Source organism: Humulus lupulus, chromosome 8 (assembly GCF_963169125.1).
Source record: "Humulus lupulus chromosome 8, drHumLupu1.1, whole genome shotgun sequence".
Classification (NCBI taxonomy): Eukaryota; Viridiplantae; Streptophyta; class Magnoliopsida; order Rosales; family Cannabaceae; genus Humulus; species Humulus lupulus.
In genome coordinates this window covers 74911888-74983976 of record NC_084800.1, presented here as the reverse complement: position 1 = coordinate 74983976, position 72089 = coordinate 74911888, and the positions used below count along the sequence as shown (strand labels likewise).

Below are 72089 nucleotides of genomic sequence, written 5' to 3'. Positions count from 1 at the left end.
GATTGATTTCTCCATTGTTATTCTGTCATAATTCTTGAGTTATTGCTTTGATTTCTATAGCTTTTTTATTGACGATCCTAACTTAATAATTTCTTCCAACTCAACTTAGTTGACGAGTTCTCATCGTCAACAGTTTGGCGCCGTCTGTGGGAACGTTAGTCCCAAGCTACTGTTCCACCATTGTTTCCGGCAAGAAGAAGATGCCAAGACGTTCAAAGCGACTGAGGGAACCACGAGAGGTATAGGTTCACCTGAACGGAGTCCAGCTGAAGGCCTCCATGAAGGACGCTCCTCCACCTAGAGACGTGGAGCCCCCTAAGGACCCTGAGGTCCACGGAGGTGATAGAGTGGCCTCGTCACCGGCCGCTCCACCTGGAGAAAGTCCTCCAAGAGCACCATCGGGAAATGCTGATGAGTTCCCTCCTCCAAAACCACTGCAGGCACCGAATTCCGGCCGGCAGGACCCGGGCCCTTCTGCCCGTAGGCATGATAAGCACCCCCGGGTCCACTCCGTGAGCTCGAGTTCGAAATCCCGGTTTTACGAAGAGGAAATACGTGAGCTCCACCGTAAGAACCAAAGGTTGGAAACCACCTTGGAAAACATGCAAGAGGTCCTGAATGGCCTGCTGCAGGTTAAGTCAAGCGTAACCTTGCCTAAGAGGAAGGAGAAGGGCAAGGATGGGGTGGAAACCACTGTACCGGTAGATGATGGGAGAACCCGACATTCAACCAGTAACAGCCCCCGAACGAAGCAACATGATCACCCTGAACCGCCTAAGCAGGCCCAGAAGCCAGCGCCGAGGACCAACGCTGCCCCTCACAATGAGGACGAGGTCACCCCTAAAAGAGCACCCTTAGACTTGCGGGAGGAGCTCAATAAGAAGAGGGCGGGCAAAGGGACCACGCCCCCTGTGGCGCCTCGAGAAGGCAAGGGAAAGGCGGATCTTAGCCCGTCCGCTTTGAGGGACACTCTCAGCAAGAGGAGGCAGGACCTAGACACAGAGATGAGGAGCCTGCGGAGCAAGATCATCACCGAGTCGGGCGGCCAGGCCTTTGAGGAGGAATTCGACCATGTGTCGCCCTTTGTGAGAGAAATTCAGGCAATCCGACTCCCTGCCAATTTTAAGGAGCCCAATATGACCCCCTACGAAGGGAACACGGATCCGAAATACCACCTAGATGCGTTTAATAATCTGATGAAACTAAGGGGGATCGGAAGTGGTGCCAGGTGCCATTGCTTCACTGTTACTCTGAAAGGACCCGCCTACAAATGGTTCAAACGATTAAGGCCGGGGTCCATCAGATCCTGGCAGCAGTTTTCTGACGAATTCCTCCAACAGCACCATGCCGTGCGGGACTACACGATGCCAGGTACCAGCCTGGCCAACGTGAAGCAAGGAGAAAATGAGAGCCTAAAGAGCTACATTCACCGGTTTAATATGGAGGCCATTAAAAATGGGGAGCCTAACTCGCAGAGAGTTAAAAATGGCCATTACCGCTGGAGTACTCCCAGGAAGTAAGTTGTGGGACAACATGTTGAAGAGGGAAGTCACCGACTTAGATGACTTCTATGAGAGAGCGCAGAAGTACATCCGCGTGGAGGATGGCCACGCAAACTTAAAGGCGGGGAAGGAGGAGCCCCACGCGAAGCCCCCAACTAACGACGGATTGAATGTAGCGAAGAAGAAAAGGACATACGATGGGTTAAGAGATGACCAGCAGAGGAAAACCAAACGAGGGAGTGATCATAGGCAAACATCTTATACTTACTATACGAACCTCACAGATACCAGGGAGCATATTTACATCACCAACGAAGATCGAGTTCCCTTCAAAAAGCCCCCACTAATGAGAAAGGATCGGTCCAAAAGGGACCCCAGTAGATATTTCCAGTACCACAAGGACATCGGTCACACTACGGCAGAGTGTATCCATTTGAAGGAGGAAATTGAGGAGCTCATCCGCCGGGGACACCTGGGCCGCTATGTCAGGAGAGAAAGACAAAGGCCAGAGGACGAGCCCGCGGCACCCCAGGCACAAGAGCGAGCCCCAGAAATACAGGGGGAGGTTCAAACCATTTTTGGAGGTCCATGATTTGGGGGAGACTCTCGGAAGGGGCGAGATAGATATGCGAGAGAGGCTCGGCGAAGTCCGCCCCCCTGCGTCATGAGTTTAGAACAGCGACCCCCAAAAAGTTTCAAGGGGGAAAACGACTCGATAACATTCACCGAGGAAGATGCACGGGGGGTACACTTTCCCCACAACGATCCGCTGGTGCTGACAGTTCAATTGGCAAATATGTGTGTGCATCGAGTCCTAGTGGACAACAGGAGCTCAGTAGACATCCTATATCGCCCTGCCTTGGAAAAGATGGGACTGGGCATTCGTCATCTGAAGCCCTGCCATTCGTCCCTATACGAATTCACAGGGGACTCAGTGCAACCCCTTGGAATGATCGAATTGACACTTACCATGGGGGAGCAACCCCGGAAGACTACAGTCATGTCTAACTTTGTTGTAGTAGATTGTGCATCAGCTTTCAACACGGTATTGGGGAGACCCTCCCTAAGAGAATTGAAAGCCATAACCTCAATATATCACTTGGTTGTCAATTTCCCGACTCCAGGAGGGGTCGCTAGTATGAGGGGAGAACAGAAGGAGACGAGGGAGTGCTATAACACCTCACTCCGCGCGCCTGTTAAACCGCGGGAGCCAATGGCCATGGTGATACATGAGGCGCTACGTATGCCCACGGGGGGTCCGCAAGAGCTGGACCCTCGGGTCGTGGATGAGTCGAGAGCAGAACCAGTAGAAGAAGTAGAGGAGGTTACGGTGACGGAGGAACCCCTAAGGAAATTGAAGATAGGGAGAAGCCTGCAAGGAGATGTGAAGGAGAAGTTGATGAAATTTTTGAAAGATAATCTAGACGTGTTCGCATGGAGTCATGAGGATATGGTAGGTATAGACCCCAGTGTGATGTGCCACCACCTGAATATCTCCCCAGAGGCAAGGCCCATCAGGCAGAAGAGGCGGGCGCTAGACCCGACAAGATACGCAGCATTAAAAGAGGAGGTTGACAAGTTGAAGGCCAACGGGTTCATCCGTGAGTCTTTCTACCATGTGTGGGTATCGAACCCAGTACTCGTGCCAAAGCCGAATGGGAAATGGAGAACTTGCGTCGATTTCACGAACCTGAATAAAGCTTGTCCTAAGGACAGCTTCCCACTTCCCAGGATAGATCAGCTAGTAGATGCGACGGCAGGACATGAGTTACTGAGTTTCATGGATGCCTACTCAGGATACAACCAAATCCCAATGAACCCAGCAGATGAAGAGCACACGTCATTCATTACAGACAAAGGGCTCTACTGTTACAAGGTGATGCCCTTCGGGCTCAAGAACGCGGGAGCCACCTATCAGAGGTTGGTGAATAAAATGTTCGCCAACCAGATAGGAAGGAATATGGAGGTGTATGTGGATGACATGTTAGTGAAGACCAAAGAAGCAACAGAGCTCAACAAGGACTTGGGTGAGATGTTCGACACACTCAGGAAATACCGGATGAAGTTGAATCCAGTCAAGTGCACCTTCGGGGTATCCTCAGGAAAATTCTTGGGCTTCATGGTCAATTCCAGAGGCATCGAGGCCAATCCTGACAAGATAAAGGCACTAATAGAGATGAGCCCGCCAAAGAATAAGAAGGAAGTGCAGTGCCTAACGGGAAGGGTGGCGGCCCTTAATAGGTTTATTTCAAGGTCCACCGACAAGTGCCTCCCATTCTTTGACATCCTCAAAGGGAGCAAAAAGTTCGCTTGGGATGAAAAATGTGAGGAAGCATTTGTCAAGCTGAAAGAGAACCTGGGGAAGCCACCCCTGTTGGCAAAGCCAGAGAAGGGCGAGAAGCTGTACCTGTACTTGGCGGTGTCTGAGCAGGCCATCAGCGCAGCCTTGGTTAAAGGAGAGAAGAAGCAGCAACAACCCGTATACTATATCAGCAAGCGTTTGGTGGACGCGGAGAACCGGTATCCGGAGATCAAAAAATTGGCCTATGCATTAGTAGTGGCTTCGAGGAAGTTGAGGCCTTACTTCCATGCACATACAATTGAAGTCCTGACAGATAGTCCTTTGAGGCAGGTCTTGCATAAACCTGAGACCTCAGGGAGGCTGATGAAATGGTCAATCGAGCTGAGTCAATTTGACATTGTATACACCCCAAGGGCTTCCATCAATGGACAGGTGCTGGCAGATTTTATAGTAGAGCTCACCCATCAGCCGAATGAAAGAAGGAATGAAGAAGGGGAGCAGCCTGTTATGGAGGAAGAGCTAGGAGGTTTAGAGGAGTGGAGTTTGCATGTTGATGGGGCGTCTAATTAAGGAGGATCTGGAGCGGGCATCATGATGACTGGGCCCGAGGGACACAGAATGTATTGCGCAATCCGATTTGGGTTTGAGGCCTCCAATAATGAGGCAGAATACGAGGCGCTCCTAGCTGGCCTGCGTTTAGCCCAGGAACTGAGAGTGACGCGCCTTCATATCTTCAGTGACTCTCAATTGGTAGTATGCCAAGTAAAGGGGGAGTACCAGGCAAGGGGACCCAAGATGGCAGCCTACTTGGAGAAGGTGAAGGGCTATCTAGGACGGTTGGTGGCATACGATATAGAGCAAATCCCCAGAGAAAAGAATACCCATGCCGATGCACTTGCAAAGTTGGCGTCTACCAAGGATGGTGATATCTTGGAGTCAATACTCGTGGAGTACTTACCCAAGCCCAGCATCGAAGGTGCGGACGTGCACATGATTAGTGTCCCAAGGGAGTCATGGACCGAACCAATCAAGAGGTACCTGGAAGAAGGAACCTTGCCTGCAGACAAAAAGGAGTCCCGGAGGTTGGTGTACAGGGCCGCAAGATACACCCTGGTAGATGGGGTCCTTTACAAAAGAGGATTCTCAATGCCACTCCTGCGGTGTGTGGAAGAAGAGGAGGCGTTGAAGGTGTTACATGAGATACATGAGGGGGAGTGCGGCAACCACGAGAGCGGACCCTCCACGGCTAGGAAGGCCATGAGACAAGGATACTACTGGCCCTCCATGGAGAAAGATGCGCATGACTTTGCCACGAAATGCGACAAATGCCAGAGGCACGCCAACTACCCTCGAAAACCCCCAAGTGAACTGACCAGCATGACCAGCCCCTGGCCCTTCGCTATCTGGGGGATAGACTTGATTGGCGCTCTTCCTACAGGCAGGGGTGGAGCGAAATACGCGGTGGTGGCAGTGGATTATTTCACTAAGTGGGTGGAAGCAGAACCCCTTGTGAAGATAACCGCCAGGCACATCACCTCTTTCGTCAACAAATTCATTGTTTGTAGATATGGAGTACCCTACAAAATTATGTCCGACAATGGTACCCAGTTCGAGGGAGGAGCTTTCGATGAATATTGTAGGGAAAGGGGCATAAGGAGGAGTTTCTCTGCGGTTGTACACCCCCAGGCCAATGGGCAAGTGGAGGCCATAAACAGGGTCCTTAAGAAGAACTTAAAGACAAAGCTGGAAAAGATGAAGGGAGCCTGGGTAGATGAGTTACCAAATGTGCTGTGGGCTTACAGAACCACCCCACGCACGACTACTGGGGAGTCCCCATTCTCCTTGGCCTATGGGTGCGAGGCTGTGCTCCCAGTCGAGATGCGAGTCGAGTCCCACAGGGTACAGGCATATGGAGACGAGGCCAACCGCGTAGCCCTGGCCAAAAGTTTAGACATGCTTGAAGAGAGAAAAAGCACAATGAGGGTGGCAGTATACCAACAGCGCGCCGCAAGGTACTACAATTCAAGGGTGCGAGAGAGAGCTTTCAGAGTTGGCGACTTGGTGCTAAGGAAGGTACTCCCTAACACACGAGACCCAGGCACAAGAGTGCTGGGGGCGAATTGGGAGGGGCCCTACCAGGTTGCTCAGTGCATACCCCCGAACACTTACAAGCTGGTGCGCATGGACGACACCATCATACCCCGAGCATGGAACGCAGAGCACCTGAGGAAGTACTACCAGTAAGCCGCCCACGTCCGATGGTAAAAGGACAAGTGTTGCACACTGTCTTAATGTGATAGGGAGAAATCAAAGAGGTTACTTAGATAGCCTCCTGGGTAGGTGTGAGTCTTTTCATTTCTATTTCCTATGAAAATCTCAGATGTACTGTTGCAACTATTTGTATGAGACTGTTTATTATGAATGTGATGAATGGAACTGCATGTTATGGGTGTAACTATTCGCAACCTCATGTATTATTTTCCTTCACTACGTGGGCATCAACCAAAGTGCCTGCCAAAATAAATTTCACCAGACACTTGGGGGGCAGGATAGGAGGCGACAGCAGGCGGCTAGCAAAGGGAACCTAAAAAGGGCCCTATAACGAAGGATCCTAAAAAGGGACCCCTTGCCCTCCTAAAAACGAGGCCCCTAAAAGGGACCCTCTACCAAGAGGACCCCTAGCCCTCCTAAAAAGGAGGCCCCTAAAAAAGGACCCTCTACCAAGAGGATCCTAAAAAGGGCCCTCCATTAAGAGGAAGTGACCCAAAACCAAAGGGACCCCGTATACTAGGGCCTTAAACGAAGTCCTTACAAGGCATCCCTTGGGATCGCAAGGATTAGCTACCCTTATGAACACCAAGGGAGGCCATAGGGACCTACAAAAAATGTATGGTGACGATAATAATAATAAGTCTAGAGCGGCCACCAAGCCGCCTAGCCAAAAAGGGTCCCAAAGGAGACCCTTGCAAAAATAGTACTATGAATAACGACGAGACGGACGCTTCTCGCAAAGAAATAATAAGCGCGCGCAAGAAAAACATAAAAGGATAACTAGGACCCAAGGGGTCAAAATATCCTTATAGAAGCAACCAAGAGGCACCAAAAGAGGTCCCAGTTAACCCTCTCGCATGGGCTCCAAAGGACCTCCAGCCTGGTAGATAAAAGAAGGGAACCAACCAAACCCCATCATGCAAGCTTAAAAGGGCCTCAAATGCAGTAGAACAGGAAATAAACAGCAACACATATATTTATACATTAAAAAAAAAAAAAGAGTTCTTGAGATAGTACAAGAATTACCAAAAGAAAAGTAGCAGTGATAATGGTATTACAAAGTTAAAAAAAAAAAAGGCAAGACTACTTCAAGGCCTCCTATAGTGGGCACTCCACAAGGCCGCTCGGGCAACGACCTGTTCACCAAAAGAGGAGAAGTCGAAGTTGGGGTCCTACCTCCACACATTGTAAAGAGCACGATCTATAGACCTGTGCTCGGTGATGACCCTCTCCGCCTCCAAGGAAGCCCTCGCCGCCTCCAAGGAAGCCCTCTCCGCCTCCAAGGAAGCGTTCTTCTCCTGCGCCGACTGTAGTTCAGCCCTAAGGGCCTCGGCTTCGATCTCCAATTGGGAAACCCTCTGCTGCGACGCAGCCGCAGTAGTTTTGACCCCCTGGAGCTCACGCTCCAAGCGTCTAGCCTTGCCCTTTAGCTCCTTGATCTTGGCCTTCGCTTTCTCCCTCTTTGAGAGCAAGTTGGCAGACTTAGTCCGGGCCTTTGACAACTTGACCTTGGTTTCATTAAGCTCATTTTCAAGCTCCTGGACCCGAGTTGTAAGACAGTCCCTCTCAGCAGTAGATGCGGAGAGGGTGCTGGACGTGTCGGCATACCGAAGAGACACAGTGTAGATCTGCACAAAAAAGTCAATGGCGTTAGCAATAAGTAACAAAAAGAAAAACACATGTACATCTATACATAATACTAATCGACGCAAGGTGCAAGAACTCACCCAGGCTGCGGCGCGCCTTAGGGTGTCCCCAAGGTCTGGTTGAGTCACATTCCTTAGACCCCTCCAGTCGGAGACAGGGAGGCAATATGAATGTAACGCTGCGCATAAGACGAGTCCGTCCTAGTCACCCAAGGCTCCGCCTCCGTACTGGGAGCATCTTGTTGGACAGGGACGGATGACCCGCTCGCCGAAGCAGGAGGGGGCGCAGGGAAGGAGAAAAACTGAGACCCTGGTAGATTAGAGGGGGGCTCCGCGAGGTCGACGAAATCAGCCCCCGGTAAGCCAATATCATGGGGAACCTGAGGGAAGGCGTCACAGCCATCAAGGCCAGGGGGAGCGTAACATCCCGCTGCGGCCTGCGGGTCCAGAGATTGAAAGGCCATGTCTTGGTCATAGGAGCCATAGGGGGGCATCCCCCGGGGGACAGGGGGCGCTGATGAGATCCCCCACATTCAAGGGGGGCATCCCTTGGCTCCCCCTCGGCCTCACCATCGTGTGGGAACGGCCCAGCCGGCGTAGCCGTAGTCTTCTTAGACCCAGTAACTGACCACAGGAGCTTGGGGTCAGAGACCGGGGACAGCTGGTGGCGGTTGAGGTTCGCCACAGTAAATAGGTACGCCGCCTTCTTCAAGGCGGAGTCTGCATTAATGAGGTTGTTTATAGCCACCGCCTCTGGCCCAATGACCGAAGGATCAGCAAATTGCTCTGCATGATCCACGCCAATGTCAGTACAAGCAAGAGTACGAAACAGTAAGTTCTAATAAGAAGAAAAGAAAGACCAGGGCACTTACTAGGGCAGCGCGCGAAAGTCTTCACGAACAGAGAGAGGGCCCTCTACCCAGAAAAAGTCTTGTTTCCAAGACCCTGTGTTGGACACTGAGCCCTCTATCAACGGGAGCTCGTTGTTGGCCTTCTGCAGGTAGTAGAAGCCCTTGGACTTGTGCACTGCCATGAGGTTGTACAGGGAATGCACCTCTTGCGCCGTTGGGGCGCGTTCGACCTTTTCCTTGAACCAAATGAAAAGGCAACTTAGAGTCAACCAACTGTTGGGTGACAGTTGAAGAGGGGCCAAGTCGAAGTAGTTGAGAACCGCCACGAAAAATGGGTGCAAAGGAATGGTACCACCCGCCTTCAAAATATGCTCACTCAAAGCCACATGACCCTTCCTAGGGTGGTCGGCCCGGCATGCCTCCTGAGGAGCATATAGGGCGTATTCTGGAGCAACACGGTAGTGCTTCACGATCTCCTTCAATTTGTTCGAAGACACATGTGACACTAGACTGGACGCCAGTAGAAGGGCGTCGTCCTCTTCCTGGACAGACACATGTCTGCGTGCTTTCGGCATATCTGCAAAATCAAAAGAAAGATGTGAGGAAGAGGCAGAACACTTAACCCTCCATTTTTTCTTCCTAGCAAGAGTTTTCCATCGAGGGAGCGATGGCGGAAGCACTAAGCTAGGACAAACTGAGACTAGGGGCTGAGGAGAAGCAGAAGCATCCCCCTGACAGTCATCAAGCGAGGATAGGCTGGAAGGCTCAGGCGGAAGGTGTCCCTCCATAAACTCTAACTCCCACTGCAATTCAAAAAGGGTCGTCCTAAGACGCGCTATATGGTCACTAAGGTCCAGGGGTGAAGGTCCTCCATCTCCTCTCGACACCGAGTCAATTTCGCTCTCCACCACCCAAATTTTACGCCTAAGTTCGGCCATGCAGTCAAGGTGGCAGATGCGGGCTTGCCTTAAGGAGTCATAGTCCTGGTGAGGGTTGCCCTCAGGGGACTCTGAGTCTGAGGACAGGTCAATAAACTCAGCCCTTGGGGGTATGTCGGACGGGCCGTCACTGGCCATGAAACCACGTCCCAACAGCAAAAAGGGGTTCACGTGTAAACGAGGGAAAGGCTACAAAACACAAAGGAATGGGCTTAATATCTCTAGATGCAAGCGCCCTAAATGGCCCACTACAGGATATATATAAAAAAAAAAAGGAGGAGGGGCGTGCATATGGTCAAACTCACTACAAGATCAGGCTAAGGTACCCCATCCCAAGTACTGCTAGTTTGGACCCAAAAAAATAATAATAATAAAAGGGAGAAGGAAAGAAAATATACCTCAAGCGATTAAGAGAGCGAGGTTGGGGTCCAAAGGAGGTCGGGGAGCGAAAAGCACCAAAGAGTCGAAAATGCGCGTCTGCAAGAATGGACCAGAAAGATGTGTTAGTCATAAAATAGGCACACCAAGAAATTAGCTCATACACAAAATATATATATATATATATAAAACAAATAAAAGGAACTATGGTGAAAATGAGGTTGTGAGGGATTGAACCCCTCACCCTTTGAAAAAAGAAGGGCTCTCCAAACCAATAAGCCAAAGGAGTAAGATGAAAATATTAGGCCATGCATGAGGGCCTATTTATAGGAGTCAAAGTGAATAGTCTACAAGAGCACCTAAAGGTACTCTCCTAGACTGGGGGGCAAGTGTTGATGCTCATAATCTCATCAAGAGAAAATATGAGGTCGAGGCAAGGCCCTTGGGCCACCGTCGTCTTGGGAAGCCATCGCACCATCACGACACGAGTCTGGGTTCGTTCCTCGTGGAGTCGATGCCAGGTGGCCCACATTGGCAAGGCATAGGTGCCAAGGCTTAGTAGCCTCGCGAGGCCCATCTCGCCCATGCACTTCGCCTCGGCCATACGCAAGGCCCCATACGCACCTGTACCTCGGCCATACGCGAGGCCCATCTCGCCCATGCACCTCGCCCGTGGCCCCACCTCGCCATCTAGGCCCGTGCCCCGGAGTGGCCTCGCCCATGGCCCCGCCTCGCCATCTTGGCTCAAGTGGCCTCGCTCCGGAGTGGCCTCGCCCGTGGCCCCGCCTCGCCACCTTGGCTCAAGTGGCCTCGCTTCAGAGTGGCCTCGCCCGTGGCCCCGCCTCGCCATCCTGGCTCAAGTGGCCTCGCTCCAGAGTGGCCTCGCCCGTGGCCCCGCCTCGCCACCTTGGCTCAAGTGGTGTAATGCCCTGGCTACCCCAGAACAGTTACGGTGAACGGTGAACCAGAAATTTGACACGTTACCCGAGTCCTTTGGTTAAAAACGTGATCTAAGTGTTACTACCAGGTTAAGGTGAAAACCAGAAAAAGGAAAGGGTACATTTTATTAAGTAAATAAACTGCTCATGAGCCTTTTAAAAATGTTTACAAGTAGTTCAAGTTACAAAAGAGTTGCTACAGTTCCAAATATACAAACTCCGCCGGCCTAAGCGGCAAAAATGGAATAAACCCCTAGTCCCTCTGAGAACTCCATGACCGTGGCGGTCAAGCGGCCCTGTATGTACATTACATCGCCCAAGCTCTCCACTCAAGGCTGGCCAAGCTTTTCCTTTCCTTTACCTGCACCACATAGCACCCATGAGCCGAGGCCCAGCAAGAAAACACAATATAGCATGATATAATATCAACAATAATCATAGTTATTCCTTTAGGACTATCAGTCCAACAAATAGGTGACAATAGCCAAAAGTCACAATAATGAGCATCGCTCCCTCTAGCCATGTGACGATAGGGTCACTAGGGCTCAACTGATAGGTGGCTCTTTCATAAGCTTGTTCAGGACAGGTGCATGGTGATTGGTCACCAACATAACCTTCCTCACGACTCTAGAGTCGAATATGGACAACGTCCCTTAGCCTTGTGACAAACAGTCACTGGGGTCATATACCTTGGCTATAGTCATCTGGTCGTAGACCAGGCAAGCGCTTGTAAGTTCCTCGACCCTAAGGTCGGTCTGGCATTAATGCTATAGAGTCATTCAATGCATGATTCTCGACTTTAGAGTCGGTCCCTGACTAGTCAGTGTCTCAACAGGTAAACAACATTCAACAGCATTTAATATGCCATCCATGTCCACATATATCAACCAGCATGCCTCAAATATCAGACCATACATGCCATATACCTATACAGGGTGCAACTGTATTCAAACACCGTTTTCTTACCTCTGGTTCGAGTGATAATAATTATATGAACGACCCCTGAGAACGATCAACCTTTAAATTCCTCGACGGTCACCTGGTCATAACCAAAATATAGGATTCATCAATAAAAATGATAACCGGGGTTTCCCAAACCAAATCCCAGCCCCCGAGACCTCAAATACTACCCAACCGGGTACTAGGTCCAACCCCGAGGCCTATGGTTTGAATCCCTAAGCTAAAAACCACCTTTTAGCAATTTTGGCCCTATGGGCCGCGGCCCCCAAAAGCCGTGCCGCGGCACTCCCCAAACAGAAAGCCCCCCCCCCCCCCCCCCCCCTTCTGCCAGGCGCTCATGGGCCGCGGCACGCTAAAGCCGTGCCGCGGCACCCAGCCCAGGAAGCAAGAACACCCAAACTCGAACCAGTTTTCTCCCTGAGCTCCTTCCTCTCAAACCTGCCCCTCAAACCAACATAGAACCACCTTCAAACATGTAATTAAACCCCCAATAACACCCTTAGCTCACTCACATCAAACCCCAATCAAACTAACATCAAAACCCTCTTTGATTCACACTTTCCACAACCAAAACTCATGATCTAAGAACTAAAACGAAAACAGAGTATATGTAAAAACCAGTGGCTAAAAGCTTACCTTAAGCTCAGGTTATGGTGCTCTTCAACAATGAAACGCTCTCCCAAGGTACCAAGGCTTGGCTTCCAAGCTCAAATCCTCAACAAGCCCACAAAATTTCACAAGGAAGATGAAGGAAAAAAAGGTACGGGAAGGGAAAGAAATCACCTCTGTTTTATTCTATAGCCTTCAAGTCACTTAGTCATATATATCCTCCCCTAAAAAGACCAAAATACCCCTTATGTCATCTTAAGCCTCCAAAGCCTCCCTAAGGGCAAAATTGGTGCATTCCGCTAAACCCGTTAATTATAACTAACACTCCCCATTTCCCGCTAATCTCAAAATCCTCAAACGCCAATATTTCATAACCCGTTACCCTAAAATCCCCGATAACGCTATAACCTTTAAATTCACCCTGAGACTCACCCCGAGCCCCGAGCTCAAACCTGTTATGACCAAACCGATAAATCATGTTTAAAGATCGTCTCATGTCGGAATTCTCGAACCAATCCACATTATAATGTGGTCTCACAACATATCATTAACATACAACAAATATTCAATTATACCCTCAACGGGCCAAATTACCATAATACCCCTGTAGACAAATGTGGACCCACAAACATGCATTGAACATCATATGATAATATAATTCTCATAAACATGCATAAACACATTTAATGGCATAATTAAACAGTTATGGCCCTCCCGGCCTACTAATCCGGCCATTAACCATAATAGGGAATCCGGGGCATTACAAGTGGCCTCGCCCGTGGCCCCGCCTCGCCATCCTGGCTCAAGTGGCCTCGCCCGTGGCCCCGCCTCACCATCCTGGCTCAAGTGGCCTCGCCCGTGGCCCCACCTCGCCATCTTCGCCCACGCCCCGGAGTGGCCTCGCCTCGCCATCTCGGCTCAAGTGGCCTCGCCCGTGGCCCCACCTCGCCATCATGGCCTGCGCCCCGGAGTGGCCTCGCCTGTGGCCCCGCCTCGCCATCTCGCCCCTGGCCACGCGTGAGGAGGAGGGCCTCGCGAAGGAATGTGAGCCACGCCACCTGGTAACCATGTGAGCGGAGCCATCCACCAAGGGAGCCGCACCACCAAGGGGGTCGCTAGGAGGGCGTCTCGCTACGCATCCTTGGACATCCGTCAAGGCCACATGCCTATCAACCAAACTCGTGAGTGATCTCAGAAGGCTTCAGGCATCTCGTGCCAAGGATCCAAGATCTCCACCTCACACCGGGACCATAACACATACCCAGGGTCCCATTCCTTACACCTTGAGACCCCTATGCTTAGAGGCTCCAGTACGAGTCGAATGGGACGTACTTGTACGACCTAGTACTGAGTATGGATACCAGTGCCAGTGAGACTGCTGGGTTAAGAGTCATGGTCCGTACGTCTACGGCCAAAGGTCAGAACCGACACCACTACCTCCTGCGCCACTACGCCTGCCACCACTCATCAGATATGGGTACAGACAAGTAGTGGAGGCATTCTTCTGACATCTGCTCCTGTGCTAGATGTACGACCACGACCTCTGAAGCCACTCCCCTGACCTAGTACTTATGTACCCCATGGTCTCCTGGACCACTATGTATCTAAGGCCATTAGAGCCTACTATAAAATGAACTCTAAGACCACCTGAAAGGGGGTTGGAATTTTTACTGTAGCAAAGGCTTGAGAGTTAATGAAAGATTGATTGATTTCTCCATTGTTATTCTGTCATAATTCTTGAGTTATTGCTTTGATTTCTATAGCTTTTTTATTGACGATCCTAACTTAATAATTTCTTCCAACTCAACTTAGTTGACGAGTTCTCACCGTCAACACTAATCTAAGATAGAACATAAAAGAAATGACAGTAAAGTTCTCACTGCATACAATAATATTCTAAATAATTGAACCCAAATAGGAGTTGTCAATCCTTTTGTTGTTGATAGCTTCAAATATGAAAGATTTGATATGACCGGTAGATTGATTGCCAGTAAGATCAATCTATTTTTGGTTCTATGATCCATAAATAAAGATTGAATCTTTACTCACTTAGAAAATCGATTTTGGTATAAAATAAAAGGTTTATTATTTAAATAAATCACTTTTTAATTATTTTGATCGTTTTTCTATATGCTCGAGTTTATTTAGGGAAAGTTTTGATCTTAGAAATGAACTTGACATAACATTTAACATTGTTCATAAAAATTGTGGGATCAACTTTAATGTCTGTCCCAATGGCTTTTTCTAATTAAAGAAAATTGTGATTATTTCTTTAATGACTGCAGATTTTTCGGTAATCACTTTTGAACAACCATTCAGCGATATATACACACCCAAAGCTCACAAAAAATTAGCTCTTGGACCCTAATTTATATACATGTTTATGTAATTTTTGAAGAGGTATTTTTGTAAAAGATTAATCCAAGATTTGTTAATCTTTTGTTTTAGTGCTTAGTGCATATTTTTGCGTATCCATTGTTCTATTGTTAATAGGTGGTAATCTCTATACACAAACACAACAAAGAGAAAAGATCTGTCCAAGACTCATTATAGGAGAAAGAGAACAATCACTAACGAGTTCAAGAGAATTAGTACTTCATCAAAACTAGATAAATATGGACCATGTTAAAAGGAAAATGTCTAACTTGGTCCTAAATTATAATGTATATTAATCTCAATTCAGTCTTTAATCGATACTCTTGATTTTGATCACTAATCACAGTTTCATCAACCTCCAAAAATCAAAACTAAGATGAAAAATTGAAGAAAAAAACTATAATTTAGAGTAACCAGAATCTGATAATGGGTTATAAAATTTATGGACTGATTTTGAAAATTAGAGACCAAAAGAATATTTTATAGTTGTTTTTCAGAGCCCTTTCCCTTATCATATTGCACTTACAGTTTGGAAAAATTAATTCGACTTACATGATTTATACACAGTTTTGAACCATGGGAATTTTATGATAAATTGGCTATAGTGGTTTGACAGACAATCTATGTATGTACATAAAATTAACACAAGTTTTAAAACCATTTTCCCTCAGCCTGATTTTCCAAATGACCCTGAAATTTAATAGCTACATTGAATTAAATAAGTTTGTAATAAGCAAAATGTTGTAGAACAACCTCGAACAAGAACAGAACACAACACACAAAACCAGAACACTAGTGATTAGAATCTAATCAATAAGCATAAAACTTAATCTGGTTCAACCAAGGATGCAATATAATTCACAAAAACAGAAAATGAAAATAACAATAACACAATTCACATACGTGGTTCAAGATAGTGTTGGCTAGACACTACTCTACTCCACGGCCAAACCAGCCACAAGGGCTTTGAGATCTCTGTTATTGAATCTGAATTTCAAGTCTGTACAACTGAGGAGACTAGCTCCATTACAATCTCAATGATGGTACAAAGTTCACTCAAGAAGGCTCTCTCTGTTTCTCTCACTAATATTTACAGTAAGAAAAATGAATCGAATTGAATAGAATGATGAGATGAAGAATGAAGCCTTATATAGCTTGGTGTACAAAGGAGAAGGACCTACAAACAAGTCGAGTACCAACTGAAAATAACAGAAAAACGGTTATTTCTGTTATTTGTCCAAAAATAGATTAGCCACTTAAGTCTTGAGCATTTTTACCAATTTTAACAATCATCCACCTTGGTAAACATGCTTGAGATCATCACCTTGAGCTGGTTTTCATTTGGCAAATCAGCAGCTGAGTATGTTCAGCAAGCTTAGGCAGTGCCTGAACTTGTTGTAGGGAACATACTTAGTTAACATATCTGCTGCATTATCCTTTGTTCCCACCTTCTTCACCTGAACTTCATTTCTTCCAATGATATCTCTAATGAAATGAAGTTTGATGTCTATGTGTTTAGACCTTTCATAGAACATAGGATTTTTCATTAAGTGCAAAGCACTCTGATTGTCACAAAGCACAGTGATGTCCTCTGAATTGTATCCCAATTCTCCAGAGAATCCTCTTAACCATATGGCTTCTTTTATCGCTTCTGTAGTAGCCATATACTCTACCTCTGTGCTTGACAATGCCACCACCTTTTGGAGATTTGACTTCCAACTAATGCATCCACCCAATGCTGTGAATGCATAACCTGTCAAGGATCTCCTTGTGTCCAAACTCCCTGCAAAATCTGAGTCCACATACCCTTCTATCTCTGTTCTGTAACTTGTGTCTGCACTATACATTAGTCCAAGATCCAGGGTCCCCTTTACATACCTCATTATCCATTTCAGTGCTTTCCAGTGTTCAATTCCAGGGTCTGAGATGAATTTGCTTGTTACACTAAGTGCATATGCCAAATCTGGTCTTGTGCAGACCATTGAGTACATTAAACTTCCAACACATGAAGCATAGGGTATCTTGTCCATTTCTTCTCTGTCTTCCTCAGTATTAGGTGCCTGTTGTTGTGAGAGCTTGAAGTGTGGTGCTAAAGGTGTTGTAACTGGTTTCGCATCTGTCATATTGAATCTGTTCAGTACCTTTTCAAGGTAATTTTTCTGAGATAAGAACAAGTGCCTTGGTCTTGATCTTATAATTTCAATTCCCAGAATTCTCTTTGCAACACCTAAATCTTTCATCTCAAATTCTGAACTTAATTGTCCTTTGAGTTTGTCAATTTCTGATCTATCTTTGCCTATGATCAAAATGTCATCTACATATAACAGTAGGTATAGGAAACTGTTATAGTAGACACATGGATCATAATTGCTCCTTATATAGCCTATGTGAGTCATGAACTCATTGAACCTTAGGTTCCATTGTCTTGGTGCTTGCTTGAGACCATACAAAGATTTTTGCAAAAGGCACACCTGATTTGAACTCTTGCTTTTGAACCCTTCTGGTTCAGCCATGTATATTTTCTCCTCAAGCCTTCCATGCAAGAAGGCTGTCTTGACATCCATTTGATCCATCTCTAGATCATACTTGGCAACCTTGGCCATTATTACCTGAATGGATGTTTGTTTCACAACTGGTGAGAAAATATCTGTGAAATCTATACCTTCTCTCTGATTGAACCCCTTGGCAACAAGCCTTGCCTTGTACCTGATTGGTTCTCCTGGTAGTCCCTCTTTGTGCTTGAAAATCCATTTGCAGCCTATCAATTTCTGTCCTGGTGGTTTTCTCACTTTGACCCATGTTTCGTTCTTAATCAATGATGTCATTTCTTCATTGACAGCTTGATTCCAATTGTCACTATCACTGCTGTTCATAGCCTCCTGGAAGGTAGCTGGTTCAGCACCTATAATTTCTTCTGCAGTGTTCAAGGCAAACGCTGTGTAATCTGCATATCCAAATCTGTCTGGAGGTCTAATCTCTCTTCTGGCTCTGTCTCTAGCCAATTGGTAGCTGTCTAGCTCAGTCTGACCTGTGTCTTCACTAGTGACAATCTGATCTTCATCTTCATTTTCTTCTGTGTAACCTATTGTAGTGGCGTCTTCAAGCTGTACTGGTAAGCTTTCCTGTACCCTGGTGTCACTAGTCTTGTCGACACTTGTGTATTCACTGGTAGCATGGCCATCTGATCCTCTTTGAATACAACATCCCTGCTGATGATACACTTCTTGTGTCCCTCTTCTAAACACCATAATCTGTATCCCTTGACTCCATCAGGGTAACCCAAAAACATGCATTTCAGAGCACTTGGTTGGAGTTTGTCTTGCCTTATGTGAACATAGGCAAGACAACCAAATACTCTTAGATGGTCAAGCTTAGGTGCATTTCCTGTCCACAATTCTTGTGGTGTTTTCAGATTAATTGCAGTGGATGGACACCTGTTTATGAGATAACAGGCTGTCTTAACTGCTTCACCCCAGTATTTTCTCTCCAAATTTGCACCTTTTAGCAAGCACCTGACCCTTTCAATAAGTTCTGTTCATCCTCTCAGCAAGGCCATTTTGCTGAGGGGTTTTAGGGACTGTTTTGTGTCTTGCAATACCCTTCTTGTTACAGTAAGCATTGAATAAACCAGAACAAAATTCAAGACCATTATCTGTTCTTAACTTTATGACCTTCTTGCCTGTTTGAGTCTCAACAAGTTTCTTCCATTTTACAAAAGTTTCAAAAGCCTCGTCTTTTGTTTTTAATAGAAACACCCAAACTTTTCTTGAAAAGTCATCTATAATGCTTAAGAAGTAGCTAGCACCACCTAGAGATTGTAATCTTGAAGCGCCCCATAGATCTGAATGTACATAGGCCAATGGTTCCTTGGTTGTGTGCATTCCAACATAAAATTTTACTCTGCAGCTTTTCCCCATGACACATTCTTCACAAAACTTGAGTTTTCCATCCAATTTCTCTTTCAAGAGACCTTGCTTATTTAATTCAATCAGACCTCTCTCACTAACATGACCCAACCTCATGTGCCACAGCTTGGTGTTGTCAACACCAGCTCTTCCAACTACAGAATCAACACTGCCTTCTGCAGTGTTTGCAGTCTTGCTGCTATCTATCTTTCCAACCAGAACGTAAATGCAATTCTTAAGCTCACCTTTCATGACAACCATAGAACCCTTCAGAACCTTGAGTGAGCTTTCAATCTTAATAGAACAGCCTTTTGAAATTAAAACTCCAACATATAACAAATTTCTCTTGAGCGCAGGTACATATCTGACATCTGTGACTATTCTGGACACTCCATCATGCATTCTGATCACCACTGATCCGATGCCTTCAACCCTGCAAGCTTTGTTATCTCCAAGCAGTATTGAACCCCCAGTCTGAGCCTTGAATTCACAAAAGAATTCCCTGTGAGGAGTCATATGGAAAGAACACCTTGAGTCAAGGATCCATTCTTGGCCAGTTTCTTGACTTGAGACCACTAAAACATCAGCTGAATCATAACCATCTGATGCAACACCAACATCTCCTTTTTCTTTCCCTTTATCTCTTTTCAGTTTTGCCTGCAATGCCCTGCATTCATCCCTGAAGTGACCTTCTTTCTTGCAATAGTAACACTGTTTTCCTGCCTTGGATTTTGGTTTGGACTTTTGTCCATGATGACTGTTCTTGCTGTTGTTATTCCCTTTGTAGTTTCCACTGTTGCTCTTGTTCCCACCAGACCTTGAGTCTCTGTTCTCTGATCTGCCTCGAGCGAACAAACCTTCACCACTACCCTCATTCTTATCCTCTGATCTTTTCTGAATTTCTTTAGAATTCAAAGCAGCTTTTACCTCTGACAATGTTAATGTATCTTTTCCATACAATATAGTATCTACAAAATGTTCATAAGCTTTTGGTAAAGAACTGAGTAAGAGAATACCTTGATCCTCATCTTCAATCTTGACCCCAATGTTGTTGAGATCCAAGATGATCTTGTTGAATTCGTCTAGATGCTTTATGAGTTCCTTGCTTTCATCCATCTTGAGGGTGTAGAGTTTCTTCTTGAGATATAGTTTATTGGCAAGCGATTTCTTCATATAAATTTCTGCCAATTTCTCCCAAAGTCCAACAGCAGTTTCTTCACTCGATACTTCTCTCAAGACTTCATCTCCAAGACTGAGAAGTATGGCACTGTGTGCCTTTGATTCTGTTTCCTTCATCTTCTTCTTGTCATCCCCGAGACCCTTCAGCTCTTCTCTGTCAATTGCTTCAAGAAATCCCTTGATGAACAAGCAAAGCCTTCATTTTAATTCTCCATAGGCCAAAGTCATTAGCTCCTGTGAACTTGTCCACTTCAAACTTTGCGGAAGCCATTTGAGATCAAATCTTGATCTTTCTTGAATCCTTGGTGCTGTTCTTGATAGCCCTCGAAACCTGGCTCTGATGCCACTTGTTGTAGAACAACCTCGAACAAGAACAGAACACAACACACAAAACCAGAACACTAGTGATTAGAATCTAATCAATAAGCATAAAACTTAATCTGGTTCAACCAAGGATGCAATATAATTCACAAAAACAGAAAATGAAAATAACAATAACACAATTCACATACGTGGTTCAAGATAGTGTTGGCTAGACACTACTCTACTCCACGGCCAAACCAGCCACAAGGGCTTTGAGATCTCTGTTATTGAATCTGCATTTTAAGTCTGTACAACTGAGGAGACTAGCTCCATTACAATCTCAATGATGGTACAAAGTTCACTCAAGAAGGCTCTCTCTGTTTCTCTCACTAATATTTACAGTAAGAAAAATGAATCGAATTGAATAGAATGATGAGATGAAGAATGAAGCCTTATATAGCTTGGTGTACAAAGGAGAAGGACCTACAAACAAGTCGAGTACCAACTGAAAATAACAGAAAAACTGTTATTTCTATTATTTGTCCAAAAATAGATTAGCCACTTAAGTCTTGAGCATTTTTACCAATTTTAACACAAAATCAATAAGAAAGAATGGAAATAGAATCATTGATGTTCAAAAACAATAAAAATAAGAAGTCATTTGCAACTATTTTCACACTAAGAGCCGCTGGAACATAACATAATCTTCCTCGAATTTTCAGTGATTGATACACCCACCACGCCACACCACACCACGCCATGTCCGTTCGTTCATCGTCCTCATCGCCTTCGTCTGGATCTTCGAGCAGTACCATTGCATGGATCGGTTATGGCGTAGCTGCCATTACAGCTGCAGCTGTTGGAGCCCGCTTCTGTCTGGGTCGATCCACTAAATTTTAATATTTACACCAATCAATATTAAGGTGTTGTTGGATACCATGGTACCCTATAGCAATGCTCCACGTGATTTGGTCTATGAAGAGTGTTCAACATAGCATTGAATGTGTGGAAAAACTGCGAACTATCAAAAGAATACCTTTTTTTTTTTGACAAATGAAAAATATATACTTTACCATACTCCTTTATAATTTTAAAAGTTTTTTACTAAGGAACGTTACAAAACTTATAATACATTTTACATGTTAGCAAATAAGCGATATGTTTTGGCATCAAGAACTATCTGCCTAACAGAAGCTATAGAGCCAACTCCTACCAAAACTAATGAAGCCGCCACTATGACTGAGTTTATCCAAAATATGAGGCCACGCTTTGAGGGCTTGAATGTTACATTGTAGAAAATCATTGGCAGTATAAAATCCAGAGGAATGCATCCAAACGCACCAAACAGTGCCATTAGATCTCCGAAGAAAGGTAACATCGCTGCAAAAAAAGTTCCCACAATAACAGATAGTGATCGGAAAATCAGCCTTGGAATGATGTTTCGAGTGGAGAACTGCTCCATCTTTGGGTCTGCAAACTTATTCTCAAACACTTCATTTGTTGGCTGCAAGTAAACCTGTACATAAAATGACTTGCAGTTAGTTTCGTAACAAAAGAACTGGACAAATATTTGTTGATGAAAAAAAGGTTTATATCAAGGCTGAAAACTTTATTTGTATGCAAGGGGTGACAAGAAGTGCGTTATCTTACCTGTCAATGGAGTGACCATTGTGGTGAGGGGCTATATGAATTTTTTTAGTGGGACTTAGAAGCAATTTTCCTCAAATTATATCTATATACTTACCAAAGTCACAGCCAAAACTTGTGTAACAGCAAAGGCATTGGTGATGACAAGAAACCAAGCAGGAAGCAAAGGCTTATCAACCCCCATGAAGTTGGCTAAAATTGTTCCTTGAGCTTGGTTTCCAAAGGCCCAGTATCCAGATATTCCCACGCTGAAATATGTTAGTGCTATCACACTGTAACACACACATAGCCCTTTGAACATTTTCCCTTGCACTGGGGGTGCTATTGTTGCCTGCAAATTAAGTAGTCACATATCAGTATTACTTCTACTCTTAACAAAGATCACCACACTAGCAATTAAGAGTATCTTAACTAAGTACCTGAATTTCAGGTATGATTCCACTGGCATATGCGGTAGCAATTATTGAAATGGCATTGAAGGTTCCGAAAATTCGGTCCTTTTCGCTTCCTTTAACAGAGTAGTCTCTTCTAGGTGCATCCTTGGAATATCCTGTGTTCATCAAACATGACTTTATCAATTCTTATTATGATTTTCACTATTTCTGATTTGATGTTGAGAAACTTGGCCGCATGTGTGTCTTGAGTTCTTACCAATATTTACAGAACCAGCGGCGGCACAAGCGCTGTAAGCAAGGCAAAGGAGTAGAGAAATGAGGTTAATATGCCTTAAGGAGTGGAAGGATGGCATTTGAGCCAAAACCAAAACTACACTTCCAAACATGATAATAAAGTGGTAAAGCTTCATTTCCCCATTTGGATTTGCCAGCAAGTAAATGAACTGCCAAAAGAAAATCCCATCTTATTAATATAACCTACTCAGTAATACAAACTTACGACTAAGTATAGTTAGATACTTGCCTTAAGGCTCTGCCCTCCAAGAAGTGTGCAAGCAATTACAGCTCCAAAGCATATTCCTAATTGCAGTGGCCCAACAAAATATTTGCCCCATCCTGGACCTGATATGACAATGGCATACCAAAATTTTAAGAAGGAATAATCCCCATGTGACTTGGTGATGAAGATATTAGTGATCATAAATTAGAGACAGATTATGGGCTTAAGCCAATGGCTTCTTTCTGATATTGGTACCATATTAGCTAGATTATGAGCAATTCTTCCAAAAATTTAAATGGAAACTCACCTAAAATGTCCGTAGCCATGTCTCGAAACCGAAGCAGGCGGCGTCCTTGGCTTGCATGGTGCTCAAGAACCAAAGACAAGAGATTGTAGGCATAGAAAGTAACCAGGGCAGCCAAAGTCAGGCAAAGGACTCCTCCAACCCAACCCAGCAACCCCAACGCAAATGGCAGACTTAGAAGGACTGGGGCCACTATTGAAGTTGTCAAGTGATGCCCACAGTGAACCCATGACCCTGCACATTAATGAAAGTTGTCTTAACTTAATGGTCAAGTGATCATAGAGGCAAATTCAAAGACTGTTCGGTATTATGTTTGCATACACACACAACTAGTACTCACTGACCTTTTGACTTGAGGACAAACATAGCTCCAGCATCAAGCTCTTTCTGAGAATTGTCGAATCCATTTTCCTTCAGTTCTTCCATGGTGTTTGGAGTCACAGTTCCTTTGTCCTCTGTCTATACCTGTGGATAGAAAGACATGGTTGGGATGTTAGTATAAGAAAGGGAGTTCAAAACTGGTCATAAAAGCCAAGAGTTGTAAAAAATAATAAAGAAATCTAGTGAAATTTAATAAGATGGTTAATAAATATTTCTGTTTGTTTTCTGGTGAGTACGGGGGCAATCATAGAAAACTATTGTGGACCATTCAACAAGTCAACTAGACGTGGACGTATTTTCTCACAAGTTCACAACTTGGGATTATTTTGTATGTTTGAGATTGTCTTCTACTTAAATTTCTCATCCATTGGTTCTCTGACTCTCTCAAATGAGCATTTGCGTTGAAAAGGCACTTTAATTATAAATAAGGTTCCCATGAAAATGAAAGTAATAAGAAATATTTTTAACTTTTTCTAATAGATTTTTAACATTATTAGGCACTTTTTGTCTCTACTCAAGAGCTAGTAAAAAAAGTATTTATTTTCTACATTTTTTGCAAACCATCTGTTCGTCAAACTTAACAGTCAAACATCAAATTGAACACACATCATATGCATGACTTTATACTCTATACTACGTATATAATATGGATTGTTAGTATCAGCCTACAAAATTTAAGTACTAAGATATTATATGACTATGTTGTCTTATCAGTAACGTCAAAATTAGCCGTCCAAATTGAATAGGGGAGAAAATCATTATTAAATTTTGACTGAGAATTCAAAGTGCGATATTGTTCATTCTTAAACCTACCCTTACTCTTGTCACGTGACAAATTAGTCATAGTACTAAGGATAATATTCTGAATCTTGTTAAACATCTTCTAGATGATCTTTAGGGGTGTGTTTGATAAGTATTGCATTACACATCAAGTATTGACTTAAAATACTATATTAATTAAATTATAAAGTGTTTGGTGTGCAATTATATAATATTGTATTAATTATTATTTTTTATTTTAAAAAATTAAATAAAAGAAATATTTCCAAGCTAATCCTAACCCCAATCCAATTTTACACTAATTGGAGTTGTCAATCCCGAATGATATGTTTACTTTTTAGATATTGATTGCATCAAAATGAAGAAATTTTATGATATATTTACTTAGCAGTAGATTATTTTTTAGAGAATATATGGAGAGGGTAAATTTGTCAAACCTAATGGAAAAATCTCAAGAGTGAAAAAGAATACTAAGAGGATATTATTGACAGGAGTCATCGTTCTCAATAAGAGAATAAATACAGTAAGAATGCCTAATACACCAATTTATCTTATTATTTATGGATAAAACTAGTTTAGCTTGCTATTTATGAATAAAGCTAGTTTAGCTAAAGAATGAGCAATACTATTAGCTAATCTAAAATAGAACTTAAAAGAAATAATAGTAAATAATCTAAAATAGAACTTAAAAGAAATGATAGTAAAGTTCTCATTGCATACAATAATATTCGGAATAATTGAATCTAAATAGGAGTTGTCAATCTTTTGTTGTTGATAGCTTCAAATATAAAAGATTTGATATGACCGGTAGATTAATTGCTAGTAAGATTAATCAATTTTTGGTTCTATAATCCATAAATAAAGATTGAATCTTTACTTACTTAGAAAATCAATTTTGGTATAAAATAAAAGGTTTATTTTTTAAATAAATTACTTTTTAATTATTTTGATCGTTTTTCTATAAGCTCGAGTTTATTTAGGGAAAGTTTTGATCCTAGAAATGAACTTGACATAACATTTAACATTGTTCATAAAAATTGTGGGATCAACTTTAATGTCTGTCCCAATGGCTTTTTCTAATTAAAGAAAATTGTGATTATTTCTTTAATGACTGCAGATTTTTCGGTAATCACTTTTGAACAACCATTCAGCGATATATACACACCCAAAGCTCGCAAAAAATTAGCTCTTGGACCCTAATTTATATACATGTTTATGTAATTTTTGAAGAGATATTTTTGTAAAAGATTAATCCAAGATTTGTTAATCTTTTGTTTTAGTGCTTAGTGCATATTTTTGCGTATCCATTGTTCTATTGTTAATAGGTGGTAATCTCTATACACAAACACAACAAAGAGAAATGACTCATTGTAGGAGAAAGAGAATAATCACTAACCTTTGAAGAAGGGAGTTCAAGAGAATTTTTTTTTTTAACAATAATAAAAAGTTATTTCATTGATATGAATGTGTGAACAATAGTGTTTAACATGGATGGTTGCATACACAAGTAAAGTCATTGGCAGTGCGACTTGGTATGCAAGAGAATTAGTACTTCATCAAAACTAGATAAATGTGGACCATGTTAAAAGGAAAATGCCTTACTTGGTCCTAAATTATAATGTATATTAATCTCAATTCAGTCTTTAATAGATACTCTTGATTTTGATCACTAATCACAGTTTCATCAACCTCCAAAAATCAAAACTGAGATGAAAAATTGAAGAAAACAACTATAATTTAGAGTAGCCAGAATCTGATAATGGGTTATAAAATTTATGGACTGATTTTGAAAATTAGAGACCAAAAGAATATTTTACAGTTGTTTTTCAGAGCCCTTTCCCTTACCATATTGCACTTACAGTTTGGAAAAATGAAATCAACTAACATGATTTATGCACAGTTTTGAACCATGGGAATTTTATGATAAATTGGCTATAATGGTTTGAGAGACAATCTATTTATGTACATAAAATTAACACGAGTTTTAAAACCATTTTCCCTCAGCCTGATTCTCCAAATGACCCTGAAATTAAATAGCTACATTGAATTAAAGAATGTTGTGACCAGTTACCACCACAATTGCTTCAACAATGACACTCTTTCATCAATCAAACATTTGGTGAGAATTTAATGAGTCAAAAATAAGTTTGTAATAAGTAAAATCAATAAGAAAGAATGGAAATAGAATCATTCATGTTCAAAAACAATAAAAATAAGAAGTCATTTGCAACTATTTTCACACTAAGAGCCGCTGGAACATAACATAATTTTCCTCGAATTTTCAGTGATTGATACACCCACCACGCCACACCACACCACGCCATGTCCGTTCGTTCATCGTCCTCGTCTGGATCTTCGAGCAGTACCATTGCATGGATCGGTTATGGCGTAGCTGCCATTACAGCTGCAGCAGTTGGAGCCCGCTTCTGTCTGGGTCGATCCACTAAGTTCCGAAGCCGAGTCGTTGGCATCATCCCTGCCCGTTTTGCTTCCTCCCGCTTTGAGGGCAAGCCTCTCGTTCAGATCCTCGGGAAGCCTATGATACAGGTTCATTACCTTTTTTTTTGTTATTTAATACTTGAATTTACTGATGTGTGATTTGGAAAATAGTGTTGGTCTCAAACATGAAAAGGGTTCCTTTTAGCTATTTGGAGTTTGCGGTTAAATACATTGCACTTCCAATTTGTTACCCATATCGATATCGTGAATTTAGCTATATTGAAGAAAAGATCTTGTTTTTGTTTATTAGAAACTTATAGTATCACAAATCAATTATTTGTGCTTAACAAGTTCTTGGTTTCAGTTAAACATGGATGTATGAGGTAGTTTTCTTGTTGTTATTTTTAGAATAGGATTCAAATTCATCACTTATGGAGTTCGTTTTATGCAGAGAACGTGGGAAAGGGCAAAGCTTGCGGGTTCATTGGATCATATTGGTATGTCCACCCACTTCTCTTCACACGATATGACATTGAAAAAGAGTAAAAGACTCTCTAAGAGTCTCTTAGACAATGTTTTTGTAAGAAATTTTAAAATCAAGCTCAAAGTGGTTAAGAACTATTTTGATTCAAGTTTCAGAGATGTTAGTGCATTAGCCAACTTGTGTTAGTGGCTGAGTTGGTTGCCCTTTCAAGATTTGTTTTGAATACATTACTGTAGCCAACCAAATCTCCTTACAATTTGTTCTGTTGTTCAAGATCCATTCTCTATGTGCTGGTGTTGATTTTAAACAGATAAGTTTCTTAGTTCTATTAGAAAATCCCTCATGGGAAGGACAGAAAAGTTGAGTATCAAAACGAGTTTTGTCATGTTGGGGAAAAGATTTTGGCATAACTACTAGTTACATAATCTTTATTCTACCTTTCTCTGTCTCTCAGTTGCATTTAACTGCCTGTCTCACTCATGTAGCATCATTTTCATTTGGAGATTCTTTTTTGTGTAGTTGTGGCCACGGATGATGATAAGATTGCAGAATGCTGTCGAGGATTTGGTGCCCATGTCATAATGACATCAGTGTCTTGTCGAAATGGTTGGTATCTTGCTATACTTGAATGCATTGTGAAGATTTAGATATTTTTGGTTTAGATTTTGCTGACTGTTAAACATATAACTCCCTACCATTTTAGGTACTGAGCGTTGCAATGAAGCTCTTCAGAAGCTTGATAAGAATTATGACATAGTTGTCAACATTCAGGGCGATGAGCCTCTTCTTGAACCTGAGATAATAGATGGGATTGTTAAAGCTTTGCAGGTAAACTATCCTCTTTCTTTTGCAGTCCCACTCCTATGCTTCTTAATATGGAGTGCTATTTCATTTTCATGTACAGACAATTCATGTGGTACTCAAATTGAATTTTCAAGTATAAGTCTAAATGGACAAAGGACTACATTTGAAGAACTTTGAACATAGGTGAAGCATGGCTAGTTGAATATCATTTAGTTTAAACTCATATGTAAACTAGTTATTTATTTATACAATTGCCCATCTTTGGTTAAAATCTTCGTGTTCATACTTGAACTTATTTTGTCCACCAGGAAGCACCTGATGCAGTGTTTAGCACTGCAGTTACACCTTTAAAACCAGAGGATGCCTTTGATCCAAATAGAGTGAAATGTGTGGTGGACAACCGAGGTTATGCGATCTACTTTTCAAGGGGGTTGATTCCATATAACAAGTGAGATTATGCCTTTTTGGACTTTTTTTTTTTTTTTTTTTTTTAATGAAAGCATGTATTTAAAGCAACTCATGTTTAGAAGTGCTTAGCATGTTTTGATTCTACCTTTACAACAGGTTGGGGAAGGTCAATCCACAATTTCCATATTCGCTTCATCTTGGTATCCAGGTACCAAATTGACATTTCTTGTTCCAAGATATACAATTTACATTATGTAGGTTACCTTTTTTTGTTTTCCAATGACTTTTCGTTTCGAATGTCTACCAGAGCTATGATTCCAAGTTTCTCAAGATATATTCTGAGCTTGAACCTACTCCCTTACAACTAGAAGAGGATCTGGAGCAGCTCAAAGTACTTGAAAATGGGTACAAGATGAAGGTACAACCGTACAGTTAGATTTTCACATATTTTCTTTCTTTTTTTTTTGGGTTCAATATCCTGTTTATTGATAAGTTTAAAAATCCTACAAGAGACTTGAAGGAATTGCAATTTTCTTCATTTTGTTTTCTTGCTTTTCCAGTGGAGAAGTTGTGAAGACATTTGGCAACATGATGTTAAAATCTTTGTTTACTTGAACCATATAACATTAATAGGATATTGTTATCCCCGTTTCCTGCATGGACCCGGGACATTCGTCCAGGCCCTTGGTCAAGGGTTGTTCAGCATGCGGGCCCGGCCCAAGGCCTCTTGGTACGGGAGTGTCCGAGAGGGGTACGGGCCCGAGGTGCGATTCTGGGCCCATTAGGGGGGTCCGGTATGGTCTTCCGAGTCCCGTCATCCGGGACAATCATCTAAGAGACGTGCAGACCGTTCCAACCCCCCACGACATACGCATCCTGGTCCCGGACCCTGGTACGGTCTGGGCCTGTGGTAAATGAAGAGGGACAAAGGTAAACGAACCCGGATCATATCGTCCCCGGTTGGAGGGGCCAAGTGTCCAGGACCCTGAAGCCGCCCCACTCCGCGTGGGGGTTGTCCCCACTTTTCGCCTGCGGAAAAGGCCACCTCGGGATTGCACGCCGTTGTTTCAGGTCTGCGCTGCCAAGTACTCTGACTGGTCTTGTCTCCTGAATCTGCCTCGTAACTCGAAGTGTCCAGACCAAAAGCACCGTTTTGTCGGGCGAGATATATCTCTTGAGTCAACTCATTGGGCCTCAGCTGATCTGGAATTCATGTATGCTGTATCTTTCATATTGGGCTTCCACTAGAAAGGCCAAGAATATCCGTATCTCTGATGGGCCCGGGTCATACTCGGCCCAGACCCAGTGTTCCCATAAGCCTATAAATACAGGCTATAGAACACTGGAAAAAAGGATCTCTCTTCAACTAAGATACAATTACTCAGTTAAAATACGGAGAGAAACTCCATTGTAAAATGTTTTACAAGCTCTAATACTACAGACTCGTGGACTAAGGCTCATTAACGCTCCAACCACGTAAAAACCCCGTGTTAATATTCTACTTTTATTATTATTACCCTTAAATAATATTTATTAATATAGTTACCGAAAACCTCGGTTAACAGTTTGGTGCTTTCATTGAGAGCTGAAGGAAGCTAGTGCTAACGTCAGTCCTTTACTACAATGATGAACACACGACACACAACCTTCGACCCTAGCAATCTAGAGTAGGGCAACAGAGACCCGCTGCCTTCACAACATCTCCCTCAGGATCTGCCCGAGAACGCGCCTCCTCAGACGTCTCACCATGACGAGTCACAAGACTACGAAGGTGGGACAGAGTACGAAGAGGATAACGAGGGGAATATTATGAAGAGGAAAATGAGGAGTACCACGACGAAGCTGCAGATCCTGAGACCCCCGAAGGAGAGCCCGACCAGCCAGACTTGGAGGTGACCAGACTAAGGTAGCAGGTCCTGGATCAGGAAGCCAGGATCGCTGCACAAGCGGAGGCGCATCGACGGATGCAAGAGTCTCTCCAAGCCTTGCAGGCACTCATAGCCGCGCAGGGTCCGACAGCCAATCCTGTGACTGGCCCACTTCCAGAAGCGCAGCAACCTGCTCCACAGGAGCGGGCCGAGGTCCCCGAAGGAGCCAGCCCGGCCCCTCCCTCGGAGCCTTTTCCTGAGCCAGCTCCAGGAAACCCGGACAGGGAGAGAAAGAAGGCCGGTGGAAAGACCCGAGAAAAGACCACCCCCGTCGCAAAAGCTGTGACCCGTTCCCGGCCGCTCCCTAGGAAAGAAAAGGTACGCCCCGTCCCAGGACGAGGCCACCCGATCGATCCGCAGGGGACGCAGCCGCGAAACGCACAGCCCCGACATGCCTCAAGGCGAGACGGGCGGGAAAGATCTTTGCACCCAAGTGCCTCGGTTAATAAGAACCGTCAGGAATGGCCTCGCCGCGAGGAACGCCATGCCCTCAGTTCAGGGATGACACTTCCCGGATAGACTTACGTGATGGACTGAACGCTCGGAAGGAGCGGGCCCGGAAGGAAAAGATCTTCCCCCGAGGTGGCGACCTCAGGAACAACATCAACGACAGGAGGAACGAAAGAATACCCCTAGAAGATGGCACGGCCAGGCAGCTCATGGAGCAGATGGCCACGTTGAAAAAGGTCACGGATCGCCTGGTCCGCAAGCAAGAAGGCGCAGACACCGACTTCGACGAAGAGGATAAAGAGCCCTGCGCGAGGCACATCCTAGACGCCATACTCTCCAAGGGGTTCAAGATGCCAAGCCTCACCGCCTATACTGGAAACACTGACCCCAGGGACCATCTGTCCCGATACAACCGGCTCATGACAGTGGCCCACGTCAGTGACGACGACAAGTGCCTCTGCTTCTCGATCACCTTGGGCGGTCCCGCCGAAGAATGGTGGAAGAGACTTAAGCCTGGATCCATCCAATCTTGGTCCGGGCTGCAGTCAGCATTTCGCAAGCAGTTCGTGGCCGCCATGAGGATGGATATGCAGATCAGCGCTCTCGCAAATATCAAGCAACTCCCCGCGGAGACACTGAGGGCCTACATCCAGCGCTTTACTGAAGAAGCCTCGAAGACGAAAGTGGACGACGGACAGCGCCTGGTGGCACTGCAGTCCGGGATAAGGCCCGGGTCCCCCCTTTGGGATGACATGCAGCGTAGCAAGGCCGCTACCCTGGAAGAGTTCTATTGCGAATTTTTTTAGCTATGCAAGTGCACACAGTCGCAATTTGTAATAATATGGTAAAAATCAAGTATCGTCCTCAAGGACTGATTTATCAATTACCAATCAATCAATTTTTTTAATTCTATTTGATTAAACAATTTCAGAGATTTCAAACAAAGAAGAATACTAACGAAGCACAATGAAAATTTTAACAAAATAACAGAGAGAATGAAATTAGGACAATTATGATCCTCTATTTTCCACCATTTTACTTCCTAATGCAAGAATTATATCCCCTTCTCTCTATTCAAGAACAAGTTGCAAAAACAATTCATAATTTGGTTAAGATTTACAAGTTCAATCTAAATGACAATTTCTTATATTTCTATGGCAAAGTTGAATCATGAAGAAGGCATTAAACACGCAACTCAGAAAAATAAGCAAACAACTTAGATACTTTCGTTCTAAATTGAATTTGCATCCAAACAATCAAAGCATATCAAATTTCACTTTTCAGATTTCAATTTGATTCATGAAATAACAATTAGAGGTGATCAATCAATAATTGCACAAGTAACACAGATTGTAAGGAATTGAAAGAGGTGAAGAAGAAAATAAATTCTGCATTAATCCATAAAAAGGGTTTCCAAAAGATTCACATAATAGCCCTAAAGGAGAAATTAGCCCATAATATTCATTCTAGCAATCATAGAATTCAATTACAAACATAAAAAAATTAAAGATAGATGATGAAAAACACAAGAATGGATCTTCCAATGGTGTTCTCCACTCTCAGCCGTCTTCTCCCTCCGTTCAGCCTCCCCAAAGTCGCAACATTATGTTTCTAAAATATCCCTCCAAAGTTCCAAGTGAAAAGACCAAATTGCCATTCAAAAAGTGGTCAGAAATGTGAAAATCGCGTCTCTAGCGCTGTAGCGCTATTAACAGTGGCAAAATGCCTCAAAATCTGGTGCACTAGCGCTGTAGCGCTCTTATTATGGCGCTGTAGCGCTAAAGTCAGAATAGAACGAAACTCGTTTCGAACAGCCTGCGGCGTCAGCTCATCGTATTTTGATCATAACTCCTTTGATATAACTCCGACTTGAATGATTCAAAAAGATATGGAAAGCTAAGAGAAATATCTACAACTTCTATTTCTAGAAGTGTTTCCAGAAAGTGAATAAATCATGGTCAAAATGTGGCTTGAAGTCTCAGACTTCCATTATAGAGCATAAACGACGTGCGTTGAGCATCTTCAATGTAGTATTTTCCACACATAATGTCTTGAAACTCCACAATCAGCACGAAATCCATCTTATTTATCATATTTAACATGTTTCTTCTCATTTCACTCCATATTATGTACTTGACCATTAAAGCCTGAAACAAGAAGAAAACAAGCATAAATCTGCGCTAAACAATCCTAAATAACTAAAAACATAACATAAAACAATCTCTAAAACAAACCTAACAAATTCTCCCAAACTTAACCTTTACTCGCCCTCGAGTAAATAATCTAACTAGACTCAGACCTAACAAACCAAGTTGACATAACTAACCAATTCAAACACTCAAGAATGTTATGCATATATAATTCTCAGGAAAACCAATCATGCAATTTAAACTTTAATCTAGATTTTCAGTCTTAACCACTTCACAATTCACTGCAATTTCTCAACATCAAAGATCATTTACTCATAACTTGCAAATAAAATAATTGAACTTCTTTATGCACATCAAATTCTCACCAACTAACCACAAACTCAAGTATTCCATATGCCTGCATTACTTACTATTCTCCATTAATATAAACAAATGCACAAATAAGAATCAATAGGACTTTATAAGGGTTGAAATAGAAAGCTTAGGTATAGGTGGACAAAGAGACAGTTTTTAGGCTTAATCATACCACAAGCATTCCATTAAACAAGCTTTCCCAACAAATTCACACCACTCATCCCTTGTTACCCATTTTTCTGTGCAATGATTGAGAATGTTTATATATATATATATATATATTTTTATAAACTCCCCCAAACTATGATTTTTTATTAAATAATTGTTTGGGGGCATAATCATTTTTTTTCACTTTCTTTCCTTTTTCTTTCTTTGATTTTTTTTTTTTTCAATCAATAGTAATTTTCTGAATAACACATATTACAAACATCCCATTACACATTCACTCCCCTCATATAATAAATGCTCATGGTATGGGTCAAAAAGAGTAAATGGTATTTCATTTTACAGTTAGGCTCAAAAGAGTGTGTTAATCAAGAAAATGGTTATAAGGCTCGAAAGGGTTGACTAAGGATAAACTTTAATAGGGTTAGCTTGAAAGGCACAACCAGTCCAAAAATTGCCTATATCATTTTCCTAAATGTGCACTGTTTCAAATTTCATCTCAAATAGTAAGCAAGCAGGTTCTAGAATTTTTCAAACTTTTCAATCCACAATCCAAATTTGACATGCATAAAATAACTCAAGTATAACATTTGCAATGTATGAACAATAGATCTCTGATGTCAACAAATCACAGTGAAAAACAAAGTAATCTAACCAAGCACACAGATTAATTTAGAAGCACAACAGTTTTTCATTTGGATTATACTACAAAACAGTCAATCAGATTGAAATGACCATTATTGTCAACTTAATTTATACTCTAAAACATGACTCCAAACTCAAACAAATAAACAAACTAAAAACACAGCAAAGAAAAACAGAACCTCTCCCCCAAACTTAAAATCGAACATTGTCCCCAATGTGAAGTATGACAAGAATGGGAAAAAAGACTTACCTGACCAGCCACATTAGTATGGCGGTGGTGGTGGTTGGAACGAAGGTCCTTCAAAAGGCTGAGACTGCGGAGGTTGAGGTTCAGGAAAACCAGCAAATGACGGGGGTGGAGGCGGAGGGTAAAATGGAGAGTACGGTGGATAGGGCAGTGGTGGAGCAAAGTAAGTGCGATCCGATTCATCTAGCGACCAGCGGCTCACCAAATTGTTTAACTGAGCCATATGATTCACTTCATAATCATATCGATGGCCCAAATACTGATTCACCATATGCTGCTGTTGAACCACATATTGATTTTGTTGGATTAGATAATCCAACTTATCATTAATTTGCTGCATACTTGAATTGCTACTGCCACCCAACAATACTGGTTCAGCTTCTTCCTCCACATCAGTTTCTACACGACGCTTTCCCTTTTTCCTTGCCTGCGGCACATACAGAGCAGGCTCAGGATAATCATTCATCAAATTGATGGACAACGGTTGTTGCAGCGACTGATAAATATCAGTAACAAATTCCGGAACACCAGCCTTACAGCACAACATCGTGATGACGGATCCATGGGCCAAACCTCCAGTGGTGTGCCCCTTTTCAATAAAATTAATGTTGGCCTTGATCCAAATACCCGGATTAACACTCATGCCCATCATCAACGCGTACATCAATAAGACTCGATCTTTAGTCATATCAGACACATAACTAACCGGCATAAATCGAGCACACACAAAGAACGCCCAAAATCTCGCCTCAATGTTAAGCTGGCATGATGCTATACTCTTAGGTAGACTGCCAGATAAATTCCTGGGAGCACCTTCAAAGCACAATTTATCAGCTACAGCCGTAAGATCTATAGATCCATTCAAGAACTGAGCGTATTCCTCCTCCTCCTGTTTTATGTGCGGGGATTTGAACACCTTATTAATAGCTTCAGTAGTGAAAGGCACGCGTTTACCTCGAACAAAAACTGTATCATTGTGTTTATCTCTTAAGTTCGCATAAAACTCATATACCAATGATACATTAGCCTGGGCCAATTTAGTCACAAAATCTCCCCATTTCCTATTCATAAGATTTGCCCGAACCCGTTCAAAAATCTGATGAGCAAAAGGTTCAGACTGATATTCCACTTCACGCTCAGGAATCAAAGGCTTTCTAACAAATTTCTCATAGCGCTCCTGAGCCTTAAAATTGATAAACCTAGTCTCATCATACTCATGCTCAGAACTATCCTCCATTGGTTGAGACGCAGATGCTTGTCCCTTTCCTTTATCCTTATTTCTACCCGCTCTACTCTTGGGTGCCATTATCCACACTCTCACCAACCCACAAGACATAATTTTGACAGCACCTCCCCTACAAATGAACCCTTTTCCTCTTCACAAACACTTACAGGATGCACTCTTTCAAAAAAATAAACTAAGATCCCCAAACCAAAACCACAGATAGGATCCACCCTCAACAATCAATCAAAGCAATCAAATCTCAAATACCACAAAAATCTGAGGAGAAAAGGGAGAGGAACCACTTACCAAACCTTGCAATGGACTCCTTTATGCTTGAATTAGAACAGCCCCTTGAAAATTTCCATCTTCAGCAAGAAATTAGATCACTGAATTTCTAGGGTTTCAAAACAGATTTGGGGAAGAAAGCAAAGAAGGGAGAGAAATTGTAACGTCCCTAAGGTAGGGTACGTCTGCCACATACTCGTAATTCTAGGGTTTACGAGTATGTAAGGCACTTGACCAAAAGAATTAAATAAAATGATACGAAGAAATACAGAAAAATTTAAAACTTTTATATAAACTTATTAGAAGAAATTATTACACGTATGAATACTTTAAATTCAAGGCAGCCATATGAAAACTCTAAACCATTATTGCATTGCTACTGAGTCCGTGCTCCACAAGTTGCTCAACAGCTAAAGCCACACCTGGAAAAATGTTGGAAAATAACATAATGAGCTAACGCTCAGTAAGTAAATCTCATGCATACACATACACATGAATGTCGTGAGTTTGTAGTGCACATATACTAATATGCTGACTTATATACTTATGCATTTCATTTATTGCTCATGCACTTTCAAACTTTACTTTTATGCTATTTCTTTTAGTTTCACGTTTTTTATGGGCCCGATTTCACTTGTGCACACTATTTGATTCGGCAAATGCCTGCATGGCTTATAACATATATCATATAGAATCCCATGGGTTCTCCTCCGGCTAGCCATCATCTCAGCTAGGCTCATCATAACACTCATTTCATCGTTGCCATAGCTGCCGCACTTATTACACATGTGGAGGAGAAAGACGGGAACATGGCAAACATATCTGAATGGTCAACTCTGACCTAGCCCACACTAGTGGACGACCACTATAAGCCATAATAGACCTCCGTCTTCTTTACTGAACTTACTTGATTGCTTCATCGAAACAGTGGCACCCTTTTTAACATCTTATTATCACTTTGCTTAAGCCTTGTGTCATTAAAATGTTTAACTTTACATAAAACTTTTCAAGGCATTTCATAACTTTTCTCATATTCATATGCATGGTCTTATATCACATAATAATGTATCACATAACTATGCATGCCATGCATACATGCTGATGCTGAAATGCCAATGTTCATGTTCATGGTATTCAATCAAGGCATTGTATCACACCTCATATAACTCAAAACATCTTTAGTCATAATACATGAAGCTTTGGGTTGGTGGCGTTGTTATACCTTAACGTAGAGCTATGGCTCAGGTCTAAGGTTTCCAGCCTAAAAACTTAAACGCTTCATATATCATAACATATAACAAAACATGAACATAGAGTAATCCACATATCCATCAACATAAGAACACATACTTGCACATAATTCATATCATTCTTAACCAAGTAAGACATCTTTCACATATCACAGAATTCATCAATTACATATCACACAACACCCTCATGGTGTTCATATAACCATTCTTCACATACTTATCATATGCATCATCATCATATCATACTTAACTCATCAGATGTACACAATCAATGTAGTCATGCATCTTACACTTAAGCACAAAAGGTGAGATTTACTTACCTTAGGTCCTTAGCTTATTTTAAAACGGCTCACCAAGAGTCAATCAATTAAATCCATACAAATCCTATTCAAGACACATAATTTATTAAATTCTATCAAATCCGTAAATATACACTATTGATAGTGTATATTAACAATACCAGAAACTATATAAATGATAATAATAATTATTATCAACGTAATGCAAATCACTCTTCAGATAAAACCATGCTTTAAACCTTGCTCATAAGATAATGTACTCTTATGATAATAATAATAATAATAATAATCTCAACAATAATAATAATCTCAACAATAATAATAATTATCGTCTATAAATAAACTTATTTCAATATTCATAACAAAATACTTCAATAACAATACGTATATGAATGTATATATTCAAATAGTCATTTTATAAAAGAAACCATATTTTTAACATAAAATTGTAATAATCAGTATAATAATAATAATATAAATATAAATATTTATATTATTATTAATTAGTCATAATATCAATTCCAGTGATATAATAAATATACTTTATCCAAAATTTACTGGTCTTACAAATATCAATAACTGTAAGAAACTAATATTGATATTATTTTAATATTCAAATATTAACAAAATATTAATATATAAGAATAATTGTTAAATAACATGTTTACTATAAATCACACTTTTTATATATATAAATATATGTATGAAACTATATTCTTGATTTACTTAACAAAATAATAACAATAATAATTAAAATTACTTAATCATAATAATTTCCATATTAATATAAAATCAATTAAATATGTATTTTTATACTTTATTTAATATCTAATATTTTCTAGAAAATTGGACAGCACAACGGCTATAAAGTGGACAATTCCAAAAATCAAAACCTGTATAAAAAATATATATAATTCCAGACAGCCAGTATAATTACAGAAAAATATTCCATATATCAATAATATATATAATTATATACTATAAATACACATAATAACAATCACTCTAATCAATCACAATTAAATCACAATATATAGGTAAAAGAAATTATACCAAAGTGATCGGGTTCCACAACAAGTCAAACGATGATTTTCTGAGACTCAAAACGTACTTCAAAACCCCGAACACTAAGTTTCGACCGTCGGTCTACGGTGGATCGCGGTGGCTCGTGGTGGGCCCACCACCCAACTATGGTAGATGTAGGAACAAGTTATTGGGTTTTGAAGCCCACAACACGAGGAACACGATGGTGGTGACGGATCGGCAAACGGATGCCCGAGGTGGCCGAATCGCAACTTTGAAGTCGCGGGGTGGCCGAACTTAAATCGAGTGGTTGAGGCGTTTAATCGGCGAGTGAACTCTAGATTCCCGCGTGGGTCGATAGTTCGGAGGCCTCTGAATCCAACGGTCCGGCGCGTGGCTAAAAATGGTGGCCGGAAAGTACTCCTGCGTCGTCGGCAACAGTAATACGCAGAGGAGAGAGAGAGAGAGAGAGAGAGAGAGGTTTTCTGAGGAGAGAGAGAGAGACTCGGGTAAAAAAAGAAAGGCTGAAGCCTTTTCTTTTCTTTCTTTTTTTTTTTTTATTATTTTTAAAATTACACTTGGACCCAAAATACTAAAATTCTTTTCAAATAAGCCCTTTAGCAAAACTTTCTTAATTTTTATAAAAATCCCCAATTAAAATTATATGACATTTGGGTCCAATACTTGACTACTCAAGTTTCTCTCTCTTTAATCTCATTAAAAACATAAAATCATATTTTAAACACTATTTTTCCATTACTATTTCTTAAATTTGTAAACTTGTACATTTTATGTATTAAAACTTTGATTTATAATAAAAATGTTGAATATTACAGAAATAGAAGAAGAAATGAATGAGAAATGGAGAATGTGTGGTGAGATTTCTGGGAAAGGGGCTGCAAGGGAAGATCTATGGGGGTTGTGGGGGGATGGAGGAGAGAAGATGGAGATGTGGAAAAAAAAACTGTAGAGGAAATGAGGGGGAAAATTGCAACCCCTCTGTTTTTAAAATATTTTCTGGACAGAGCGTTGTAGCGCTATAGGTATAGCCTACAGCGCTAATACGCGTACTGGGTTTCTGGCCTTTGGAACCAGCGATGTAGCGCTGGTAACTCCCGAAATTTTTTTTCTTCTCTGAGATTAGCGCCATAGTGCTACGAATATTGCGCTGTAGCGCTATGGCACTAATCTCAGAGAAGACAAAAATTTTCGGAATGTAGTATTTTCCACCCTTATACTTGACCATTATTTCGGAATATCGCAACAAGTCGGAATGTGGAAAATACTTGACCATTATTTCGGAATTATGTTCGTTTGTTCATGTTTCAGGGTGATTAATGCTAAAGTGATACAAATAGTGAAAAGGAGTGAAAGTGGAACAAAATCGGGACAAATTTGTGGACTTTTGGGTTCTGTAAGTAGCGCTACAGCGCTACTAAGGGAGCGCCGTAGCGCTAGGAAGGATTTATGAAGAGTTGACGTTCCTGACTTTAGCGCTACAGCGCTACGGTGCTTGGACGCAGTTTTCAGGAAGTTCGGCTCTGACTTTAGCGCTACAGCGCTACGATAAGGGCGCTACAGCGCTGGTGCCCAGATTTCTTTTATTTTGTTTCTGACTTTAGCGCTACAACGCTACAATACTAGCGCTACAGCGCTGGTGACGCGATTTTCACATATCTGATCACTTTTTGATGGGCAATTGAGTCTTTTCACTCGGAACTTTGTAGGGATTTTTGAGAAACTTAGTTTGCGACTGGAAGGGGGGCTGAAGAGAGAGACGACGGCTGAGAGTGGAGAATACCATTGGAGGACTATAAGACTGTAGCACTCACTGAAGAGTGCAGTGCGATATTACAAAGGAAGTTACCCCAAAAGCTGAGAGATCCAGGGAGCTTCACCATACCTTGCACCATTGGCAAGTTTGAATGCAAACACGCTTTATGTGATCTGGGGGCAAGTATTAATCTGATGCCATTATCTGTGTTTAGAAGACTTGGCTTGGGGGAGGCAAAACCAACAACTGTCACTCTACAACTAGCAGACCGATCGGTGACACATCCACGGGGTATTATTGAAGATTTTCTTGTGAAGGTGGATAAGTTTATATTTCCAGCTGACTTTATCGTTCTGGACATGGAGGAGGATACGAATGTACCAATTATTCTCGGTAGGCCATTTCTAGCCACATGCCAAGCTCTTATTCATGTTCACAAAGGAGAGCTTAAGCTTAGAGTTCAAGGAGATAAGGTGGTCTTTAATGTCTTCAAGGCCATGAAGTATCCGGTGGCTAGTGACAGTTGCTATAGTGTGGATGTGATAGAGAAGGCAGTCTCGAAGAGAAGGATGAATAGTGATGTCTTAGAGGCAGTATTATTGGGTGATGAGGTCGATGATGATGATGCTGAGATAAGAGATTGCGTAAACTGGATCAACTCTTTCTTGCCATACTGGAAGAAGTTTCAAGAATTAGCAGATGCGCCTGATAAACCGCTAACATCCATTCAGCAGCCACCGCAGCTGGAATTGAAGGTTCTCCTAGATCATTTGCGATATGCATATTTGGGAGAGAATGAAACTTTACCTGTCATTGTGTCAGCTGACCTGTCAAAGATAGAATTGGAGAAACTGTTGAGGGTTTTAAGGGAGCATAAATTGGCCATTGGGTGGACCTTGGCGGATATTAGAGGAATAAGCCCATCGATAGTAATGCATAAAATCTTATTGGAGGAGGATAGCAAGCCATCCATAGAGGCCCAGAGAAGACTCAATCCAGCCATGAAGGAAGTCGTACTGGAGCAAATTCTTAAATGGTTGGATGTTGGGGTGATCTACCCAATTTCTGATAGCGCATGGGTGAGCCCTGTGCAAGTGGTACCTAAAAAGGGTGGTATAACTGTGGTGAAAAATGAGAACAATGAACTCATCCCAACAAGAACTGTAACGGGGTGGCGGATTTGTATAGATTACTGCAAGCTCAACAAGGCAACAAGGAAGGATCATTTTCCTTTGCCTTTCCTTGATCAGATGCTTGACAGATTGGCAGGCCATAGCTACTACTGTTTCTTGGATGGATATTCAGGGTATCATCATATCGCTATTGCACCAAAGGATCAAGGGAAAACAACTTTTACATGTCCTTATGGCACATTTGCTTTCAGGAGAATGACATTTGGATTATGTAATACCCCTGCAACATTTCAACGGTGCATGATGGCCATATTTTCAGATATGGTAGAACGGTGTATTGAGATATTCATTGATGATTTCTCTGTTTTTGGCTCATCATTTGACCTCTGTTTGGGTAACTTGGAGAACGTGTTGAATCGTTGCGAGAAGGCAAATCTGGTGTTGAATTGGGAGAAATGCCATTTTATGGTGAAAGAGGGGATTGTTCTTGGCCATAAAATTTCAAGAGAGGGAATTGAGGTGGATAAAGCAAAAATTTCTACCATTGAAAAGCTGCCTCCACCAGTTTCAGTCAACGGTGTTAGAAGTTTTCTTGTTCATGCTGGGTTCTATCGAAGATTCATAAAAGATTTCTCTAAAGTGTCCAAGCCTCTCTCAAATCTTCTTATGAATGGAGTTGTCTTTGATTTTAATGATGAATGTTTGAAGGCTTTCAATTTCTTGAAAGAAAAGCTTATTTCTGCTCCAATTGTTATAGCTCCAAATTGGGAATTGTCTTTCGAGTTGATGTGTGATGCTAGTGACTATGCAGTGGGGCCAGTTTTGGGACAGCGAATTGACAAGGTATTCAGGTCTATTTATTATGCTAGTCGGACTCTAAATGATGCTCAACTGAATTATGCTACTACAGAAAAAGAGTTGCTAGCTATTGTGTTTGCTTGTGATAAATTCATACCGTATCTAATTAGTAATAAAGTGATTGTCTACACTGATCACTCTGCCATTAAATACTTGATGTCAAAGAAAGATGCCAAGCCCCGCCTGATTAGATGGATTCTTTTACTTCAAGAATTTGACATGGAAATTCGTGACAAGAAGGGCAGCGAGAATGTGGTAGCTGATCACCTCTCTAGACTTGAGGTGGAGGAGACTGAAAATAAGAAAGCAGTGCAAATCAATGATCACTTTCCTGATGAGCAGCTGTTTGGGGTAAGTGAGAATTTAGCTGTCCCTTGGTTTACTGACATAGTGAATTTCTTGGTTGCCAAGATTGTGCCTCCTGAAATGTTGAAGCAGCAACTAAAGAAATTCTTTTATGAGGTGAAACATTACTATTGGGAGGAGCCTATTCTTTACAGGCATTGTGTGGATCAAATTATCAGAAGGTGTGTTCCTGAAGAAGAGATGCAGTCAATTCTCAACCATTGTCACACTCAACAATGTGGAGGGCACTTTGGAGCATCAAGAACGGCAGCCAAGGTATTACAAAGTGGTTTCTATTGGCCTTCATTATTCAAGGATGCTAATACTTTTGTCAAGGCATGTGATATATGTCAACGAACTGGAAATATCTCGAGGAGAAATGAAATGCCTTTACATGGAATTCTTGAAGTGGAACTGTTTGATGTATGGGGCATTGATTTCATGGGGCCTTTTCCGCCATCTTACAACAATGAATATATTCTATTGGCAGTCGATTATGTATCTAAATGGGTGGAGGCTGCAACAACTAGAGCCAATGACGGTAAAATTGTGCTTAATTTTCTGCATAAACATATTTTTACTAGATTTGGCACTCCCCGAGCTCTTATTAGTGATGAAGGGAAACACTTTGTGAATAAACAACTTGATGCATTACTGGCTCGTTATGGAGTATATCATCGAAAAGCTTTGCCTTACCATCCTCGATCAAATGGGCAAGCTGAAATTTCAAACAGAGAAATCAAAAGCATCCTTGAGAAGACCGTTGACAGTTCGAGGAAAAATTGGTCGAAGAAGTTAGATGATGCGATTTGGGCCTACAGAACTGCATTCAAAACACCAATAGGTATGTCTCCTTACAGGTTGGTGTTTGGTAAAGCGTGTCATTTACCAGTTGAGTTGGAGCACAGGGCATTCTGGGCTATGAAAAAAATTAAATTTTGATTGGAGTGCAGCCAGTGAACGAAGGTCGTTGCAACTGAATGAACTTGATGAGTTCAGAAATGAGGCTTATGAAAATGCCAAGATTTATTAGGAGAGAACAAAGGCTTGGCATGACAAGAACTTAGTCAGGAAAGAGTTCCAACCAGGGCAGAAGGTACTTCTTTTTAATTCATGATTGAGACTTTTTCCTAGCAAATTGAAGTCAAGATGGTCAGGACCATTCACTGTTGTTCAGGTCTTTCCATATGGTTCTGTAGAAGTTCGGGGCAACTCAGGTGATTCCTTTAAGGTCAATGGCCAGAGATTGAAACCTTACTTGGGTGGTCATGTTGATCAGGCAAAGTCGATCCTTCTTTTATTGCCTCTTTGAAGAGGGGTCCAACGTCCGGCTAAATGACGTTAACGACAGCGCTTTAAGGAGGCAGTTCTCAGTTTTCAATTCATTTTATTTTATTTTATTTGGTTTTGAACAATGAAGGAAATTTGTTTTTAGTTGTTATTTTTATTTTAATGTATTGGTTGAACTGTGAAAATCGTGAAAAGAAAAAAAAACAAAAAAAATAAAATAAAAATATATATATATATAAAAAAAATAAAAAATAAAGAATAAAAAAGGTGGTGATTGGAGGTGCCATAGCGCTATATTCGTAGCGCTATGGCGCTAATCTCAGAGAAGACAAAAATTTTCGGGAGTTACCACAAGCGCTACAGCGCTGGTTCCAGAGGCCAGAAACCCAGTACGCGTATTAGCGCTGTAGCGCTATACCTATAGCGCTACAGCGCTTTGTCTAGAAAATATTTTAAAAACAGAGGGGTTGCGATTTTCCCCCTCATTTCCTCTACAGTTTTTTTTTTTCCTCATCTCCATCTTCTCTCCTCCATCCCCTCCATAACCCCCATAGATCTTCCCTTGCAGCCCCTTTCCCAGAAATCTCACCACATATTCTCCCTTTCTCATTCATTTCTTCTTTTATTTCTCTCCCTTCTTTGCTTTCTTCCCCAAATCTGTTTTGAAACCCTAGAAATTCAGTGATCTAATTTCTTACTGGAGATGGAAATTTTCAAGGGGCTATTCTAATTCAAGCATAAAGGAGTCCATTGCAAGGTTTGGTAAGTGGTTCCTCTCCCTTTTCTCCTCAGATTTTTGTGGTATTTGAGATTGGATTGCTTTGATTGATTGTTGAGAGGGGATCCTATCTATGGTTTTGGTTTGGGGACCTTAGTTTATTTTTTTGAAAGAGTGCATCTTGTAAGTGTTTGTGAAGAGGAAAATGGTTCATTTGTAGGGGAGGTGTTGTCAAAATTCTGTCTTGTGGGTTGGTGAGAGTGTGGATAATGGCGCCCAAGAGTAGTGCGGGTAGAAATAAGGATAAAGAAAAGGAACAAGCATCTGCGTCTCAACCAAGGGAGGATAGTTCTGAGCATGAGTACGATGAGACTAGGTTTATCAATTTTAAGGCTCAGGAGCGCTATGAGAAATTTGTTAGAAAGCCTTTGATTCCTGAGCGTGAAGTGGAATATCAGTCTGAACCTTTTGCTCATCAGATTTTTGAACGGGTTCGGGCAAATCTTATGAATAGGAAATGGGGAGATTTTGTGACTGAATTGGCCCAAGCTAATGTATCATTGGTATATGAGTTTTATGCGAACTTAAGAGATAAACACAATGATACAGTTTTTGTTCGAGGTAAACGTGTGCCTTTCACTACTGAAGCTATTAATAAGGTGTTCAAATCCCCGCACATAAAACAGGAGGAGGAGGAATACGCTCAGTTCTTGAATGGATCTATAGATTTTACGGCTGTAGCTGATAAATTGTGCTTTGAAGGTGCTCTCTGGAATTTATCTGGCCCAGGCTAATGTATCATTGGTATATGAGTTTTATGTGAACTTAAGAGATAAACACAATGATACAGTTTTTGTTCGAGGTAAACGTGTGCCTTTCACTACTGAAGCTATTAATAAGGTGTTCAAATCCCTGCACATAAAACAGGAGGAGGAGGAATACGCTCAGTTCTTGAATGGATCTATAGATTTTACGGCTGTAGCTGATAAATTGTGCTTTGAAGGTGCTCCCTGGAATTTATCTGGCAGTCTACCTAAGAGTATATCATCGTGCCAGCTTAACATTGAGGCGAGATTTTGGGCGTTCTTTGTGTGTGCTCGATTTATGCCGGTTAGTCATGTGTCTGATATGACTAAAGATCGAGTCTTATTGATGTACGCGTTGATGATGGGCATGAGTGTCAATCCGGGTATTTGGATCAAGGCCAACATTAATTTTATTGAAAAGGGGCACACCACTGGAGGTTTGGCCCATGGATCTGTCATCACGATGTTGTGCTGTAAGGCTGGTGTTCCGGAATTTGTTACTGATATTTATCAGTAGCTGCAACAACCGTTGTCCATCAATTTGATGAATGATTATCCTGAGCCTGCTCTGTATGTGCCGCAGGCAAGGAAAAAGGGAAAGCGCCGTGTAGAAACTGATGTGGAGGAAGAAGCTGAACCAGTATTGTTGGGTGGCAGTAGCAATTCAAGTATGCAGCAAATTAATGATAAGTTGGATTATCTAATCCAACAAAATCAATATGTGGTTCAACAGCAGCATATGGTGAATCAGTATTTGGGCCATCGATATGATTATGAAGTGAATCATATGGCTCAGTTAAACAATTTGGTGAGTCGCTGGTCGCTAGATGAATCGGATCGCACTTACTTTGCTCCACCACTGCCCTATCCACCGTACTCTCCATTTTACCCTCCGCCTCCACCCCCGTCATTTGCTGGTTTTCCTGAACCTCAACCTCCGCAGTCTCAGCCTTTTGAAGGACCTTCGTTCCAACCACCACCACCGCCATACTAATGTGGCTGGTCAGGTAAGTCTTTTTTCCCATTCTTGTCATACTTCACATTGGGGACAATGTTCGATTTTAAGTTTGGGGGAGAGGTTCTGTTTTTCTTTGCTGTGTTTTTAGTTTGTTTATTTGTTTGAGTTTGGAGTCATGTTTTAGAGTATAAATTAAGTTGACAATAATGGTCATTTCAATCTGATTGACTGTTTTGTAGTATAATCCAAATGAAAAACTGTTGTGCTTCTAAATTAATCTGTGTGCTTGGTTAGATTACTTTGTTTTTCACTGTGATTTGTTGACATCAGAGATCTATTGTTCATACATTGCAAATGTTATACTTGAGTTATTTTATGCATGTCAAATTTGGATTGTGGATTGAAAAGTTTGAAAAATTCTAAAACCTGCTTGCTTACTATTTGAGATGAAATTTGAAACAGTGCACATTTAGGAAAATGATATAGGCAATTTTTGGACTGGTTGTGCCTTTCAAGCTAACCCTATTAAAGTTTATCCTTAGTCAACCCTTTCGAGCCTTATAACCATTTTCTTGATTAACACACTCTTTTGAGCCTAACTGTAAAATGAAATACCATTTACTCTTTTTGACCCATACCATGAGCATTTATTATATGAGGGGAGTGAATGTGTAATGGGATGTTTGTAATATGTGTTATTCAGAAAATTACTATTGATTGAAAAAAAAAAAAATCAAAGAAAGAAAAAGGAAAGAAAGTGAAAAAAAATGATTATGCCCCCAAACAATTATTTAATAAAAAATCATAGTTTGGGGGAGTTTATAAAAATATATATATATATATATAAACATTCTCAATCATTGCACAGAAAAAGGGGTAACAAGGGATGAGTGGTGTGAAATTGTTGGGAAAGCTTGTTTGGTGGAATGCTTGTGGTATGATTAAGCCTAAAATTGTCTCTTTATCTACCTTTACCTAAGTCTTCTATTTCAACCTTTATAAAGTCCTATTGATTCGTATTTGTGCATTTGTTCATATTAATGGAGAATAGTAAGCAATGCAGGCATATGGAATACTTGAGTTTGTGGTTAGTTGGTGAGGTTTTGATGTGCATAAAGTGGTTCAATTATCTTATTTGCAAGTTATGAGTAAATGATCTTTGATGTTGAGAAATTGCAGTGAATTGTGAAGTGGTTAAGACTGAAAATCTAGATTAAAGTTTAAATTGCATGAAATTTTTCCTGAGAATTATACATGCACATCAGTCTTGAGTGTTTGAATTGGTTAGTGTCGTCAACTTGGTTTGTTATGATTGAGTCTTGTTAGAGTATTTACTCGAGGGCGAGTAAAGATTTAGTTTGGGGGAGTTTGATAAACGAGTTTTAGGCTCGTTTATGGTCTAAGTTTTTAGGCTATTTTTCATTAGATAGGATTATTTTATTTCGGAATTATGTTCGTTTGTTCATGTTTCAGGGTGATTAATGCTAAAGTGATACAAATAGTGAAAGTGGAACAAAATCGGGACAAATTTGTGGACTTTTGGGTTCTGTAAGTAGCGCTACTAAGGGAGCGCCGTAGCGCTAGGAAGGATTTCTGAAGAGTTGATGTTCCTGACTTTAGCGCTACGGCGCTTGGACGCAGTTTTCAGGAAGTTCGGCTCTGACTTTAGCGCTACAACGCTACGATAAGGGCGCTACAGCGCTGGTGCCCAGATTTCTTTTATTTTGTTTCTGACTTTAGCGCTACAGCGCTACAATACCAGCGCTGGTGACGCGATTTTCACATATCTGATCACTTTTTGATGGGCAATTGAGTCTTTTCACTCGGAACTTTGTAGGGATTTTTGAGAAACTTAGTTTGCGACTGGAAGGGGGGCTGAAGAGAGAGACGACGACTGAGAGTGGAGAATACCATTGGAGGATCCATTCTTGTGTTTTTCATCTTCTATCTTCAATTTTTATGTTTGTAATTGAATTCTATGATTGCTAGAATGAATATTATGGGCTAATTTCTCCTTTAGGGCTATTATGTGAATCTTTTGGAAACCCTTTTTATAGATTAATGCAGAATTCATGTTCTTCTTCATCTCTTTCAATTCCTTACAATATGTGTTACTTGTGCAATTCTTGATTGATCACCTCTAATTGTTATTTCATGAATCAAATTGAAATCCGAAAAGTGAAATTTGATATGCTTTAATTGTTTGGATGCAAATTCAATTTAGAACGAAAGTATCTAAATTGTTTGCCTATTTTTCTGAGTTACGTGTTTAATGCATTCTTCATGATTCAGCTTACCATAGAAATATAGGAAGTTGTCATTTAGATTGAATTTTGTAAATCTTAACCAGATTATGAATTGTTTTTGCAACTTGTTCTTGAATAGGGAGAAGGGGATATAATTCTTGCATTAGGAAATAAAAGGGTGGAAAATAGAGGATCATAATTGTCCTAATTTCATTTTCTCTGTTATTTTGTTTAAATTTTCATTGTGCTTCGTTAGTATTCTTCTTTGTTTGAAATCTCTGAAATTGTTTAATCAAATAGAATTAAAAAGATTGATTGATTGGTAATTGATAAATCAGTCCTTGAGGACGATACTTGGTTTTTACCATTTTATTACAAATTGCGACTGTGTGCACTTGCATAGCAAAAATATCGCAACAAGTTTTTGTCTAAGGGTGGAATGTGGAAATAATGAACAAACGATCCATTATTTTCCACATCGCAACAAAAATCTGCACTAATCGCGTTCATTAGGAAGGCCCAAGGATTCATCAACTGGGAAGAAGCCCAGATTCAGGCCTTCGGGTGGCCCCCGGCTCCGCATCCCGTCCCCAGACGTTCCCGGGACATGGGGGACAATTCCCGGTGCAGTCCTACACCGCGCCCCCCATTGCCCCGGGACCGGCCGTCGCGCCCGGGGTCAACTACACCCCTACGGTGTACGACCCTGCCACTTCAGGGTACGCCCTGGCCCAATCCACCCACTTCTCCGGTTATGGCGTTGCGCCAGCAAGACACAGCATGGCCCCTGTCAGGGCCCAGCAGTCCCAGACAGGATTGACTGAGGCGAGCGTGAACCCCTCCCAGGGGAAGCGATCGGGCAAAGGCCAGAACCGGCCCGAGCCGGTCAAGAAGGGGAAGAGGGGCTACGAGCCCCAATATTCAGAATACACCAACCTGGTGGACACCAGGGAGAACATCTATCTGGCAATAGAAAGGGCGGTTCACTACCGGAAGCCTAGCCCCATGTTCAAAGGAGGAAGGAATCTGAGAGACACCAGAAAAGGTGCGCCTATCACAAGGATGTGGGCCACACCACCGATGAATGCCGGCAGCTCAAGGATGAGATTGAAAATCTCATCAAGCTGGGGCACCTCCACCAGTGGGTAAGGATGCCGTGGGAGTCCCGGGCCTGTCAGCAAGCCACGGACAACCCGCGGTCCTGGGAACACCTCGGGCATACCCCCCAGGGAGGGTACGCACAGGGACCCCCGGCGTAGGCCCCTCAGGGGCCCCCCGTCACGCAGGTTCCCGGCCCCGGAATGCCTTACCCTTCCGGGGCAGCGCCCCCTCGAGTTGACGGACATGTGGCCACCATCTCGGACAGACCTCACCTGGGAGGGCCATCCAGGAATGACCAAAAGCGCTACCTAATCGAGCTGGACCACGATCAGGAGGTGTGCGCCCTTGTCCAAGCTCCGGCTCAGCGCCCTAAGTTGATAAACCTCCCCATCACCTTCACGGAGGACGACGCCCGCAATGTCTACTTTCCCGCTGGTCATAGATGCTCAAATCGCCAACAAGTTGGTGTCCCGCGTGTTGGTGGACGACGGGAGCTCCGTCAACCTGTTGTTCAAGCCCGCTTTCACCGCCATTGGTTTGACTGAAGCGGATTTGGCATCGTGCCCGACCCAGATTTACGGCTTCAACGGAGATTCACTTCTCCCCATGGGAAAGATCCAGTTGCCGGTTACGCTGGGGAGTGAATTGCAGCACTCGTTCAAGTTCTGCACCTTTGTAGTGGTGGACTGCCCCACTGCTTACAATGTCATCTTTGGTCGCCCTGCATTGGTCGAGTTCGGAGCCATCACCTCCATCTGCCATCTTTGCATGAAGTTCCCATGCGACAGCGGAGGGGTAGGGACTGTCCGGGAAGACCAGAAGAGCGCCCGGAAGTGCTACCACGTGTCAGTCCGACCCATATACATGATCCGGGAAGAGCCCGTTGAGGACTTCGTCGAACCCATTCCCCTCCCGCCTGCTGTGATGGTGGTCCAGGAAGAAGATGACCTGGACCCGCGGATAGGGGACGACCGCGTCTTGGAACCAATGGACGAGATAGAATAGGTGTGCATCAGCGAAAACGATCCGACCCGGATCATCCAAGTTGGAAAAAGTTTGCCGGCAGACGTTCGGGCCGCCATCATCGCCCAAGTTAAGGGAAACCAGGATATCTTGGCCTGGTCTCACTCAGACATGACTGGGATCGACCGCAATATCATTTGCCACGTGTTAAGTATTGACCCAAACGTGACCCTGGTCCACCAGAAACGCAGGCCTTTGGGGACGGAGAGGGCCGAGGCCCTTAAGCTGGAGGTTGAGAAGCTGTCTTCCATCAACTTCATACGCGAGGCTGTGTACCCCGTGTGTCTGGCCAATCCCGTCTTGGTGCCAAAACCGAACGGGACGTGGAGAACATGCATCGATTTCACGGACCTCAACAAAGCCTGTCCGAAGGACTGTTCCCGCTCCCCGGATCGACCAAATGGTGGATGCTACGTCCGGGTACGAGATCTTGAGCTTCATGGACGCTTACTCCGGCTACAATCAGATCTCTATGCACATGGCAGATCAAGAGCACACCAGTTTCCAAATCGACAAGGGGATCTACTGCTACATAGTCATGTCTTTCGGACTGAAGAATGCCGGAGCAACTTACCAAAGGCTCGTCAATCGAATGTTTCGGGCCCAGTTAGGGCGAAACATGGAGGTATACATCGATGATATGCTGGTCAAGTCCAAGACGTCCCAAAACCATTCGGATGACCTGGCGGAGGCTTTCGCAGTCATCCAGAAATACGAGATGAAGTTGAATCCCAAAAAGTGCACTTTTGACGTGGCCTCCGAGAAGTTCATGGGCTTTAAAGTGAGTTTCTGGGGAATAGAAGCCTATCCAGATAAGATCAAGGCACTGATTGACATGGCCTCTCCCCGGAAGCACAAGGATGTACAGAGCCTGACGGGGCGAGTAGCCGCCTTGAGCCGCTTCGTTTCCAAAGCCACAGACAAGTTCGTCCTGTTCTTCAATGTCCTTCGGGGAAGCCAGCGTTTCGAGTGGTCACCCGAATGCGAAGAGGCCTTTCGTAAGCTGAAAGAACACTTGGCTCAAGCCCCAATCCTGGCAAAACCGGTAGAAGGGGAGCCCCTGTATCTATACCTGGCCGTGACTGAGCACGCGATCAGCGCCGCGTTAGTATGAGAGGAAGAAAGGGCGCAGCTCCCGGTATACTATGTAAGCAAGTGATGCTGGACGCTGAGTCTCGATACTCATTGATCGAAAAACTGACTTTCTGCCTGCTGATGGCATCCCGAAAGTTTCGACCTTACTTTCAGGCCCACGCCATAAAGGTCCTAACCAACCATCCCCTGCGGCAGGTGTTGCAGAAGCCCGAGTCATCGGGAAGACTCTTGAAGTGAGCCATGGAGCTGAGCCAGTTCGATATATCCTACGTCCCTAGGGTGTCCATCAAGGGATAGGCCCTGGCCGATTTCATCGTTGAATGTTCCAGGGTGCCTCCGGAAGACAATATTCTCGAAGCCCCCGCAGCGCCCGTATGGAAGGTCTTGGTGGACGGAGCCTCGAATGAGAACGGGGCCAGGGCCGGGGTCGGGATCATCTTGGTATCACCACAGGGGCACCAGTTACAAAATGCCCTCCGTTTCCAGTTTAAGGCGTCAAATAACGAAGCAGAGCATGAAGCTATCCTAGCCGGGTTGCGTTTGGCCCGGGAGGTAGGGGCAACGAACCTGGAAATCTACAGCGATTCCCAGCTAGTTGTCAGACAAATCTCGGGGGAATATCAGACTAAAGGAGAGAGAATGGCGGCCTACGTGACTCAAACGAGGGAAATGCTACAGGCATTCACAACACATTCCATCTGCCAGATCCCTCGGGAGCAAAATGTCTTCGCAGATACACTAGCGAAACTGGCCACCGAAGCCGAGGCAGAGCTGGCCGGACTGGTCCCCGTCAACCATCTCCCCGTCCCAAGCATCAGGGCCCCAGCGGTCCACACCGTCGATCACTCCTCTTCCTGGATGGGACCGCTCATCAGCTTCCTGTCTACCGGGGAAGTTCCAAACGACCGGGCCACAGCCAGGAAACTCCAGTACCAAGTCCACCGATATGTCATGATGGACGGAAAACTCTATCGCCGGGGTTTATCCATGCCTTACCTCAGGTGTGTGTCCGGGACTGAGCTGAGCGCCATCATGCATGAAGTGCACGAAGGTTTCTGCGGAGATCACACTGCCGGGCCCAGCCTATCCAAGAAGATCCTGTGCCAAGGATACTTCTGGCCAACCATGAAGAAAGACTGTATCGACTACGTCCGCAAGTGCGAACAGTGCTAGAGGTACGCGAAGGTCCCACGGGCCCCCCTGACAGAGATAACCTTGATGAACAGCCCTTGGCCCTTCGCAGTGTGGGGGATCGATCTCGTCGGGTTTCTCCTGACTGGGAAAGGAGGGGTAAAGTATGCCATCGTGGTCGTTGACTATTACACGAAGTGGGTTGAGGCGGAGCCCATGAACACAATCTTTTCCAAAAAGGCCTTAGATTTCGTCATCAATAACATAGTGTGTCGGTATGGCCTCCCCTACAAAATCGTGTCCGACAACGGGAAGCAGTTCGACAGCGCCCACTTCACTGATTTTTGCGAAAGGCACGGTATAGTGAAGAGCTTCTCAGCAGTTGCCAGGCCCCAGGCAAACGGGCAGTCCCATCCCACCGACGAGATACGTATGACCCCATCCAGAACAACGCCTTACTCCAAGAGTCACTAGATCTCATCGAAGATATCCGGGAAGAGTCGCAGGTGCAGCTGAAGATGTACCAAGGCAAGATCGCGCGGCACTTCAACTCCAAAGTCAAGAGCCGTAAGTTTGGAACCGGTGACTTAATCTTGCGAAGAGTCATCCCTGCTACTCAGGATCCGGGAGTGGGGGTTCTGGGCCCAAATTGGGAGGGCCCGTATGAGATCCAACACGAGGTGTGCCCCGGGACATACCGCTTAAAGCGGCTCGATGGCTCGGAAGTCCCGCGAGCCTGGAATGCGGAGCATCTCCATAAATACTATCAGTAGTCAGAGAGCGATTCCCAGTTTAATATTTTCGTTGTAAACAATGTACACCTCAGGGCAAACCTTTTTCAAACAATGAAAATGGCATGTGCAAAATGTCATAAAGAAATGTTGTAAAACTATGCTAATCTTTCTCAAGTGACCCCAGACCCGTCTCCGCTCACTTGCGGGGGTATTCCGGGTACAAGCAAACTCCTGGCGGGGCGCAAGCTTAGGCTAGTCCCGGCTTGGACCACTAAGGTCCGGGCGACGCAAACCCCACGGTCCCACCTAGGATGAACGATTTTCGGGGGTATAAAATGAAGAGGACCGAGTCCAAGGCCGGTCCCACCCCGGACGTAACGATGTCCGGGGGTATAAAATAAAAAGGACCGAGTCCAAGGCCGGTCCCACCCCGGACGAACGATGTCCGGGGGTATAAAATAAAAAGGACCGAGCCCAAGGCTGGTCCCACCCCGGACGAGCGATGTCCGGGGGTATAAAATGAAGAGGACCGAGCCCAAGGTCGGTCCCACCCCGGACGAACGACGTCCGGGGGTATAAAATAGAGAGGACCAAGCCCAAGGCTCGTTTATTTCGGACATTTGATGTCCGGGAGATAGAAGCATCCGGTTTGCCCCAGGGCAAAGCCATGACCTAAAGCTGATAAAAGTATAACAAAGCTCCAAGTTAAATTAAGCCCCGATGGCCCTGGACTTGGTGCCAGGATTAAAAACTCGGTGAGTTAAGTCGTTGGGTCTAGTCCAGGCCATTGGAACCGGAGCTGAACCCTCACAATCAAGTTATCGCGGCAACAAAATGAAATTTCTATTCGAAATAACGAAAGGAAGCCTACATAAAAACCAGAGAAGGTAGCAGTGTTTTAAACTTAATTACAAGCCAAAAATACTAATAAAATTACAAGGCCAGAATTCGGGCCTACAACTCATCCGCCCGGAGGTCCACGTCCTCCTTCTCCTTGGCCTCGAATTCGGCCCGCTTCGACTCCGGATCAAGGAAGACAAGGAGGTTCATACTCTTGTCCTTGCACCAGGCCATTTAAATGGCCTCATCAAAAGTGACATCCAGCAAGCCCTCGGCCTCCTCCTTTTCGCGGCGGGATATTTCATGCGCCGCCTTCTCCCCAAGGAGGGAGTCGCCCAGTTCGCAGACCCGGACCTTCAAGGCCTGGATCTCCTCCTTATCCAGGACGGACTGAGCCGCGGCCGCCTCCAAGAGTGTTGCCCGCTCATCGACCTCCCTTGATTTTCGGGACAACTCCTCTTCTAATCCGGCCTTGGCACGGTCGAGCTCCTCGCGCTCCGTCTTGGCACGGGCCGTCTCCCGGCCAAGGGCCTCCTTGGCGGCCTCCCTTTGATTCACGGCCGCCTCCAGCTCCAGCTTGGCCGTCTCCATCTTCATGGCCAGCTCGGCCACTAGATCGGCATTACGATGGGACAACAGGTCAACCTGGAGCAAAGAAAAGTTAGACAATAAAATTATCATCAACAAGTAAGGGAAGGAGTATAAGTAGACAAGTAAAAGTTACCGCGGTAGCCTGGTGGCGGAGAGCCTGGGAGATGAACAGTACGTCCGGGTTGGCTATTGTGGCGTACCTCTTGAGTTGGAGGTTGGACATGGTGTTCCCCACCTGGTCTAGCAGGTCAGCCGCCAGGGGGGCCGCGTCCTGTCCGAGTTTAGGGTGGAAGCCCGCTTCGGCGGCTGGCCGATCCACGATCGGCTGAGGAGCGCTGAACTCGGCAGGACGCTCTGCGAATTCAACCCGATGACAGATCGTCAGGGCTCTGTAAGTCTCGTCCCTCCAGCCGCGACCGCTTTCCCAGGTCCGGTTAATCAGCCGGGACTACTCATCCCGCAAGGCGGACTCCCCCTCCTCGAGAAGAGTTGGACGTATGGGGAGAACGGGCAGTGCAGGGACCTCCTTCGCGGCCAGCCGAATCTCACCATGTGACTCTTCGGCCGAGCCAGTCCGCCTCGTCCGGGGCCTCTTCCAGGTGTTGCCCTCTTCGGCGCCAGCGTCTGGGCCCCTCTTCCCAGAGCTCCTGCTGACTGCTGCGCCCGCCTCCAAGTCAATTACGGGGTGCTGGGCGGGGGCGGAGACTGCAACAGGCTCCACGCCTTGGATGGGGACCGCGGCCAAAGCTCCCCCACCGGGACGAGATTCTGCCCCGGACGGTTCCCTGTTGAGACCGTGCTCCGGGCCCGTCGCCTCCCTGTTTTTCCTGGCCGCCTTCTTGGCCGCCCTGTCCTTGATGAGCCGCCTCATTTCGCTGGCAGGGGTTGACAACCGGAATCCCCTGCAAAAATACAGAAAATGGAGTTAGGATGGTAAACCAAACAGAAACAAAAACACATGTCAAAACTAAAAATGACCCAGGACGAACCCTCATCTATGCCCCGAGCGCGACTCAATTCCTCTAAAGCAAATGAATGGACCCGATCCCCTATGTCGTCCGGGTTCAGGAAACCCCCGTACTAGAGGAACCCGGATAAGAACATGAGGACCTCGGAGCCTACGGGGACGGGAGTCGAAGGTCTCATCTCCTAGTCGACCCCAAACGCGGGGCCCGGGGGTACTAGCCTATCCCTAGCTAAGTCCCCGACTCGGGGAGCATAAGTTAAGATTAAAGGGGAGTTACCTCGCCCCGATACGCTAGCCCCGGGAGTCCCAATGTTTGGTAGGGCGTCCTCGAAGAGCTCCTCCAGCTCCTCTGAAGTGGCCGCCTCTATCGGGACCTGGTCCTTCTTGCGTCGGGCCGCGTCGGCTCGCGCCGCTCTTTCCACACTGGCAATGTGGTCCAGGGCCAACTGCTCCCGGACGTCGACGTTCTTCTCGCAAGGGATGCCCTGAAGGTTCGGGATAACAATGGTTTGGGTGGCTGCGAGCATCCCGACCAGTCGGAGATTGTCGTCCGTGACGTAGCCACCCACATCCAGATCCTTCGCACTCAACCCGGAGTAAAACCTCCTCCTTTCCATAATGAACTCGTTAAGGGGAGTTTGAGCGAAAGGCCCTGCCACCTGGAAGATATGATGAGAGACGACAATAAAGGATAAGGTATAAAAGAGAGGACCAGGAAAATACTTACCCACTCGCTGGAAGTCCAGCAGCAGTGTGGGGTTCTTGTTCACAAGGAACCCAAACGTCAGGAACCAGTAATGCCTGATGTCCGGGGGATGCCTCCAGGAGCTGGTAGGAGCGGGATAGCTACTCCGCGGCTTCAGTCTATAAAAGTCGTCTAGGGTCTTGTCCTTGACGTTGACCTGCGACTCCAGCTTGTAGAAGTACAAGATCTCCGCAGGGGTAGGCTCCGCGACCTCCTTCGCGATGCAAAACACCCGCCATCCAGCGAGTAGCCGGTACGCTTGAGGCAGAAGCTGGAACGGTGCGATTCCCACGTACGTCAAGAACCGCACGAAATAGTCGTGAAGCGGGAGCGTAGCTCCCGCACTGATGTGACCGGCGCTCCAGGCCCCAAATCCTTCCACGGACGTATGCGCCCGCTCCTCGATCCTGGCCATGCGGTTGTGAAAGAGTCTGGGAGTTGATTCAATGCCCAGACGCTGCTCCAGGAGCAGCATCATTCGGTAATTCCGGAACAGTTTGGGCGTCACGTCCATTTCCCACCTGTTGCCCTTGGGCGTCTGAGATCCAGTAACAACGACATGGGCCCTATTGACCTCTTCTTCAGAATGGAGCATAACGCCCGTTGCCATAGTTGACGATCTGGGAACAAAGAAAGAAAGCCAAGCAGTCAGTACCTAAACCCAAGAAAGTCGGTCAAGGTACGGGGGGTCTCCTAAGGACTGCTTGGAGCCCCTTCGGATCAGGTCCGGGACACCGAAGAGCCACGGGACCCTGATCGGGAAAGAAGAAAACTAAGACCCGCCCTCTGTCCGGGAAGCATCTGGATATAGAGCAACCCGAACCAGGAGGCCTTCCTAACAACTCCTAAATACAAAGCCTTAACGCACGAATTAAAAGAACATCATAAGTTCATATAGTCGTCAAGAGGGTCAAGGGGACTTACTGTGAGTTGTTGGCCGTAGAAGGTGGTGGTGGTCCGACTGTAAGGACGACAGAACTTCGTTCTTGAAATGGTGTAGTCGGTTTAGCAGTTCGTCGACAGGACAGGCCCAAGACGCATCTTCAGATAGAAGGGCAAAAGTGGGGGTTCTGGGGAACAGGCGGCGGCGCAGAGTCAGCAGAAGGTGGTGTATGCCGTCGGCGATGTTGGACATGCAAGGCTCGGGCAGAGCTTTTCGGTTCTTAAACTGGTTCGAAAGTGTAAAAATGCCAAATTGGCTTTCGTGGGGTATTTATAATGGCCCCAAATCCTGGCCTCTGATCCAACGGACAGGTGTCTCCCCACCGGACGGTCAGGAGTCGCGCAGGGATATTTATGGACCCCCTCAGACTGGATCCTCACCATCTCGGATCTAACAGCCCAGGAGGGGCGGATGCCAAAGGTCGCCCTATCCTACGGTCCACCTCATCCCAAGGATATTAATGATGGCCCCCCGTGTGGATGGGACGCTTCGTGACGTGTGCTGACACACTAGCCTAGGCCTAGCGACCCTTGGGAGGGCTAGGCGACCTTTCAAGACCCGTGCAGCAATCGCCTGGTGACACGTGTACCCCTGCCACGAAGCGGGACAAAGGTAAACGTCCCCGGATATTGGTAAGCGGTCCGGGCCAGGCATACGGCCAATACCACAGCCCGCTATCACGGACCCGCGATCCCAAGCAGGAACTGGGAAGGCAACCGCGTGAGCGTCCTGGGGACGATGTAAACCTCCTCCTGGCAGGCCTAGGCGAAGGCTTGGGGGAAAATGTTATCCCCGTTTCCTGCATGGACCCGGGACATTCGTCCGGGCCCTTGGTCACGGGTTGTTCAGCATGCGGGCCCAGCCCCTTGGTCAAGGCCTCTTGGTACGGGAGTGTCCGAGAGGGGTACGGGCCCGGGGTGCGATTCTGGGCCCATTAGGGGGGTCCGGTATGGTCTTCTGGGTCCCATCATCCGGGACAGTCATCCGGGAGACGTGCAGACCATTCGAACCCCCCATGACATACGCATCCTGGTCCCGGACCCTGGTACGGTCCGGGCCTGTGGTAAATGAAGAGGGACAAAGGTAAACGAACCCGGATCATATCGTCCCTGGTTGGAGGGGCCAAGCGTCTAGGACCCTGAAGCCGCCCCACTCCGCATGGGGGTTGTCCCCACTTTTCGCCTGCGGAAAAGGCCACCTCAAGATTGCACGCCGTTGTTTCAGGTCTGCGCTGCCAAGTACTCTGACTGGTCTTGTCTCCTGAATCTGCCTCGTAACTCGAAGTGTCCAGACCAAAAGCACCGTTTTGTCGGGCGAGATATATCTCTTGAGTCAACTCATTGGGCCTCAGCTGGTCTGGAATTCATGTATGTTGTATCTTTCATGTTGGGCTTCCACTAGAAAGGCCAAGAATATCCGTATCTCTGATGGGCCTGGGTCATACTCGGCCCAGACCCAGTGTTCCCATAAGCCTATAAATACAGGCTATAGAACACTGGAAAAAAGGATCTCTCTTCAACTAAGATACAGTTACTCTGTTAAAATACGGAGAGAAACTCCATTGTAAAAGGTTTTCCAAGTTCTAATATTACAGACTCGTGGACTAAGGCTCATTAACGCCTCAACCATGTAAAAACCCCGTGTTAATCTTCTACTTCTATTATTATTACCCTTAAATAATATTTATTAATATAGTTACCGAAAACCTCGGTTAACAGATATCAAAAGCCACTTATACTAGCTAATTATGTGTGCAGGTGATTAAGGTTGAGCATGAGGCTCACGGTGTTGACATTCCAGAAGATGTTGAGAAGATAGAATCTCTCATGCGTCAGAAGAATTTGTCTTAGTTTGTGCATAGCTAATTATATAATTATAAAAAATCACATGCTAATTGGTTCATTTAAAGTTGATTATTAGTGGCTTGATTTTTTCAAGCCAATTATAAGAGTTACTTTAATAGCCCACACCTGATTTATTTGTTCTTCCCGCTTGTATCTCATTCTTTGTAAGTCCCTTTTTTTTATTCATTGTCCTTAAAGAGTTTGTGCTCTATGTTTCCCATATTTTGTGTAGTATTTGTATCTAGTACCGGTGACAGTTTTCAAACATTATGAAATAATGTATACCAACAAAGCAAACCTAAAACTCTAACCTAATGTTTTGAGTTGGGAAAACACATACCATATACCATATAGGAGTAAACCAGATATAGGAGCAAATAGGGGTGTTCAATATTTAACCAATCCAATCTGCAAAGTGCGGATATATGTATTTATGCGAATTAGATTGAAAATTTTAAAATAAACACTTGTATGGATTGGATTAGATGCACTTTCAATATTAAAAATAACAAATATATATATAGGGAACGACTACAACACATCTTTTTTTTTTGCAACATTAGTGCATCTTTTTTCTTTTTTCGGCACCTGAATAGATATAATCCCAAAAAAAATTATATGACAGTGTACATTGTAGGTATTTAGAATATCCTGCAAATTTTCAATAAATTCTGGATAATGTACGAAGCCGATAACAGGGTTCAAATTGTTAACTTTTACATGCGTATACAAAAAAACAGGCACACGTGCAACATACAGTTTAGAACCTTTTTTGGTACCATGATTTATTTGAAATTTCTTGAAAATTTGTAGAATGTTCTAGATAGCTATAATGTATACCGTCATATAAAAAATTTTTGGGATTATATCTATCCTGGTGCCAAAAATAGAAAAAGGATGCACCAGTGTTGCAAAAAAAGGGGATGCGTTATAGTCGCTCCCTATATATGTAAAATAATAATTTTAAACTTTACTGTAACAATAGTGATAGTGATAAAGTAAAAATTATTTCAAAAAAATAAATAAAAATATCGTAAGTAATACTTAATTTATTATAAGTACCAAGTTTTAGGATCAGTTAACTAAAATTAGCCATTAAATAAATTCAGTTAAATTTTACTCATTACTATAATGACATTTCTCATAGTACTCTTTGTTGATACACATATAACTGAGGCATGACTCTGTTTGAGTTTTATGCCCTAATTAAAACTCAATGTCTTTGTAATCTCATTTTATTATCAATAAAATAATATAAATCAATTTTTGACTTGATCAATCACTTTGCTCACATGTTTTATTTTCATGATTATTTGTTTAATATAAAATTATATTAAATTCCGAGCATATAGTTAATTTATAGTGACATAATCACAGTGGAATATAAATATGATTATATGTTCAAAATAAGTTAGTCCTAAGATTAGTCAGTGCACAAGATTTACACTAACTTGCCAATCTACGATATGATTTACTTACACATCACAATGTTATATTCTTTCTAGAACATTAGCATAGTAGATAAGATCAGATGTATTTGTTACATCAGACTGGACCTATATTGGCAGTAGATAGGATAATTAAACATACCGTTATTATCTATTCTAGTCATATCATATAGTTGATCATAGGTCAATTCAATATCAATTCTGAGTTGTTAGTATTCTAACTGATTGTATTATTTGAGTTATTTGACTTGTTCGTTACCGGATTACCCTACGGACTAGCCCACACTTATATTTTGGGAACTCGGTAGTATAATTGAGTGAGAGTGTTAATCATAGATATGAACATCTATAGCTTCTGATGAAGAAGTAAAATGATGGTTTCCTTTTAGTTTGGTTCAATGTCCTAAATGATAGAAATCTAATTGCAGTAATTAATATTAGTTTACTGAAATATCATTTACAAGGAACTAAGTGTTTTGAAGATAAAATACAATGAGGGGTAAAACAGTATTTTAGTCCCATCTCATTGTAGACTGTCTATAGAGGATTGCGTGACAATTATGATTGTAACAATGGATAATTGATAACGTATCTATATTGGTTATATAGTGTTTTATGAATTCAATAGTGCAATTCTGAGTCATTAGTGAAGTTACAAGGAATTAATAAGTTAGTAAATTTATTTGTTAAATTTATGATAACTTATTGGAGTTTTATTTCAAAGGTCCATGGTCCCCACTGTACCTTGGATAAAATCATCTAGATAGTCTCAATTAATTGATTTAATTATTAATTAAAATTATCAAAGTTGATCCAGTCAATTTTGGATAATTTCACAGAGTTATACAATTTAGAGAAGAAAAAAGATTTTAGAGTATATTTATTAATTGAGACAAATTAGTGTTTAAATTAATAAATAAGTTTAAATCAATGTTCAAATTATAAATAATTATTTTGATAAATGATTTAAATAATTAAATCAATAGAAAATATTACGGGCATTGATTTTAAGTCCAACGGGCTTATAATTAAAAGGGAAATTTCACGGGCCTATGACCCATTGGAATTTCGACCTAGGGCTAATAATTGACTATTATTTTATTGATTTTTTAATTAAATAAGTAGCCTAATTGAGCCTATAAAATGGATGTTAAATGAGAGTTGAAAACATATAATAACAAGATTTAGTTTTGATGCTTTAGGGTTTTAGACTCTCTCTACACCATAAGTCATTTTATAAGCCTCAATATTCTCTTCTCTTCTTCTTATTGTATCTATCTCATGTGTTGAGAATTGCCTACTCTAGTCTAGGTGATTTAAGAATACTTTGGACAGTTCAGTTTCTTGGTAATACCCTGCGACAGAAAGGATACAAGGGTTAGAGAAACTGAAAGAATGACTCAATCATTCCGCTGCACTATAATGTAAGTGTTCTTATCATTATCTCTGTTTAAATTCAATTGTAAAAACATGTTCTAGGTTGTCTTATATTAATGTGTTTAATATACGATTTACATTAAAATAATTAAGATCTTGTAAAAGTTTTTCCAATAGACTCAATGTTATAATTGATAGATTCAAATAAATATTGGGTATAAAATTAATTTTTTTAAAAAGTGGCTAAGAATTAAATGACATCTCTAAATCTAGACACTCAGTGTAATTTGTAATTTTTAATTTGTCAACTTTATGTTTAGTTCTTGTATCAAATTAATATGTGGATGCTATATTTAATTTTATTGTTTGAGTCGTTGATATGTAAACTTTAAATTATTTGCTATATAATTTGATGTTGATTACTAATTTTGTTTTTAAAAAAAGTGAAATTATAAATATTAGTTTTAAAATATCAAAATTAGTAAATAGCTTTTAAATATTTTTTTCTCAAAAAAGTAACTGATCTAAAGTAACTAATCCAATTCGCACTTTTACATATTGACTAGGATTTGTTTTGAACCGAAGTGGATTGAATCCAAAATATGAAATATAGATGGATTGAATTTGTCATAGTATAGATTAGATTAGATGAACAAAATAGCAAACCAAAAACAAAAAAAAATATACATACAAAAATACTGAGAAAGAAGAATGGATAAAAGAGATGGAAGATTTGTCAACAAAGAAGAGAAGAATTTGGCTATTCTCTTTCAATGAGTTGCTAGATTTATTAGTGGATTGACGGAAATATTCTAAAGAAAATATGTTTGCTCTCTATGTGGAATTTATTAGAAACTATTGGGGTTTCTTCTCAATCTTTTCTACATCAAGTCATTTTTATGAACGTGAACCCAAACATCAGAAGCTCTTTTTCATAAACGGACTTAATGATGTAGGAGAAGAAATATTCTCTAGAATGGTCTAGTTAGTATAGTATTTTATTATAACGTGTCTTATTAAGGGCATCTTCAATCTAACACCATATATGGTATTACACTAATATTAAAATTAAAAACTCTTAGCATCATATTTTTTTCTATTCCAACACAATACAAAAAATTAAACAAAAAGTATATTTTTTATTATTATATTATTTTTTAATAAATAATATATATAAGATATAAATATATATAAATTTTTTAAAAGAAATATGATATATATATATTAAAATAAGAAAAGAAATTGTCTTGTAAACAATACACAACATATATGTTGTAGCACTGGTCACATATGAATTAATGATGCAATATATGAAGTTGGGTTAGAAACCTTTTTAAAGGAATATCAGAGTGTATATATATATATATATATATATATATATGCTGTTTTGGCATTGAGTTGGAGTTGGCCTAAGGCTATGTAAACCTAAGAAAGCAAATGTATTAGACATTATCATATATTGAAATAATATTTGGGAGATAGTTTCACTTTGCCATGAAATTGGCTTGAACTTTGCTCCCTCTCACTTAACTTAAGATGCATGTGGATGCAGCCAGACGTAATTGAGATTAGAGAGCATCAGATGGTTTCCTCTTGGCCTGCCTAACTTAGAAAATAATTGTTTATTTTACTCCTAAGGAAGCAGAGCCTTTGACTCTTTCTCTAAGTCTAGATTGGTTTTTTTAATATGGATTTTAATATTTCAATGATCGAAAGTGATACTGAGGTTGTTGTGAATTTTGTTTCGTTGCAATGAAGAGTTATTAATATGGTTATTAAGAACCCATTTCCTATATAACTTAGATATTAATTAAAAACCTCGATTAAATTATACTTTTTATTGGGTTCTAATCTCATATCAATGTGATAAATTAATAATTTATTAAATTTATAAGATAATAATACTTTAGAAAAATACATACGTATCATTTGATATATAAATTAATAATCTCACTATGAAAATAATTTTAGTTTCTTACAGATATTGATGAATCATTATTTCTGTTTATAATTTATACATTGCATACAATGCATATATATTCATGAATTTGATATGGTATTGCTGAGTTTAGTAATTCATTCATCAATTTTCGACATGTAGGTACATAAACTCAATATATTTTCATAATTATTTCTTTGATAAATTAAAATTTTATTAACTAATACATAAAATAATAATTTTATCAATAAAATAATATTTGGATTAAATAATAAATTTTGATAGTCCCTCCAATTTTGAGTGTGTTGCTGTGTTATATTGGGCCGAATCCGACACTAACGAAATGCAAGCCCAATTTTTACACATTAAAATGGTCAAATGACTGATAAACCCTTGTCAAATATCTTTATTTACAGCCTTGCCATTCGTTTCACACAATCCAAAGTAAAGAGCCTAAAGACTACTGAGAGTTCGTATTGTTCTGCTGAACACACCATACGGCACAAACCGCCGACCTCAGTCTCAACTTTCAAGAGCTCGTTCTCTCTCTCTCTCTCTGATTACCATGGTGAAAGGTGAAGATATAGAGAGAAGGAAGAAGAACAAAGCCAATCGAAAGAAGCTGAATCGCAAGGATTCGTCTAACTCCGTTTCTGCACGCGTCGCCGCCATCATCGCCTCCAAGAAGCGCCGCAAGTCCGGTAAACGCAGTCAATGCCAGGTACTTTTTCCAAGCTCCATGTCCTTTATTTTTTCTGCTTCTTCGTTTTATCTGATTTTATTATTTATATTATACTTATCTGTGTGGAAGTTTCTTCCTATTGTGATGAAATTGATATAATGTGGTTCTTTGCTGTTGATTTTCCTGAAAGAGCAGTATTATTATTTATTACATCTTTTTCCCTGTTGTGAATATGATTTATGTTATTCTCGGTTATTTACACATGTACATATTTACATTTCAATCGAGTGTTAGTTGCTTCTCGTTTTCTTGTCATTTTTTCACATCGGTTAGTGTGTAACAATTTTCAGTTCTTGCCAATGGATCCTTATTTAACAATCTTTAGTTAAAGAATTTAATATTGTAGGGTCCTAATTTTACTTCTATCACAATATCATTACATAATATTCTCAATGATTTTTAGGATCAACCTTTCATTTGCATAAAATTGCTCTAATAATTTATTCCATGAAATTACAGGGGATGTGTTTTAGTCCTCCTACCCTCGATGAACCTTCCCAAGACAAGCATGGTAAAAAGAATCGAGACAGAAAGGGAAGCAATAAAGATATGTCTTACAAAACCGATAACAAGGTTTCTTCAAAGGAATATAAGGATGCTTCTCGTAAACCAGCTCTTAGTAAGAAGAAGAAGGATGCGAGTGTAAATGATTTAAATGGGAAAGTTGAAGCTGCAAATTCAAAGACTCGACTTAATGGAAATGGTAGTGTTCATGATCACCAAAGAAAGGCCTCTTCCGGTTGTCCTTCTAAGTATCACATTATGTGCTTGAATGAAATAGAGAGTGCATTGCGTCAGGATGGCACCAACATCATTGACGAGGATAAACCTTTCTTTGCTAGTACTTGGGGAATTGAGTTTTGGAAATGTTATTCAGCTGGTAAAGATGTACTAGAGACAAGTGGAGCTTCTTCAACCGTAGAGAAAATTGCGTGGATTGTTAGCAGTGCTGCAGACACCATTTCTAAGAAGGACGAAGAAGGTCTATCGTATGCCAGCCCTTTTCTCTTGTTTCTTGTGCCATCCCAAGAGAAAGCCACGAAGGTTTGTGCCATATGTTGTGTCTTTCACTCAGCAGTTTGGGACACTTTTGATTTCAAAAGTATATTCTTTTTACCTTTATTTGAAGTCCATAGGGTGGTTAAACTTGCTTAATATATTCTATACTCAATGCAAACTTGTTTGTGTCTGATAGTAGGTGCTATGGTCTGTTTCTTTTTGGTGAAAAATAACCATTTGTTTATCTTAATAGTTTGTGATGTTAGTTTTTTTATTAACTATTTTCTCTTCTTTCCTGATCATCACTCATCAGGTGCGCTCAGTGTGTAAACCTTTGAAAGTTCATGGAATACATACAGTGAGTATCCATCCTGGTGCTTCCTTAGATCACCAGATCCAAGGGTAGGTACATATTGACTATAGATGTTCTGCATTCAATTATTTTAGGCGATTCCAGACGAGGTTGTCAGTTGATCAGGAAATTTTAGTGTTAATTCACATTTTGTGAATGGTGAATTTTGTTAGTGTACCTTTGCATTTATTTAGGTAAAAAATTATGATTCTTTCCTGGGACATTTTTGCATAAATTCATGTGCCTTTCTTTCTGTATGTATCTGCATGATGAATTACTAGTCGTGCTTACTCTCTAGTGTAACTCAACCATATTTTGTTTAATTTATTTCTCATTTCTCATCTACAGTTTGAAGAATTGCGAGCCTGAGTTTCTAATTTCAACCCCTGAGAGACTTTTGGAGCTTATTTCTTTGAAGGCTGTTGATATTTCTGGGGTCTCTTTACTGGTAATATTCGGTGTATTTATTCTGCAATATTGGATGAAAATATAGTCATCTACATCCTCGTACTCTTTTCTTGTTTCAACTCTAATATTACGGAAGTGCTTATAATACAAAGGTAGTGAATAAAAACATGTTAGTTTTTTCATAGTATTATCATTGCTTGAAACTTGTATATCATAGTCAATTCTTAATTATTAGAATCGCTTAATTTTGAGTTGATGATTAGACCACACGTTAGTTTCTAAACATCAATTCAGAATATATTAGGGATATAATACTTTAGATGACTCGCTGAGACACCTTTTTCATCTTTGGATTAGATTTTCTTTAAATATTTTAAGTGGTTTTATAACTCTTTTCTCTGCTCTTATTTCTGATCATTTTTCTCACCTTTATGTGAAAATAGCTTAATTACTGTACATTTAGCATTTTAAATAAACTGAAAGAACACATTAATAATCATAAAATAAAGTGGAAATGTAAAATTTCTGAGATTACACCTTTTTGTTTAAATTATAACATAATTACATTAATGGATATGTGAATTCAAATATTTTTGGAAATGAAAGTCATTATTTTCCACTAATTTATTGGTGATATTGTTCATGAAGGGTAAGTTGTGCTTCAACAGATATAAACTAGTATATTCAGATACTTATACATCCATACAGTAAAGACTTTAGACAAGTATTTGATTGGAGAAGAATTTAACGGACTTTTGTATTGCTTATAATTTTGTGATTTAAGTGCATGGACATAGTACAATTCATTTACTCTTTTCCCATCACATTGGTATTAGATTAGTTTGATAAGATATATTTTAAGCATATATCTCTGTTTGTCATTTTGTGAGTTATGAGAGTTCACTACTTGATTATATTCATTTTAAACTCCATCAGGTTGGAACATGAAAGGCCATTGTAACTAACAATTATTATTTTTATTTAAAATAGGTTATTGATGGACTGGAAGCTCATTGCAGAAACGGTTATGTTGATAGTATTGCAGCTATTACAAAATCTTTATCCGGGAACACTCGCCGCTTGGTTTTCAATGATTGTGTTAGTTCTTCACATGCCTCTATTTTGCAAAAGCTTATAACAGGACCGGTTCATAGATTATCTCTAAATGATTCTCGTACAGTGCATGCCTTATCCAGTCTGCAGAAGAAAAACAAGCTAAGGTATGAGTAACTAACTGTAATAACTGACTCTCCGTACAAGAGCATCATTGTAATTAAAATTGTTTTTTTTTTCGCAATTATAATTTTAATTGTTTTATTGCAATTAATGTGATTATTATTGTAATTTAAATTAATGGATGAAATGACTTTTTAGGGCTTTATGGTTTAGCTTCTAGGCAGTTATTTATAAGGCTATTGTGGTAATTAAACCAAAGGAAGTTACCTGATCAGATTTTGTATGATGTAGAGAGAATATTTATTTCTATTTTTTTGTTCTTTCTGATAGTTAAATAATGAGTGAGAGAGAAAAACTCACAGAGAAGAAAGTGGAGGAAAGGAAAAGGAAATCACGATTTTGGTAAGCCTTTGAATTGCTCTTGATTCTAAGTTTCTATCTACCATTGTTGTTGTATCTTCATCCTTGAATGATTAGTATTATTGTGATTTTATGAATTGGAGAAAGAAAGTTTTGAGAATTTTTGGGGTTAAATTGAGGAAGATGAATGTTGGTTTTGTTATTTTAATGGTTGTAAATTATTATTAGAAAGATTGTAATTTGAGGATATGTGGGCTTTGATGGGATAAATTACTATAAAGGATTGATGTTGTAATGAGAGTTTTCAAAAGAAATTTTTGGGTATTAACATGCTGGAGACTGGCTAGAATGGACTGTTAGCATCAACTACGATTCAATAGATGTTGAATTGTAGCCCGGAGGGTTAAGGCTGGGCTTGGTAGAACCCAACAATAATATATATATATATATATATATTAATCAAAGAGCCCAGATGATGCTCTTGGTGTCCCCCTGGCTCTTTTGACCTAACAGTAGCTAATCCATTCTAGCCATTCTTCATCATGTTAATACCCTAAAATTTCTTGTGAAAACTCCCATTACCATCAATCCTTTATACTAATTTATCCCATCAAAGCCCAAGACATATCTTCAAATTACAATCTATCTAATAATAATTTCCTACCATTAAAATAACAAAATCAAACATTCATCTTCCTCAATTTAACCACAAAATTTCTCAAAACTTTCTGTCTCCAATTCATAAAATCACAATAATACTAATCGCTCACGGATGAAGATAGAAACTTAGAATCAAAGAGCAATTCAAAGGCCTACCTAAGCTCTTGATTTTCCTTTTTCTCTATAAGTTTTTATCTTTCTGATAGTTGAATAATGAGTGACAGACTATAAAGCCCTAAAAAGTCCTTTCATCCATCAATTATAAATCTAACCCCCTAAGTGATAATAATTGGACAATCCCCTGAATTATCTAATAATTAAATCCTATGAGCACTACCAGTACACATGATAATCACATTAATTGCGATAAAACAATTAAAATTACAACAATGCCCTTGTACAGAGAGTCGGATGTTACACAAACTCTAGAATTGCATCCATCATTTCTACATTCGATTCCAGTGTTGTTGAGTGAATAACTAAGAACAGAAAACTAAATTGTTTGCTCCTTGTTGTCAATTATGAATGAATAAAATGTTGATTTTGAAATCAAAAGATTATAGCATTCACCGTTCTGAGAGCTTTTTGTTGCAGAAATCTACTGCATATTGGTGTATTTTTTTTTTTTTGAGACTGATGTTTTTTTTTTATCTTGGTCACTTGTCCAGTGTTGAAATTGATGAGATGGAATGATGCCAACGGTCACCTGAATTGCCATGGTCGAAATGCTTTCATCTGATTTAGCAGAGTGCCAATTTGTTATTATTGTACTCAATTTTGTTTTCTGGATGGACAGAGTTTTGTTCAAATGCACAAGGATGGCACGTTACACTGTGTCTATGGCAGAGTATCGCAGTGTTAAAATATGTCTTGGGGGCACCATATACGATAACCACAAGTTAAAAAAACAGCTCAAATGATGTAATCGGGCATAGTCACAATTTTGTTTTGTTTTTAAGCATATAATTATTTTTCTATTATAAAATCATCTCTTTGGTGCTATGAAGATTTTTATATTATTTAACTTTTGATTGGCTACTCAGGGTTGATAAGTGAGCAACATACCAAAAGGTAGTACGTGGTCAAATGACCTATTTTCTTGAAAATAAACCCGCATTAAGCATGCGTGGTAGAGGAACAAATGAGAGGAATGAGGGGTGAGGAGAGTTATTGGATGGATTTGAAGTTATGTAGTTGTTTGGTAATAATGATTTTAGAATTGAAGAATAATTGACAAATTTTAGTTTTAAACTAATTTGATTTACATTTATAAATTTACTTATACATTTAAAAAAATAATAATTACAAAATCATCTGAACCTAATAGTTACACAAATAAAAAATGCATACAGTTTCACACGAGTTAAGGCTTTTGATCAAGTGGGCTTTTTTTCATCTCGGGCTGGGAAGCATGATTGTTCGATGTGTTTGGGGGGGAAGAGAAATATAATGTCAAAAAACATCGAAGATGAGATTTGGACGACGTGGGTAGGGAGATGTTCGACAATGTAGGTGAAGATGAGTTGTTGGGTTTGGTGCACCATAGATGAGTTTTGGATGGTGTGGGTGAAGAAATCTTCAATAGTGTAGGCGAAGATGAGGTGGTGGGTTTAAAGTTGGATCTTGGCTTCTCCCAATGACAGATCATGGATGGCGGTGTGTCTAACAACCAGCTTTTTGGGCTGCGGTTGTCAACGATTGATAGCTCTTGTGGTGCGCCATGTGTGGTCAAGCGGCGAACTATGGGCGATCGTCTATGCCCTTTGGTGTTTACATGGCTGCATTGAGAAAAGGATAAATATCATCACCATTAATATATATTTTTAAATATTATTTTGATTTATCGTATTAGAAAATTCTATGGTACATCTCCTATTTTTGGGTGAATGTTTTTTTTTTTTTTTTTTTTATCTAGTTGATTTTCGAAGAATTTTTTTTACGAGTTATTTAGAACATTTTATACAATTTTGAGAAATTCTAAATAATTTTTAGTGTGAAAACATATGGTTCTAATTGGTTATTTTTCACACATAAAAATAAATAATCATGCATGCAACAAACTATTTAAACATTATTCTTAGTTATGTAAATTATTAAGAATTATCTAAAAATTTATAAAATACTATAAATAATTACAATATATACATAATCATATAAAAAAATATAGTGATAACCATCCTGCCAAAAATCCAAACAAACACAGTGCACCGTGCACCTCCTTTTTGGGGTGCAATATAGCACCATCCTAAAATAATTTGTTTTTTTTTTAATTTTACAATGATTTTCTTATAATAATTACACAAAAAGACAAAAATCTAGTGACAAATTCCATGTCAGATGATATAGTGGAGGGAATACCATCAAGATTGACCTTACTCTTTGTTTGGTGAGAAGAATGGATTGTAGATAAGTTGTGGAAAGAAGAAAGAAGACGATAGATTGGGTGCTAATTAAAAGTTGTTTGGTAAATTAGAATAAAGGAAACGGGTATTAGAAAAGAAAAAAATTTATAAATAATTATTAGCATATTTACTATTACTTTTATTTTTATTGTTTATTTTCAAGAGTAAAAAAGAAAAATACATACAAAATTTATGGTTGTGTTTGGCAAAATTTTTGTTTTTTGTTTTTAAAAATAATAAATGCTTTTGATAATTTTTATTTTTATTTTTTATTTAACAATATAAAATGAGTTGTTGATTTAAAGAAGAGAAGAAAAAAAATGAAAAGTCGAAAACAGTTTAAAAAAAATTTGAAAATCTATTTTCAAAATTTAATGAATTTTAATTAAATTTTTAAAAAATAATAAATAAAAATAGAATTAATTTTATATTTAATTGTCAAATTTTTAATTAAATAAATAAAAAATTATTTTTTTAAGTGTTATCAAATAACACTTGTATTTCTCTTTCTCAAAATGGAAAGAAAATATTTGGTGGGCCCAAATGAATTGGCCACACTTTTCACTTTTTCCTTCCTACTAAACAAATCAAGTCAAGTTAGGCTATACCCAAGTCTAGAGCAATTGTAAAAAATTAATTAAAATTAAAATTTTATAAGTTTTCAAATACAATTTTATTGAGACTCAAAAATGTAATAATAAACCTAGAGATTCATGCACTAATTATTTTTAGTTATTAATAATATAAGAAAAATCTTTTAAATA

At 41.4% G+C, this 72089-nt stretch overlaps 3 protein-coding genes and 1 long non-coding RNA gene across 5 annotated transcripts; 2 read left to right on the top strand and 2 right to left on the bottom strand.

The window, feature by feature from the left end:
• Window positions 1-21210: 21210 nt before the first annotated feature.
• Window positions 21211-23556, bottom strand: LOC133797830 (GABA transporter 1-like). The gene is made up of 7 exons (XM_062235908.1): window positions 23348-23556; window positions 23007-23237; window positions 22724-22821; window positions 22457-22643; window positions 22225-22355; window positions 21903-22136; window positions 21211-21674 (listed from the first exon to the last, which is right to left on the bottom strand). Exons 1-7 carry the CDS (start codon window positions 23427-23429, stop codon window positions 21294-21296), a joined length of 1344 nt encoding a protein of 447 aa, XP_062091892.1. The 5' UTR covers window positions 23430-23556; the 3' UTR covers window positions 21211-21293.
• A 2613-nt stretch (window positions 23557-26169) lies between these two features.
• LOC133797829 (3-deoxy-manno-octulosonate cytidylyltransferase, mitochondrial-like) lies at window positions 26170-59682 on the top strand. 2 transcript variants are annotated; one of them, XM_062235907.1, is made up of 8 exons: window positions 26170-26711; window positions 27055-27100; window positions 27607-27693; window positions 27791-27915; window positions 28200-28339; window positions 28456-28507; window positions 28607-28717; window positions 40048-41100. In XM_062235907.1, the coding sequence occupies exons 1-8, from the start codon at window positions 26487-26489 to the stop codon at window positions 40087-40089; spliced, it is 828 nt and encodes a 275-aa protein (XP_062091891.1). In that variant the 5' UTR covers window positions 26170-26486; the 3' UTR covers window positions 40090-41100. The 2 variants fall into 2 exon arrangements, with proteins under 2 accessions (XP_062091891.1, XP_062091890.1); XM_062235906.1 differs by lacking the exon at window positions 40048-41100 and adding an exon at window positions 59376-59682 and having other exon boundaries at window positions 26174-26711.
• LOC133793890 (uncharacterized) lies at window positions 35188-39082 on the bottom strand. Its single transcript, XR_009875011.1, has 3 exons — window positions 38351-39082; window positions 37319-37382; window positions 35188-36170 (listed from the first exon to the last, which is right to left on the bottom strand). It is a non-coding gene; the product is annotated as an uncharacterized LOC133793890 (long non-coding RNA).
• Window positions 59683-64687: 5005 nt separating the features above from the next.
• LOC133797828 (uncharacterized) lies at window positions 64688-69925 on the top strand. The gene is made up of 6 exons (XM_062235904.1): window positions 64688-64947; window positions 65428-66012; window positions 66281-66369; window positions 66668-66767; window positions 67718-67947; window positions 69592-69925. The coding sequence occupies exons 1-6, from the start codon at window positions 64792-64794 to the stop codon at window positions 69614-69616; spliced, it is 1185 nt and encodes a 394-aa protein (XP_062091888.1). The 5' UTR covers window positions 64688-64791; the 3' UTR covers window positions 69617-69925.
• The last annotated feature ends 2164 nt before the right edge of the window (window positions 69926-72089 follow it).

Excerpts from the sequence above, each read along its gene's own strand:
- LOC133797830 (XM_062235908.1), bottom strand. The coding sequence starts at position 23,429 with ATGGAAGAACTGAAGGAAAATGGATTCGACAATTCTCAGAAAGAGCTT. Across the intron at positions 23,238-23,347 it reads GTTTGTCCTCAAGTCAAAAG|GGTCATGGGTTCACTGTGGG; the intron begins GTCAGTGAGTAC and ends ATTAATGTGCAG. Across the intron at positions 22,644-22,723 it reads TTGGAGGGCAGAGCCTTAAG|TTCATTTACTTGCTGGCAAA; the intron begins GCAAGTATCTAA and ends TTCTTTTGGCAG.
- LOC133797829 (XM_062235906.1), top strand. The coding sequence starts at position 26,487 with ATGTCCGTTCGTTCATCGTCCTCGTCTGGATCTTCGAGCAGTACCATT. Across the intron at positions 27,101-27,606 it reads GGGTTCATTGGATCATATTG|TTGTGGCCACGGATGATGAT; the intron begins GTATGTCCACCC and ends TTTTTTGTGTAG. Across the intron at positions 28,508-28,606 it reads CGCTTCATCTTGGTATCCAG|AGCTATGATTCCAAGTTTCT; the intron begins GTACCAAATTGA and ends AATGTCTACCAG.
- LOC133797828 (XM_062235904.1), top strand. The coding sequence starts at position 64,792 with ATGGTGAAAGGTGAAGATATAGAGAGAAGGAAGAAGAACAAAGCCAAT. Across the intron at positions 66,013-66,280 it reads CCCAAGAGAAAGCCACGAAG|GTGCGCTCAGTGTGTAAACC; the intron begins GTTTGTGCCATA and ends ATCACTCATCAG. Across the intron at positions 67,948-69,591 it reads CAGAAGAAAAACAAGCTAAG|TGTTGAAATTGATGAGATGG; the intron begins GTATGAGTAACT and ends TCACTTGTCCAG.